Source organism: Hordeum vulgare, chromosome 2H, assembly GCF_904849725.1.
Source record: "Hordeum vulgare subsp. vulgare chromosome 2H, MorexV3_pseudomolecules_assembly, whole genome shotgun sequence".
NCBI lineage: Eukaryota > Viridiplantae > Streptophyta > Magnoliopsida > Poales > Poaceae > Hordeum > Hordeum vulgare.
The window spans coordinates 613,126,540-613,198,628 of record NC_058519.1 but is presented as its reverse complement, the minus strand read 5'-3'; the positions used below and the strand labels follow the sequence as shown (position 1 = coordinate 613,198,628).

The 72,089-nt window shown below is 44.4% G+C and overlaps 2 protein-coding genes and 1 long non-coding RNA gene across 3 annotated transcripts; all 3 read left to right on the top strand.

The window, feature by feature from the left end:
* Positions 1-26,087: 26,087 nt before the first annotated feature.
* Positions 26,088-26,683, top strand: LOC123430803 (periaxin-like). The gene has a single exon (XM_045114641.1). It carries the CDS (start codon positions 26,163-26,165, stop codon positions 26,478-26,480), a length of 318 nt encoding a protein of 105 aa, XP_044970576.1. The 5' UTR covers positions 26,088-26,162; the 3' UTR covers positions 26,481-26,683.
* A 2,743-nt stretch (positions 26,684-29,426) lies between these two features.
* On the top strand, positions 29,427-32,711 carry LOC123431388 (the record flags this gene model as incomplete). Its single annotated transcript, XM_045115187.1, has 3 exons — positions 29,427-31,115; positions 31,230-31,479; positions 31,756-32,711. Coding segments are annotated over exons 1-3 (2,895 nt in total), but the record flags the coding sequence as incomplete, so codon positions are not given.
* Positions 32,712-48,614: 15,903 nt separating this feature from the next.
* LOC123430802 lies at positions 48,615-49,573 on the top strand. The gene is made up of 3 exons (XR_006622985.1): positions 48,615-48,657; positions 49,003-49,069; positions 49,281-49,573. It is a non-coding gene; the product is annotated as an uncharacterized LOC123430802 (long non-coding RNA).
* Positions 49,574-72,089: the final 22,516 nt, after the last annotated feature.

Sequence of the window (72,089 nt, the reverse complement as noted above, 5' to 3'; positions counted from 1 at the left end):
AAGGAATGCCATTATGAAGCTTATGGAGGACATCATGCTGGTGACACAACGACACACAAGGTACTACAATCTGGTTTTTATTGGCGTACTCTTTTCAAAGATGCATGTAAATATATCTTTTCTTGTGATGAATGCCAAAGAGTTCGCAATATTGGTAAACGTCAGAAAATTCCTATGAATTATTCACTTGCTATTGAACCATTTGATGTCTGGGTTTCAATTTTATGGGACCTCTCCCCTCCTCTAATGGATACACTCATATTTTAGTTGCTGTTGATTACATTACTAAATGGGTAGACGCTATTGCAACTAGTAGTGCTGATCATACCACTTCTATTAAAATGCTTAAGGACATTATCTTTGTGAGGTTTGGAGTCACTAGATACTTGATGACTCACGGTGGTTCACATTTTATTCATGGTGCTTTCCGTAAAATTCTAGCTAAATATGATGCTAACCATAGGATTGCATCCCCTTATCATCTTCAATCTAGTGGCCAAGTAGAGCTGAGCAATCATGAAATAAAATTAATCTTGCAAAAGGCTGTCAATAGATCCAGGAAGAAATGGACTAAGAAACTAGATGATGCTCTTTGGGCCTATAGGACTACTTATAAGAATCCTATGGGGATGTCCCCATAAAATAATGGTCTATGGAAAAGCTTGTCATTTTCCTCCTGAGCTAGAACATAAAGCTTATTGGACAACTAAAGAACTTAACTATGATTTCAAACTCGCCGGTGAAAAAAGGTTATTTGATATTAGCTCATTAGATGAATGGAGGACACAAGCCTATGAAAATGCTAATTTATTTGAAGAGAAAGTTAAAAGGTGGCATGACAAGAGAATACAAAAACGAGAATTGAATGTAGGAGACTGATACGTCTCCGTCGTATCTACTTTTTTGAACTCTTTTGCCCTTGTTTTGGACTCTAATTTGCATGATTTGAATGGAACTAACCCGGACTGACGCTGTTTTCAGCACAATTGCCATGGTGTTGTTTTTGTGCAGAAATAAAAGTTCTCGGAACGTCCTGAAAATTTACGAAGTTTTTTCTGGAATAAAAGAAAAATACCTGCGCAAAGATCCATGTGAGGGGGCATGCCAGTGGGCCACAAGCCCACAGGCCGCGACCACCCCCTATGGTCGCGCTGTGCAGGCTTGTGGGGCCCACGTGGCACCACCGCCCCAATCTCAGCTCGATATCTTCCATTTCTCCTGGAAAAAAAAATCAGAAAGAAGGTTTCATCGCGTTTTGCGATACGGAGGCGCCGCCACATCCTGTTCTTCATCTCGAGGGCAGATCTCGAGTCCGCTTCGGGCTCCGGAGAGGGGAAATCGTCGCCATCGTCATCATCAACCTTTCTCCATCGACAATTCCATGATGCTTTTCATTGTTCGTGAGTAATCTCATTGTAGGCTTGCTGGACGGTGATGAGTTGGATGAGATCTATCATGTAATCGAGTTAGTTCTTGACGGGGATTGACCCCTAGTATCCACTATGTTCTAGATTGAGGTTGCTACTACTTTGCCATGCTTAATGCTTGTCACTAGGGCTGAGTGTCATGATTTCAGATCTGAACCTATTATGTTGTCGCCAATATATGTGTGTTTTAGATCCTATCTTGCAAATTGTAGTCATCTACTATGTGTTATGACCCGGCAATCCCGGAGTGACAATAGCCGAACCACTCTCGGAGATGACCATAGTATGAGGAGTTCATGTATTCACCAAGTGTTAATGCGTTGGTCCGGTTCTTTATTAAAAGGAGAACCTTAATATCCCGTAGTTTCCATTAGGACCTCGCTGCCATGGGAGGGATGGACAATAGATGTCATGCAAGTTCTTTTCCCTAAGCACGTATGACTACATACGGAATACATGCCTACATTAGATTGATGAACGGGAGCTAGTTACATATCTCTCCGTGTTATAGGTGTTACATGATGAATCACATCCGTCACACTCATCCATCACCGATCCACTGCCTACGAGTCTTTTACTACTGGTCCTCTCTACGTTACTTTGCCTAGGCTTGTCCCTTGCTACAAAAGGGATTGGGCCACTTTGCTGCTGCTGTCACTACTGCTGTTACTTGTTGCTTTGCTGCTGCTGTCACTATTGCTATTACTTGTTACTTTGTTGCTACTGCTACTACTGTTCCTTGCTACTCCGCTGTTACTTGTTGCAAGAATTTGTTGGTGCTAACATCCCATCAACAAGGCTTTTTCTGGCGCTGTTGCCGGGGATTGTCAAAGCTTTTCTCGCGCTGTTGCTATCATACTACCTTGCTACTGATACTTTGCTTGCAGACACTAATCTTTCAGGTGTGGTTGAATTGACAACTCAGCTGCTAATACTTGAGAATATTCTTTAGCTTCCCCTTTTGAGTGAATCAATAAATTTGGGTTGAATACTCTACCCTCGAAAACTTCTGCAATCCCATACGCGTGTGGGACATCAAGACTTTTCTGGCGCCGTTGCTGGGGAAGCACATCTATATTCTCTGAGTCACTTGGGATTGACGTCTGCTGATCACTATGAGGAATCCAAAAGATCCAAGAACTAAAATCTTGCCTTCCACTACGAGGAGAGGTAAGGAATTGCCATCTAGCTCTGCACTTGATTCACCTTCAGTTTTGAGTAAGTTTGCGACATCGCCTCGTGCTAGATATCTTGATATGTCGCCCGTGCTTGATGATGTTACTACTGCTGCCCTTAATACTATGCCTGATGATGCTATGCTTGTTACTATGCCTGATACTGCTTTGACACTAGGTGCATTCCTTGATGCACATATTGCTAAAGTTGCTGCTAGATGTGATGATACTTCTGAAACTGCTGATACTATTGAAGTAGAACCTGCTACTATGCCTGAATTGCCTGTTATGCCTGATACGCGCTATGTTATGGAGGGAGAGATAGCTGAGGATTTTCTTGCGCGTAAGGATAGCTATGATGTTGAGAAACTTCTGCGCAAGTGGAAAGAAAAATCTCTGAACGCTAGGATGAAATACGACCCGAAGTTTGCCACTTCACCTATCTTTGTGACCGATAAGGATTATGAATTCTCTATCGACCCTGAGTTAATCACTCTGGTCGAATATGATCCCTTTCATGGTTACGAGTTTGAAATGGTTGTAGCCCATCTTACCAAAGTGCACGATATAACCACCGTATTCACTAGTGAGGAAAAGATCCGCCACTACTATATGCTCAAGTTGTTCCCTTTCTCGCTAAAGGATGATGCTAAGACCTGGTTCACTTCTCTTGCTCGTGGTTGTGTGCGTAGCCCCCAGGATATGGTCTACTACTTCTCTGAAAAATATTTCCCTGCCCATAAGAAGCAAGCTGCCTTGGTGGAAATATACAACTTTGCTCAAGCTGAAGAAGAGAGTCTCCCACAAGCTTGGGGGAGGCTCATCCAACTACTCAATGCTTTGCCTGATCATCCTCTTGAGAAGAACGAAATACTTGATATCTTCTATAATGGACTTACTGATGCTTCCAAAGACCATCTAGATAGTTGTGCCGGTAGTGTTTTTAGGGAACGAACCATAGAACAAGCTGAGATTTTATTGAATAACATCTCGTGCAATGAGAATGCTTGGACTATTCCCGAACCACCTCCTAAGCCAACTCCAAAGAAAAGAGGTATTCTATTCCTCAGTCCTTAAGATATGCAAGAAGCCAAGAAATCTATGCGAGAGAAAGGCATTAAATCTGAAGATGTCAAAAATCTACCACCTATCGAAGAGATCCATGGTCTCGATAACCTGATACAGGTAGTAGAAGTAAATTCCCTGCGTAGGTTTGATGAGAGTGATATTCCTTTTGATAAACCTGCTAGCTTATGCATGGATGAATTTGATAACTTCGTTGTCAAACAACAGAGTTTCAATGATTATGTTAGCACTGAATTTGATAACTTCGTTGTCAAACAACAAGATTCTCAAGGAGTTAGCACTGATGCACCTAGTCATCCTAGAAAGAAGAAGAAAGATGATAGGAACCTGCACGCTAGCAACCCTGTTGTTGCTACACCTGTGAGTCCAAACGATGCCTCTATCTGTGATGCTGAAACACAATCTGGTGATGAACATGAGCCTAATGATAATATCAATAGTGATGTTCATGAAGATCCTCAACCTAGCAATGATAAGGATGTGCAGATTGAACCTAGTGTTGATCTTGATAACCCACAACCTACGAATAGAAGATACGATAAGAATGACTTCGCTGCTAGGAAGCATGGTAAAGAAAGGGAACCATGGGTTCAGAAACCTATGCCCTTTCCTCGCAAACCATCCAAGAAAAAGGTGTTGGAAATATGCCCTAGAGGAAATAATAAAATGGTTATTATCACATTTCCTTCTTCATGATAATCGTCTATTGTTCATGCTATAATTGTATTAATAGGAAACAATAATACATGTGTGAATAAATAGATCACAATGTGTCCTTAGCAAGCCTCTAGTTGGCTAGCTCGTTAGTCAATAGATGATCATGGTTTCCTGATCATGGGCATTAGATGTCATTGATAACGGGATCACATCATTGGGAGAATGATGTGATGGACAAGACCCAATCCTAAGCATAACACTAGATCGTATTGTTCGTATGCTAAAGCTTTTCTAATGTCAAGTATCTTTTACTTTGACCGTGAGATTGTGCAACTCCCGGATACCGTAGGAGTGCTTTGGGTGTATCATACGTCACAACGTAACTGGGTGACTATAAAGGTGCACTACGGGTACCTCCGAAAGTGTCTGTTGGGTTGGTACGAATCGAGATCGGGATTTGTCACTCCGTGTGACGGAGAGGTATCTCTGGGCCCACTCGGTAGAACATCATCATGAGCTCAATGTGACTAAGGACTTAGTCACACGATGACGTGCTACGGAACGAGCAAAGAGACTTACCGGTAACGAGATTGAACAAGGTATAGGCATACCGACGATCGAATCTCGGGCAAGTTCTATACCGACAGACAAAGGGAATCATATACGGGATTGATTGAATCCTTGACATCGTGGTTCATCCGATGAGATCATCGTGGAGCAAGTGGGAGCCACCATGGGTATCCAGACCACGCTGATGGTTATTGGCCGGAGAGGCGTCTCGGTCATGTCTGCCTGTCTCCCGAACCCGTAGGGTCTACACACTTAAGGTTCGATGACGCTAGGGTTATAGGGAATTATTATACGAGGTTACTGAAAGTTGTTCGGTGTCCCGGATGAGATCCCGGATGTCATGAGGAGCTCCGGAATGGTCCGGAGGTAAAGATTGATATATAGGACGGATGGTTTCGGATACCGGAAGTGTTTCGGGCATCACCGGTAACGTACCGGGACCACCAGAGGTGGCCCCGGGGGTCCACCGAAGGGGGGCAACGACCCCGGGAGGTAAGGTGGGCCAAGTGGGGAAGCAAACCAGCCCCTAGGTGGGCTCGTGCGCCTCCCCACTCAGCCCAATGCGTGGGGGAGAGAAAAGGGGGGGCAAACCCTAAGCCAGGTGGGCCTAAGGCCCACCAGGGGTGCGCCACACCCCTCCTCCCCCCTTGGCCGCCGCACCAGCCCCCGTCTAGGGCTGCCCCCCCAGGAGAGGGAAACCCTCAAGGGGGCGCAACCCCTCCCTTCCCCTATATATAGTGGGCACTTTTGGCCATTGAAGATCAGACTTTGGCCTCTCTCTCGGCGCAGCCCTGCCCTTCTTCCTCCTCCTCTCTGCCGGTGCTTGGCGAAGCCCTGCCGGGAGACCTCGTCTCTCCATCGACACCACGCCGTCGTCTGCTAGAGTTCTTCCCCAACCTCTCCCTCCTCCTTGCTAGATCAAGGTGCGGGAGATGTCACCGGGCTGCACGTGTGTTGAACGCGGAGCTGTTGTATTTCGGCACTAGATCGGAATCGCTACGAGTACGACTCCATCAACCGCGTTCTAGCAACGCTTCCGCTTAGCGATCTTCAAAGCTATGAAGATGCTCTTACCCCTCTCTCGTTGCTGGTCTCTCCATAGGAAGATCTGAATATGCGTAGGAAATTTTTAATTTATGCTACGTTACCCAACAGTGGCATCCGAGCCAGGTTTTCTATGCGTAGATTCTATGCACGAGTAGAACACAAAAGTTGTGGGCGATGATTTGTCAATTTGCTTGAAGCTACTAGTCTTATTATTTTCCGGCGGTATTGTGGGATGAAGCGGCCCGGACCGACTTTACACGTACGCTTACGTGAGACTGGTTCCACCGACAGACATGCACACAGTGCATAAAGGTGGCTAGCGGGTGTCTGTCTCTCCTACTCTAGTCGGATTGGATTTGATGAAAAGGGTCCTTATGAAGGGTAAATAGCTTTGGCATATCATCGTTGTGGCTGTCACGTAGGTAAGAAGGCGTTCTTGCTAGAAACCCAAATCAGCCACGTAAAACTTGCAACAACAATTAGAGGACGTCTAACTTGTTTTTGCAGGGTTTGACATGTGATGTGATATGGCCAAAGTTGTGATGTTGCATGTATGATGTATGATATGATAATGTTATTGTAATAGGTTTCACGTGCATGTCGATGAGTATGACAACCGGCAGGAGCCATAGGAGTTGTCTTAATTTATTGTATGAGATGCAACGCCATGTGCTTACTACTTTTACTTCATTGCTAACGGTTAGCTATAGTAGTAGTGATAGTAGTAGTTGGCGTGACGACTTCACGGAGACACGATGATGCAGATCATGATGATGGAGATCATGGTGTCACGCCGGTGACGATGATGATCATGCGATGCCTGAAGATGGAGATCGAAAGAGCAAAGATGATAATGGCCATATCATGTCACTATATGATTGCATTGTGATGTTTATCATGTTTTACATCTTATTGCTTAGAATGACGGTAGCATAATAAGATGATCCCTCTTAAAATTTCGAGAACGTATTCCCCTAAGTGTGTACCGTTGCGAAGGTTCGTTGTCTCGAAGCACCACGTGATGATCGGGTGTGATAGATTCTAACGTTCGCATACAACGGGTGTAAGCCAGATTTACACACGCGAAACACCTAGGTTGACTCGACGAGCTTAGCATGTACAGACATGACCTCGAATACAAGAGACCTAAAGGTCTAACATGAGTCGTATGGTTGAATACGATCAGCATGGAGTTGCTCACCGTGGTGACTAGTCCGTCTCACGTGATGATCGGACACGGGTTAGTCAACATGGATCATGTATCACTTAGATGACTAGAGGGATGTCGATTTAAGTGGGAGTTCATACTTAATTTGATTAAATGAACTTAATTGTCATGAACTTAGTCTAAAAGTTGTCTTTATAAATATTGTAGATGGCCAACGTCAACCTCAATTTCAACGCATTCCTAGAGAAAAACAAGCTGAAAGATGATGGTAGAAACTATGCGGACTGGGTTCGCAACTTGAAGCTCATCCTTGAAGCAGCTAAAAAGGCTTATGTCCTTGATGCGCCGCTAGGTGACCCTCCCGCTCCCACAGCAGCCCAGGACATTCTGAACGTCTGGCAAACGCGGAGTGATGACTACTCTTTGGTTAGGTGTGGCATGTTATACAGTTTAGAAACGGGGCTCCAAAGGCGTTTTGAGCAACACGGGGCATATGAGATGTTCCAGGAGCTGAAGCTAGTTTTTCAAGCTCATGCCCGTGTCGACAGATATGAAGTCTCCGACTAGTTCTTTAGCTGTAAGATGGAGGAGAACAGTTCTGTCAGTGAGCACATACTCAAAATGTCTGGGTTACACGGTCGTGTGACTTCACTTGGAGTCGAACTTCCGGATGATGCTATAATTGACAGAATCCTCCAGTCTCTCCCACCAAGCTACAAAGGCTTTGTGCTTAACTACGACATGCAAGGGATGGAGAAGACCATTCCCGAGTTGTACTCGATGCTCAAGTCTGCAGAAGTAGAAATCAAGAAAGAGCATCAAGTGTTGATGGTCAACAAGACCACTAGTTTCAAGAAAGGCAAGGGTAAGAAGAACTTCAAGAAAGACGGCAAAGTTGTTGCCGCGCCCGGTAAGCCAGATGCTAGGAAGAAGAAAAAGAATGGACCCAAGCCTGAGACTGAGTGCTTCTATTGCAAAGGAAAAGGTCAGTGGATGCGGAACTGCCCCAAATACTTAGCGGACAAGAAGGCCGGCAACGTTAAAGGTATATGTGATATACATGTTATTGATGTGTACCTTACCAGCGCTCGTAGTAGCTCCTGGGTATTTGATACCGGTGTTGTTGCTCACATTTGCAACTCAAAGCAGGAACCGCGTAATAAGCGGAGACTGGCCAAGGACGAGGTGACAATGCGTGTCGGGAATGGTTCAAAGGTCGATGTGATCGCCGTCGGCACGCTACCTCTACATCTACCGTCGGGATTAATTTTAAACCTTAATAATTGTTATTTAGTACCAACTTTAAGCATGAACATTGTATCAGGGTCTTGCTTAATGCGAGACGGCTACTCATTTAAGTCAGAGAATAATGGTTGTTCTATTTATGAGTGAAATGTTTTATGGTCATGCTCCGCTGGGGAATGGTTTATTCTTGATGAATCTTGATCGTGATGTTACACATATTCATAGTGTGAGTACCAAAAGATGTAAAGTTGATAATGATAGTCCCACATACTTGTGGCACTGCCGCCTTGGTCATATAGGTGTTAAGCGCATGAAGAAGCTCCATACTGATGGACTATTAGAGTCTCTTGACTTTGAATCATTTGACACATGCGAACCGTGCCTCATGGGCAAGATGACTAAGACTCCATTCTCAGGAATAATGGAGAGAGCAACCGACTTATTGGAAATAATACATACTGATGTGTGTGGTCCAATGAACGTTGAAGCTCGCGGTGGTTATCGTTATGTTCTCACTCTCACCGATGATTTGAGTAGGTATGGGTATATCTACTTGATGAAGCACAAATCTGAGACGTTTGAAAAGTTCAAGGAATTTCAGAGTGAGGTTGAGAATCAACGTGACAGAAAAAATTAAATGTTTACGATCTGATCGTGGAGGAGAATATTTGAGTCACGAGTTTGGCACACACCTAAGGAAGTGTGGAATCGTTTCACAACTGACGCCGCCTGGCACACCGCAACGGAACAGAGTGTCTGAACGTCGTAATCACACTTTATTAGATATGGTACAATCTATTATGTCTCTTACCGACTTACCGCTATCATTTTGGGGATACGCATTAGAAACCGCAGCATTCACTTTAAATAGGGCACCGTCTAAATCCGTTGAGACGACACCGTATGAACTATGGTTTGGCAAGAAACCTAAGTTGTCGTTTCTTAAAGTTTGGGGTTGCGATGCTTATGTGAAGAAACTTCAACGAGAAAAGCTCAAACCCAAAGCGGAGAGATGCGTATTCATAGGATACCCTAAGGAAACTATTGGGTATACCTTCTATATTAGATCCGAAGGTAAAACCTTTGTTGCCAAGAACGGATCCTTTCTAGAGAAAGAGTTTCTCTCGAAAGAAGTAAGTGGGAGGAAGGTAGAACTTGATGAGGTAATTACACCCCCTCTCGAACAGGATAGTAGCCCAGCGCGGGAAGTTGTTCCTGTGGCGCCTACACCAACTGAAGAGCAAGTTAATGATGATGATCATGAAGCTTCGGATCAAGTTACTACTGAACTGCGAAGGTCCACAAGGGCACGCTCCGCACCAGAGTGGTACGGCAACCCTGTGATGGAAATCATCTTGTTAGACAACGTGAACCTTCGAACTATGAAGAAGCGATGGCGGGCCCGGATTCCAACAAATGGCTTGAGGCTATGAAATCCGAGATAGGATCCATGTATGAGAACAAAGTGTGGACTTTGGTGGACTTGCCCGATGACCGGCGAGCCATAGAAAATACATGGATCTTCAAGAAGAAGACTGATGCAAACGGTAATATAACCGTTTACAAAGCTCGACTTGTCGCAAAGCGTTTTCAACAAATACAAGGAGTTGACTACGAAGAGACTTTCTCTCCTGTAGCGAAGCTGAAATCAGTCCGAATCAAGTTAGCAATTGCCGCCTTTTATGTTATGAAATTTGGCAAATGGACGTCAAAACAGCGTTCCTTAACGGGAACCTTAAGGAAGAGTTGTATATGATGCAACCAGAAGGTTTTGTCGACCCTAAGGGTGCTAACAAAGTGTGCAAGCTGCAGCGCTCCATCTATGGGCTGGTGCAAGCATCTCGTAGTTGGAACATTCGCTTTAATGAGGTGATTAAAGCGTTTGGGTTCATACAGGTTTACGGAGAAGCCTGTCTGTACAAGAAAGTGAGTGGGAGCTCTGTAGCTTTCCTCATACTGTATGTGGATGACATATTATTGATGGGGAATAATATAGAGATGTTGGAGAGCATAAAGGCCTATTTGAACATTTTTTTTTCAACGAATGACCTTGGAGAAGCTGCATACATATTAGGCATCAAGATCTATAGAGATAGAACAAGACGGCTCACAGGTCTTTCACAAAGTACATACCTTGACAAGATATTGAAGAAGTTCAATATGGAAAACTCAAAGAAAGGGTTCTTGGCAGTTTTGCAAGGTTTGAGATTGAGTAAAACTCAATCACCGACCTAGGCAGCAGATAGAGAGAAGATGAGTTCTGTCCCCTACGCATCAGCCGTGGGCTCTCTAATGTATGTCATGCTGTCTACCAGACCTGATATAAACCTTGCCATAAGCTTGGTAGGGAGGTAGCAAAGTGATCCTGGTATGGAACACTGGACAGTGGTTAAGAATATCCTCAAGTACCTGAAAAGGACTAAGGAAATGTTTCTCGTTTATGGAGGTGACGAAGAGCTCGTCGTAAAGGGTTACGTCGACGCTAGCTTCGACACAGATCCGGATGACTCTAAGTCACAGACCGGATACGTATATGTGTTGAATTGTGGGGCAGTGAGTTGGTGCAGCAGCAAGCAAGAAGTCGTGGCAGCATCTACATGTGAAGCGGAGTACATAGCTGCTTCAGAAGCAGCTCATGAAGGAATTTGGATGAAGGAGCTCATCACCGACCTTGGAGTGGTTCCAAGCACGCCGGGTCCACTGACACTCTTTTGTGATAACACTGGGGCCATTGCCATAGCCAAGGAGCCCAGGTTTCACCGGAAGACGAAGCACAACAAACGCCGCTACAACTCCATCCAGGACCATGTCCAAAGTGGAGTGATAGATATTTGTAAAGTACACACGGATCTGAATATTGCAGACCCGTTGACTAAACCTCTTCCACGAGCAAAACATGATCAACACCATAATGATATGGGTGTTCGATACATCACAATGTAACTAGATTATTGACTCTAGTGCAAGTGGGAGACTTTTGGAAATATGCCCTAGAGGCAATAATAAAATGGTTATTATCATATTTCCTTGTTCATGATAATCATCTATTGTTCATGCTATAATTGTATTAACAGGAAACAGTAATACATGTGTGAATAAATAGATCACAATGTGTCCCTAGCAAGCCTCTAGTTGGCTAGCTCGTTAGTCAATAGATGATCATGGTTTCCTGATCATGGGCATTAGATGTCATTGATAACGGGATCACATCATTGGGAGAATGATGTGATGGACAAGACCCAATCCTAAGCATAGCACTAGATCGTATTGTTCGTATGCTAAAGCTTTTCTAATGTCAAGTATCTTTTCCTTCGACCGTGAGATTGTGCAACTCCAGGATACCGTAGGAGTGCTTTGGGTGTATCAAACGTCACAACGTAACTGGGTGACTATAAAGGTGCACTACGGGTACCTCCGAAAGTGTCTGTTGGGTTGGTACGAATCGAGATCGGGATTTATCACTCCGTGTGACGGAGAGGTATCTATGGGCCCACTCGGTAGAACATCATCATGAGCTCAATGTGACTAAGGAGTTAGTCACACGACGACGTGCTATGGAACGAGTAAAGAGACTTACCGGTAACGAGATTGAACAAGGTATAGGCATACCTACGATCGAATCTCGGGCAAGTTCTATACCGAAAGACAAAGGGAATCATATACGGGATTGATTGAATCCTTGACATCGTGGTTCATCCGATGAGATCATCGTGGAGCAAGTGGGAGCCACCATGGGTATCCAGACCCCGCTGATGGTTATTGGCCGGAGGGGCGTCTCGGTCATGTGTGCCTGTCTCCCGAACCCGTAGGGTCTACACACTTAAGGTTCGATGACACTAGGGTTATAGGGAATTGTTATACGAGGTTACCGAAAGTTGTCCGGAGTCTCGGATGATATCCCAGACGTCATGAGGAGCTTCGGAATGGTCCGGAGGTAAAGATTGATATATAGGACGGATGGTTTTGGATACTGGAAGTGTTTCGGGCATCACCGGTAACGTACCGGGACCACCGGAGGTGGCCCCGGGGGTCCACCGAAGGGGGGAAACGACCCCGGGAGGTAAGGTGGGCCAAGTGGGGAAGGGAACCAGCCCCTAGGTGGGCTGGTGCGCCTCCCCACTCAGCCCAATGCGTGGGGGAGAGAAAAGGGGGGCAAACCCTAAGCCAGGTGGGCCTAAGGCCCACCAGGGGTGAGCCACACCCCTCCTCCCCCCCCTTGGCCGCCGCACCAGCCCCCACCAAGGGCTGCTGCCCCCCCAGGAGAGGGAAATCCTCAAGGGGGCGTAGCCCCTCCCTTCCCCTATATATAGTGGGCACTTTTGGCCATTGGAGATCAGACTTTGGCCTCTCTCTCGGTGCAGCCCTGCCCTTCTTCCTCCTCCTCTGTGCCGGTGCTTGGTGAAGCCCTGCTGGGAGACCTCGTCTCTCCATCGACACCACGCCGTCGTGTTGCTGGAGTTCTTCCCCAACCTCTCCCTCCTCCTTGCTGGATCAAGGTGCGGGAGACGTCACCGGGCTACACGTGTGTTGAATGCGGAGGTGTCGTAGTTCGACACTAGACCGGAATCCCTGCGAGTACGACTCCATCAACCGCGTTCTAGCAACGATTCCGCTTAGCGATCTTCAAAGGTATGAAGATGCTCTTACCCCTCTCTCGTTGCTGGTCTCTCCATAGGAAGATCTGAATATGCGTAGGAAATTTTGAATTTATGCTACGTTACCCAACAAAAGGATGATGAGGATTTTGAGCGATTCGTTGAAATGATCAGACTTGTCTTTCTGCAGATGCGTTTGACTGATATGCTCAAGATGTCTCCGTATGTTAAGTACATGAAAGATACTTTGACTAATAAGAGGAGGATACCTGATCTTGAGATCTTCGCCATGCTTGCTAATTACACCTTCAAGGGTGGAACTCCGAAGAAACTAGGTGATCCCGGTGTGCCCACTATACCTTGCTCCATTAAAGGCAACTACGTTAGAACTGCGTTATGCGATCTTGGAGCCGGTGTTAGTGTTATGCCTCTCTCTCTTTATTGTATACTTGAACTGGATAAGTTGACACCCACTAAAATCTCTCTGCAAATGGCCGACAAATCAACTCCTTTCCCTATTGGCATTTGCGAGCATGTGCCTGTTGTGGTTGCTAATACCACTATCTTAACAGACTTTGTTATCTTGGATATTCCCGAGGACGATGCCATGGCTGTCATTCTCGGAAGACCCTTTTTAAACACTGCAGGGGCTGCTATAGATTGCAACAAAGGCAATGTCACTTTCCATGTCAATGGTAATGAGCATACGGTGCACTTTCCGAAGAAACAATATCGAGTACATTGCATCAATGCTATCAAAAAATGTTCATCGATTCTTATTGCGAGCTTTGAATGCCATATTCCTCGCATTAAGATGAAGTACGATTTGCTTGTTGGGGAGATACACATCCCCATTGAGGTGACCTAGTGACTATTCGGAAATTCTCCGTCTTCTTTTGCGATTCGAGAATGTTTTGTCGAGGGGATTTGATCAACCCCATTGACGGATTTCTTTCGATGACCATGAGATGGATGAATCAAGGAGTCACAAACCTCTGTTCCAAGCTTTCACTTTAGGTTGCTTAGAAGAAAAATGATAGGTTTAGTTTATTTTTCCCTGTTTTCTGTTTTAGCGTCCGGTAGAAAAGTACCCCGAAAATCAAAGTTCTCCGAACGCTGTGAAAATCAAGTATGATTTTTTCTGGAATATTTGAAAAATACTCGAACAAAGAGTCTGTCTGGGGGCCACACCAGTGGGCCACAAGCCCTAGGGGCATAGGCACCCCCTGGACGCGCCACCCAGGCTTTTGGGGACCACATGCACCCCCTCCACTCATTCTTGCTCCCATCCAGTTCTCCTACCTCTAGAAAAAATCGTTTCGCAGCTCAAACCCATGTTCTTGCTCCTCCAGCTGGGATTTTCGATCTCTTTGCTCAAATCACCGTTCTCCGAACTGTTTTGGGGAAATTACTCCTTCGTAAGTGACTCCTCCATTGGTCCAATTAGTTTTTGCTCTAGTGCCTTATACTCCGCGTATTTTTGCTGCCTTGGTGACCATGTTCTTGAGCTTTGCATGCTGATTCTAGCTGGTCCCAAGTAGTTTTGATGCGTAATATGGTCTCTAGGCACTTGTTGGAGTAGTTGCTATGAGTTTCGTTGAGCCTTATTCACTTTTCCTTAGAATCACTAAAAATTTCAGAAATTTTCAGAGATAGAAAAGGGAAAAGATGAGGAGGTTCTTAAGAGGCTCGTCAAGCCGTGACCCCAAGGATGATGGGAGTGAGAAGAAGCCCAAGTATTTGGTCCCTCGAGTCGCAGAAGTTCGAGCGTGCGAGTGGCCAAGCGACGTGTTCTTACGTGCTGCTGGAATTTATGAGGACTTTTATCACTTGGTGGAGAACGCAGGCCTTACTGCCTTCGTTGAAGATAAGTGTCCGCAATACCTCCGCCTCACTAGTATCTTCGTACAAAGCTTTCACTTCTATCCGAGGAAGAATCCTCCTACGGTTGAGTTTAAACTTTATGATATCCCCCAGCGCATGTCACTCCAGGATTTTTGCAATGTTTGCAAATTGCCTTACGTTGTGGATATTCATGAACCTCGTCCACGGGACCTGGAAGCTTTCATTGGTACTATTGCTGTAGGAGAGGAGAGAGGAGTGTCTTGCGCTAGAGCTGCTAGCATACATTTTCCCGTGCTTCGATACTTCTCACTATTTGTGGAAAATGTTTGATTTGCCGTGGGAAAGCTGGGTCACTTAGTTCCCCAGATCCTGCGGTCTTGCGCGAAGCCCTTTATAACGATAAAACTTATAGCTTAGGCACTATAGTAGCTCAATGGTTGAACCTGAACCGTTCTAAGGGTGTTGTCTATGGAGGTATCTACGCTACTCGTCTTGCTAGACACTTTGAGATACCTATTAGACTGGTGGAGGAAGAAGAGATTCTTCTTCCCGAGAGATATCTAGATTATGATAGCATGGTTCGCCATGACTTTCTTGATAGAGATATAGGTGGAAGGATGATTTATAACCTGGTATTTAGTTAGGGTACTCGTGAGACTATTACTTTGTCTGCTCCTTCTTTGTTCAATCTTCATGCAGGCAGGTACACTATTATGCCCTCGGACATCTATGCATATTGGGGCTTAGCCCAACCACAGGTGCCCGTGCCCGAGCCGCCAGTCGAGTACCAGACGCCAGTTTATCAGTGGGAGCCAGAGGAGCTCACACAGCAGTGGCATCCTCAGTCCACACCGGAGTACCCAGGAGCTGGTTATTTCCCTCCTTGGGAGTATACCAAGTTAGGCCAAAAGCCTAAGCTTGGGGGAGTACGTGTTCTCACCGACTTTAAATTCTTGCTTATGCTTTCACTTTGCTAGCCAGTGTTCACACTTTGCCACTGTATCATCCATGCTAGTTTATTTTCTTTTTTCTCATTTTCTTTTCGTGTGTCTGTCTAGTTTGAGAAAAAAAACAAAAAGATTTCCTTTTTCTTCTTTTGCTTGTTGGGAGCTTTCCCGTGTAGAGAGTTTTCTTTTTCTTTGGGTCAAGGTAGAAGACATTGGTTGCAATGTTTAGTGGCTCTTGCATGCATACCTGTTTAGTTTTCAAAGAGCCATATTACTTTGTCTTCTCCTTTGTGTTTGCCTGCAGATTCCAGCTTTAGTCCAACGCACGAGCACGCTTATTATTGTTCACTTCGTTCGGTCGTGCAAGTGAAAGGAAATAATGACGATATATGATGAAGTGACTGAGCCTGGAAAAGATGGTATGAACTCGATCTATTTTGCTTTTGTAAAGATGACTAGCTCATCATGCCTGACTCAGCTTTGTTGTGAGAGAAACATGTTTGCAATGAAAACTTAGAGATCATAGTTGCTTATGCCATGCTTACTTGGCTAGGATCTTATAATTGTTTGTCTTGGTTGCCAACATGAATGTTGAGATGACTATGATGTAGTATTATAGGATGATATCCTCCTTTGAATGTTTCAAGTGGCTTGACTTGGCACATGTTCACGCATGTAGTTGAAACAAAATCAACATAGCCTCTATGATGTTCATGTTCATGGTGATTTATGTCCTACTCATGCTTGCATTCAATGTTAGTTACTCTCAATACATTTTGATGACTGTTGTCGCTCTCTAGTTGGTCGCTTCCCAGTCTTTTGCTAGCCTTCACTTGTACTAAGCGGGAATACTGCTTGTGCATCCACCTCCATAAACCCAAAGTTGTGCCATATGAGTCCATCATACCTTACTATGTGCGGTATCTACCTGTCGTTCGAAGTAAATTTGCATGTGCCACTCTCTAAATATTCAAGAAATAATCTGTTTTGCATGCGTGAACCGCTCATGTGGTGACAGGGGGCTATTGGTATCTTCCATGCTAGGCATGTTATCCTCGATATGTGTTTATTCACTATCATTCACGAGAAAGGGGCCGGTAATTGGAATTCCCAGTTCCATGCTCAAATGTAAAAGATAATTACAAACAAAACTCCCCCAGGATTGATGTTGGTATGGACGGTACCCGAGGATTAGGCTAGCCGTGGAGTGTGATTGATTGGTGGTGGGGGAGTCAAAACTTTACTTTTCTGTTTGGGAACCGCCTATAGCATGTGTAGCATGGAAGATGTTGAGAACTCTTAGTCATTGCGTTGACAATGAAAGCATGCCACCCAAAATTATTATCTCTGTTTTCAAAGCTTGAGCTCTGGCACCTCTGCAAATCAATGCTTCCCTCTGCGAAGGGCCTGTCTATTTATGTTCATGAGTCATCCTCCTCTTACAAAAGCACCAATTAGAGAGCACCTCTGTCATTTTTATGCTTTGCTTTTAACTGTGTTGAGTATGACTATGACTGGATCTTCATTGCCTTGAATTACAATGTTTAGTCAGCCCTTGGTCTTTGAAGGTGCTCTGCATTTATGTTTTGCGGTCTCAGAAAGAGCTAGCGAGATACCATCTATTCGTACTGCTTCATCTTGCTTTGATTGAAGTGTTGACATTTGAGGCTTATTATTATTTGCTCGCTAGTTGATTATGCCATTGATATGAGTTTACCGTGAGACCTAGATGTCATTTGCTTATGTGGTTTGCTTGTGATGTTGCTGAAATTCTGGTTATGAGTTAGACATAGTTGCAACAACAAGATCAAACAGAGTTCGTCAAAGTTTTTCTTTTGTCTCTCTCAGTTTGTCAACTGAGTTGCTTGAGGACAAGCAAGGCTTTAAGCTTGGGGGAGTTGATACGTCTCCGTCGTATCTACTTATTCAAACTCTTTTGCCCTTGTTTTGGACTCTAATTTGCATGATTTGAATGGAACTAACACGGACTGACGCTGTTTTCAGCAGAATTGCCATGGTGTTGTTTTTGTGCAGAAGTAAAAGTTCTCGGAACATCCAGAAAATTTACGTAGAATTTTTCCGGAATAAAAAAAATACCTGCGCAAAGGTCCACGTGAGGGGGCGTGCCAGTGGGCTACAAGCCCACAGGCTGCGGCCACCCCCTATGGTCGCGTAGTGTAGGGTTGTGGGGACCACGTGGCACCACCGCCCCCAAACTCAGCTCTATATTTTCCATTTCGCCTGGAAAAAATAAATCAGAAATAAGGTTTCATCGTGTTTTGCGATACGAAGGCACCGCCACATCCTGTTCTTCATCTGGAGGGCAGATGTGTAGTCCGTTTCGGGCTCCGGAGAGGGGAAATCGTCGCCATCGTCATGATCAACCTTTCTCCATCAACAATTCCGTGATGCTCTTCATCGTTCGTGAGTAATCTCATCGTAGGCTTGCTGGACGGTGATGAGTTGGATGAGATCTATCATGTAATCGAGTTAGTTCTTGACGGGGATTGATCCCTAGTATCCACTATGTTCTAGATTGATGTTGCTACTACTTTGCCATGCTTAATGCTTGTCACTATGGCTGAGTGTCATGATTTCAGATCTGAACCTATTATGTTGTCGCCAATATATGTGTGTTTTAGATCCTATCTTGCAAGTTGTAGTCACCTACTATGTGTTATGACCCGGCAACCCCGGAGTGACAATAGCCGGAACCACTCCCGGAGATGACCATAGTATGAGGAGTTCATGTATTCACCAAGTGTTAATGCGTTGGTCCGGTTCTTTATTAAAAGGAGAACCTTAATATCCCGTAGTTTCCATTAGGACCCCGCTGCCATGGGAGGGATGGACAATAGATGTCATGCAAGTTCTTTTCCCTAAGCACGTATGACTACATACAGAATACATGCCTACATTAGATTGATGAATGGGAGCTAGTTACATATCTCTCCGTGTTATAGCTGTTACATGATGAATCACATCCGTCACACTCATCCATCACCAATCCACTGCCTACGAGTCTTTTACTACTGGTCCTGGCTACGTTACTTTGCCTAGGCTTGTCCCTTGCTACAAAAGGGATTGGTCCACTTTGCTGTTGTTGTCACTACTGCTGTTACTTGTTGCTTTGCTGCTGCTGTCACTACTGCTGTTACTTGTTATTTTGTTGCTGCTGCTACTACTGTTCCTTGCTACTCCACTGTTACTTGTTGCAAGACTTTTTTGGCGCTAACATCTCGTCAACAAGGCTTTTTCTGGCGCCGTTGCCGGGGATTGTCAAAGCTTTTTCTGGTGCCGTTGCTATCATACTTTCTTGCTACTGATACTTTGCTTGCAGACACTAATCTTTCAGGTGTGGTTGAATTGACAACTCAACTGCTAATACTTGAGAATATTCTTTAGCTTCCCCTTGTGAGATAATCAATAAATTTGGGTTGAATACTCTACCCTCGAAAACTGATGCGATCCCATACGCTTGTGGGACATCAGAGACCTAGTGCTTCTGTACAACTCTCATTTTAGATTCTTTGTAGGTAAACTCCTCTCCAAATGGGAAGGACCCTATGTTGTCGAGGAGGTTTATCGGTCTGGAGAGTGGTGAAAAATTAATGACTTCGAAGGTAAAAACCCGAGAGTCGTGAATGGGCAAAGAATCAAACATTATATTTTAGGTGCACCCATTAATGAGGAGACCAATATCATCCAAGTCATAACACGGGAAGATCACATAAAGTAAGAGGCTGTTTGGTTTCCAGTCTAAGGTTGCCACGCCTAACCTTAGTCATGCCACAATACCTTAGGCATGTGTTTGGTTCATTGTCACACTTGTGGCTTGCCACACTTTTCTAGTTATATGGTCCACATGTCATACACTTATTGTTTTGCCAAATCTTGCCACACTTGTGGTGTCTATTTTCTTAGCCACACTTTTTGTGGCAGCCACACTTTGCCTAAGGTTAGTTGTGGCAAAGTTAGTCATGAACCAAACAGGCCCTAAGTCTTCCGGAATGCTCCACACACCTGAAAAAGGGTAGGTATGTGGTACGGTAAGTAAACCGACTCCAAAAATTCCCAAAAAATAATTTATGTCAGCTTTGGTATTTTAGAAAAATTACAACAATAAAAAGGAGTCCAGGGGACCCACGAGGTAGGCACATGCCAACAAGGTGCGCCCCCTGATTTTTTGTGGGGCCCTCGTGCGCCTCCCGGTATATGACTTCTTACTGAACACGTATTCTGGTCTAGAAAAATTATTATATATACTCCCGGTTGTTTTGAATATCGCACCGCGAGATTTTCTTCTGTTCTTGTTTCGGGTTGTTTTTCTGACAGATCTAGATCACCATGACGACTCCAGGTTCCTCCAAGGACAAGTTCTTAGAGAAGGTCATCAACCCGTACCTCCTGGAGGTGATGAAACACCCTCAAGACATTGACATGCATGAGGGGGTGCTTCACATCCGTGACGTCCAAGAGCCAAAGAAGGAGGGAAGCGAGAAGGACAAGCTTGCAGAGGTGGAGCAGGAGATCTTCAAGTGTCAGGGGATGGTTGAACGTGGTTTGAGTGCTAACCACTCCATGATCAGAGACTTCATCCAGGAGAACAAGCTGGACACTACGAAAGTGGGGAGGTTTTTTTTAAAATAGAAGAGCGGGTCGATCAGCTCCAAGGTCAAGTCTATGAACTCGAAAGCCAAAACTGCGACTATGAATCTAGGTTTTAAAGGATGAGCTTTGCTGCCGGTTTCAGGGCTCCCGAGACAAAATTCTCTTATTATGATGGGGAGTCTACACCTTGGAAGGCATAAGAGGACACCCCAACTACACCACCACTGACACCCAAGAAGGACGCTTGAGTACATGGTTATGGGCATCACCCTTGGCTTACATAATAAAGATTAGTTGAGTATGTATGCTTTGCTCTCATTACATCCAACATCATAGCAAAGCAATGAAAAACATATATAGAGAAATATCATATGCTTATCTTATGAGGAGTAATGACTTTGCATAGTAAAAAGTATAAGTGATGAAGGTTCTTGAAAATAAACAAGCATAGTATTAATCATGTTACAATCTAAGCAAGACTAGAAAGAGGAGAGGAGATTCTCATATAAATACACAATCTTGGACATCTTTTATGATTGTGATCCCTCATCAAATATTATATATTGATCAAGTGTTGACGTAGGACATGTAAGACAACATAATGGTGATGGTACTTTACATTCATATAGAATTTATATGGTCGTGGATCCTTTAACATGTGGTGCTTGCTTTAGATCTTTTGCTAGCCCAAAAACTTTGCACTAAGTAGAAATACTACTTGTGCATCCATAACCCTGAAACCCAGTTTCTTGCCATGAGAGTCCACTATACCTACCCATGGATTGAGTAAGATCCTTCAAGTAAGTTGTCATCGAGGCACCAAGCAATATAAAGTTGCTCCTAAATATGTATGATCTTTTATTACGAGGGAAAATAAACTTTGTACGATCTTGTGATGGCAAATAAATAAAAACGACAAGCTGCATAATAAACTTTGCTATCACAAGGGGCAATATAAAGTGATGTTCCTTTGCATTAAGAGTTTGCACACCTCTGCTTCCCTCTACGAAGGGCCTATCTTTTATCTTTGAAAGTTCACACTTGTGTGTGAGTCACTAAATTCCTTCATCTTTCTACTTATTAATTCTATAGTGGCAAGCATCATGTGTTGAGGAAAGATTCAGATTTATATATCCAAGTGAATGTAGATTATCATGATTATTATTGTTGACATTCTCCTTGAGGTAAATGGGTTGGGCCGCAAATCATTTAAGCCCCTATCTTCCTATGTGTCCTGTGAAAACATGAGCTCCAAAAATATGACTCGAGTGTGAGGAATCATAGAAGAATAAATGATAATTGAGTATGTGAACTTGCTAATAAGAAAGCTCTTACATAAAATCTCCTCTCAAATATGTTCAGTTATGATTGGCCCATTGACTGAGAAGATAGTTTGTTGTTTGTCAGCAAATATTTATGCTTGATACTCCAATATTTGTGAATGGATTGTTAATTATTTATGAGAAGATATATGATAAAATATTTGCTGCTCTGCTAATATTCATGATGCTCTCATGCCTGTATTTTTATTTTATCGACTTCTCCCTCTCAAATCATGTGGCCATTATTCTTGAGCTCGGCTTTGGCTTGAGGACAAGCGAGGTCTAAGCTTGGGGGAGTTGATACATCCATTTTTCATCATGAATCTTTATTGATATTTTTCTTATTATTGTCCATTATTCCCTATCATTATGTAATTCTTATGCCTTTTCTCTCTAAATATGCAAGGTACGTCACAAAGAGGGAAATATCTGAAAATAGGAATTCTCGACCGAGAAACCGAGAAAAAGGCAGAAAAATCAAGTTGCTCCAAATGACCTGAAACTTCATGCAAAATCAAGTTGCTCCAGCACCATATCATCTCCAATCGTAGTTCATCTCATGTATTCAATCTTTGCCGCAAAACCTCAAATTGGTATTTGTGGGTTGCTAGTTATGTTCAATACATCTTTTAGTTGATGGTAGTTGGATTACTTGGTGGAAGACATTATGTTGAGATCCTTGATCATTATTATTATACTTCTGGTGTTGAACATGTTGATAAGGTGTGGGTAGTTACTATTTCTCCTAAGGACATGGGAGAAGTCTTGTTATAAGTAATCATATAAAGTTGGTATTCGTTCAATATTTTGATGATATATATGTTGTTACTTCCTTTAGTGGTGTCATGTGAACATTGATTACATGTCACTTCACCATGTTATGGGCCTAAAAAAAGTCATTGTCGAGTAACAAATAGATGATGGGTTGTGAGAATGACGGATGCTTAAACCACAGTTTATGCGTTGCTTCATGAGGGGTGATTTGGATCCACATGTTTCATGCTATGGTTAGATTTATCTTAATTCTTCTTTCATAGTTGAGGATGCATGCGAGAGGGGTTAATCATAAGTAGGTTGTTAGTTCAAGTAAGAACAACACATTAGCGTCGGTCCACCAACATATCAAATTATCAAAGTAACAAACACGAACCAACTCAATATGATGAACATGACTAGACAAATATTCCCATGTGACCTCGGGAGCACTTGCTTTATATAAGAGTACTTTCAGGCATGTTCTTTGCTATAAAAAGGATTGGGCTATCTTGCTGCACCTTTGTTACTATTTCTACTTGTCACCGGTTACAAATTGTCTTGCTACAAAACTATCTATCACTGCTATTCACAGCACTTGCGGAGAATACCTTGTTGAATACTACTTATCATTTCCTTCCGCTCCACGCTGGGTTCGACACTCTTACTTATTGAAAGGGCTACGATTGATCCCCTATACTTCTCCATAGAATCTTATATATGATGATCAACTTGCTTCTTCCCATACATATATAATGATCCATTTGCTCCAGGATCCATTTGCTTCTTCCCCTGTTTTTTTAACTCCTATAGAATGATCAATCACGGTATGCATGAGTATACATTATTCTTCCCATACTATTTTGTTAGTTCAACTAAAAGAGACACGACAATCTTATATATGAATGGCATACATTCCTAGCATAGCATTGTAACTAAAACATTGAAGTCGTGCATTTTTTGATAATGCATCGTTTGCATACTACTTCTATAACCGGGATGGAAATTACCATGAAGTATTGGTGGCAATTTGCACTATAATTACATGGCAAAGTTGCACTATAATTACATGGCAAAGTTGCAGTGTCGGTGCATTTAGCGGCAACTACTTCTATAACCGGGTGGCCACTACCAGCAAAGTTGGGCGGCATCCCCCCTCCCTAATCCCTTGATGAAAAAAATATCCGCTTTGTCTTGCCCCTCCCCCATACCCACCTGACAAGTTATTGGACGTACGGGCCGCGGGGTGGTATACCCAAACCTACGGGAGGTGGGGTGGGACGCAGAACGTAGGCTGTTTTGCGTAAATGGCACACGAGACGTGCGGCAATCCATCCTTAGAGTCCATACATGTGGTAAATACCACGACCTTAAATTTAATCAACATGGACTACTACAACAGAAGCAAAAAATATACCATAGAACTAGTATTCGAAAGAAGGTTTTTAATGATATAGTTTTAGAGTTTTTAATGGTATAATTTTTTGCTTCCGTCGCAGTTAGTCATATTTGCTGAATTTATGGTACATAAATCTTAAAAAATATAATGCATTACATTATGAAACAAAAGGAGTACTTTTCATGATGATTTGACACCACATACGTGTATGAAAGATTGTAAATATGACACCGATGCCAAGCATGATTTACGTCGCCAATTTGGCATTTGGCACGCCGTGAATGCCCTTTTCAGCAGATGAATCGAAGGTCTTAAATGGAGTGCAGAGTACTTGTCAGAAACTGACAAGATGGAACGAAACATATCAGTCAGGACTTTTCCCCACCACCGGTGGGATATAACAAAGGTCCTAAAATCAGCGCACAATATTGAAAGGCGAAAAAACGTGATCTTGCTAACTATCGGTTCTTTATCTGCATTGTACTCTCTCCATTCCATAATATAATAATACAAAAATTTCTATGACACTAGTTTCGTGTAGAAAATGCCTTTGTATTATATGAACGGAAAGGAGTAACTTCTACTATGTGCCTTTCCACAGGTCTCCCATCCCTGAACGGGCAAGGAAAAGATCTATCGAAGAAACGCGACCGAGTATCCGTTCGCTTCCCCAAATACGTTTTTAGGCGAAAAATAGCGCCTCTTGGGGCAGTCGGTGCTATTTTCGATGTACAGGAACTCCGGCTTCCAACGTCTCCAGTTGCCCCTTCCTCCTTCAACCGTCGAGTTCGAACTCTGATTCGACACATAGTTCATATCAATACAAATCAAATAGTTTAATGAAGCAAGTTCATAATTCAAACACAATTAAAATACATCAAACTTGGCATTGCCTTTGAGACCTCCATAGGTGTTTCATCAGATCGTGTTGCAATTTTTGTTGTACCTGTAGGTCTCGGATCTCTTGACGCACATTAAGGAAGACAACCCATAATTTCAGTACCTGATGATCAACAGCTGCAAGAGAACAGACAAATCACCAAACATCTAGCGGGCGTGGTGGACGGGTAGCCGCCGGTATCCTCGCTTGCGTGGTCGGACCTTTGGAAAGCTCGGCGAGTAGCGGGGATGGAGGCCGTCACGACGAAACTCACTCTTTGCGGTATGGGAATGGCCTTTCTAGCTGTGAGACAGCGACCGTGGGCAGGGGAATGGTGCCGGTATCAATATGACGATGAAAGGGGAAGTGATGTTCTACCGCGCGTGGATCGTATCTGAATGGGAAAAGGCATTTCTTGCGGCCACTTTTCCTTCCATCGGAGCTTCAAGTGCCCCAACGCTTTGGATTCGGGCTGAAATCGCTGGACCGAAAAATGACCTACGGAATTTGAGGATATTTTTTGCGTCGGCGGAAAAGAAGTCCTCTTGATGGGTCTGTTGTGGTGCGGGTGGAGATGCTCTCACCTCGATCAGCAATGCTACACATACATAAGTTTACATACTCCCTCCTTTCTGGTTTACAGGGCTCATCTCAAAATTTTCAGATTTCCATTATATTAGGCTCATTTTAAGTCTAATAGAGTTAAAGTGCTTTGAGTCCCATGCCATATTTAATTCATAGAGTTTGAAGAAAAGAGATGAGTGGCTATGTATGCATCATTTTCTACATCCATCATGAAAGTCCAATGAGAAGGAGAATGTTACATTTATTGCCTTGAAAATTGAATATGTGAGTAAATATTTCATTGGCTAGTTAAAGCTAGTGTCATCCACTTACAATTCACCTTGGTTGATGAGATTTTAGATTTGAACCCTATAAACCGGAAAGGAGGGAGTAGGTTTTACAAAGAAGTGGATTTTAATTAAAGATTAAGGGGAATGAGGGCTCCACCCTCCCTTGAAAATCAAAAAAAGTGATTAGTTAGAAAGAAAAAATCGTAATCAACGTGTAATTTAAGTAACTCTTTGTATGTCTAACATTTTTGTGATCTCGACTTCTCGACTGTGATAAGACCACCCGTCGGCACGGATTCACGGACAATAAAACCATCCGCCCCATTCCAATTCATCGACATTGACATGCCGCCATACCTGCATGCATCATTGCATCTCTCCCTCCGCCCGTGACCTGAGAAGGACGGGCCGCATGTCGCACCTCTACCTATTCTATCCTCCTCTCCTGCGCGGACGACGCACCGCCACCCCGTGCAACTCGCCTATAAGAAGCGGCGTACACAATGCTAAGCCTAAGCTCACTCCAACAGAGCCACACACGACACAATCTCCTTAGCATTACCAGAGCCTCCCAGTTAGCAATGGCAAAGTGTCTCGCCGTCGCGCTCCTGCTAGTGGTGCTGCTCGCGTCCTGCGACGGGAGGGAGCTGAACGAGAAGGCTGCAGCGACACGCGGTGCCGGTGTCGGCGGCGGCGTCGGCGAGTCCAAGGCTATGGGGTTGCCGGACTTGCCAGCTGTGACGCTCCCCACGACCCCGACGCTCCCCACGGCACCGACGCTCCCCACACTCCCGACGCTCCCTACGGTCCCGACTCTCCCGCTACTGGGAACCATTACGGGTACCAGTACCATTACCGGCCCGGTGGTGGTGCTTCCGGCGGTCCCTGCTCACCCATGATTATCTCTACTTGTACGGTGTACGTGCCTAGATCATAGCACCGTTCGCAGGGAAAGACACCGGCGTTGCGTTCATGTCCAAGGCCCTTCATTGATGGGAGTCTGTATTTATCTTCAGTTAAAGTTCTTGTATTGTTCGTTCGTTGATGTGTTTTTACATGTATCATGGACATCATAAATACTACCGGTACTTTGTCAGCGTGATCACCTTGTTGGATAGACGTACGAACAAGTCGCAGCATCAACGTCCCACTTCGTCACTCTAATAACAAAGCCCCAAGTCCAGAGTTGTTCATTTAAAAGAACTACTTCCTCCGATCTAAATTAATCGACGCAACCTCTATGCAAGCAAGTTAGTTGTCGCAGGGTTTCATGGCTTGCTTTCTACATGCGTTTTGCATGATTGTGTTTTGTTCTTGACTGGGGGACTATTTTGAGTAATGATATGTATCCACGAACTTTACGAGCGTTTTATGGGGTGAGTTTAAGCTCGCAAGTTGTGTTTCGATGACGCGGGAGGGGCTCCCCCTCCCCCCAACCCGCACCGTCCGTTTATCATTTTTTGCTTGTGTTTTGGTAGTGCACCCCAATTTTTGATATTTAAATTTTTGACATAAAAATAGGCACATGCTACTACAGAGTATATAGCTGTTTTTTTAAGGGAAGGCCTGCTAGCTTTATTAATCAAATAATACTTACATGGGTTGCTAAAGAATTACGAATAAAAGCTGGTGGTGCGTCAATCCAAACTGAACGATTGTTTGTACTACATAGCTGACTTAAGAGGGCACATATTACAACAAAATATCAAATAATTTGTACTTTCATGCGAGTTTTTGCTATGAAATAGCTTTTTCAGCATTTGCTGGTACCAAATATGGTAAAAGAAGAAGACCATTTTTAAAATATTAATCACCTTAATAAAAAGGATCGCGATATCTGCCGCATGTGTGGCAAATGGGAGGTACGTGCCGCACGCGCACGTCCGGGCGTCTCAAATCGCAGCCCTTACGTTTGGTGGCTGAGACAATCGCCCGCCCGCAGGACCTGACTTGCCATAATATCCGCCCACACGTCTCACGTCACCGCATGCATGCATGTACTTGGAAATCTTTTGGATTTTCAGTTTTTAAAATGTTTTATCTTTTAAATGAAAAATCCGATTGAAGATCCGTTTTCATCATTAAATCATCCGGGACGAGATCTTCGAAACTAGATTTCATATCAATATTTCTCAACGACTTTTTTTGGGGTTAAAATTGTCATGTCTATTGCAGATGAATTACCATGGCGTTTACACTGAAGTTGTTATGATATGTTTCAATTATTTTCTCTTCTACCTTTAAAAGTAAATTTTGACATATTATAAAATTGGGAATTAAAAAACTAGACTTGCCATGAACCATAAACTAAAATTGCCAAGGTGAAATACTTTTTTTTAACACAGTACAAACGCAAGCGCTCATACATACGCGCTTACACTCGCATGGCGAATTACTTAAATTTTCCATTCTACATGTACTTATATTTGCCATGGTTCATATAAAAAATAATTTCCATGGTCAAAGTACTGGAATTGTGATGTTTTGACGACTTTTTTTGGGTTAAAAGGTGGCATGTCTATCGCACATGAATTGCCATGATTTTTTACAGTGAAGTTGCTATTATATGGTTCAACTATTTTTTTCTTCTACCTTTAAAAATAAAATTTGACATATTATAAAATGGGGAATTAATAAACTAGACTTGCCATAAACCATAAACTCAAATTGTCATGGGAAATTACCATGGTGAAAAAATTTCCATGGTCAATTAATAAAAATTCCCGTAAAAAGTAGTTGAAAATATAACGGTAATTTTAAATCTAGAAGAAAAAATAGATAGAACATGTCATGGCAACTTTCATATAAACACTAGGGCAACTACTGTGTAAACATCGTAGCAACTTTTTGCCAAAAGTTTTTTTCGTCGAAACATATCAACATGGAATCTAGCTTTGAAGATCTCGTCGAGACAGATTTAATTGTGAAAACGTATTTTTAATTGGCTTTTTTAATTAGGAGATAAATCAATTTTAAGCGTCAAAATCAAAAATATTTACACTCATGTCGTCTGTTTTGACGTGGCAAAATGGATGGTAACAGAGACGTTTGAGCCATGTTGCTTCATGCCACATGCCGGCTTGGCAGCTGCGAGCAATTTGAGAGAGAAACGGACGCGCGGGCGAAATGGTTAAACGTCCACACACCAGGCGAGTCCTACGTGGCAAAAAAAATCCAGACAAAAGTTGCCAAGATTCGTGAGACAACCAATGGACGACAATCCATGCGTGTGGGCACTGGTAGAAAAAGAGGCTTCCGTCCAGCCCCATAAGTCGCGACACTGTAGGAACCGCGACTAATGAATTCTTTAGCCGCGGTTCGGCAGACGAACCGCGACCAAAGGCCTGGGCCAGGGCGCTCGGTGGCCAGCTGGTGCACGTGAGGGGCTTTAGTCGCGGTTGGCCAGGCCAACCGCGACTAAAGGTGCCCAAAGGCCTTTAGTCGCGGTTGGCCAGGCCAACCGCGACTAAAGCTCCTCCCCTATATATACCAGTTCAGCACACTCACTTAGCCATTTGGTGCCACTTCTCTTCACAAGCTTCACAAGGGGGTGTAGGTTTGCTTTTGGTTCCTCTTATGCACACAAGGTGTTTGATGAAATGCCCCAAGAGCGTGAAACAAACATGATATGAAGTGTTGGAGCCACACTTGAGGTTCCTCATTTATTTTTTCCTCCTCGATCGCGGTTAGCAACTTGAACCTTTCATGCATGTGTGTCATTGATAAAATATGCATGTGTGTTGTTCATTGTTTAATTTCTATTGTTTATAGCTAGTTAGTTTAACAAATGCATGATGGTTAATTATATATTTTATATTATAATAATGCAGATGAATCGGCAATGGATGTACGGTAACCGACTCTCCCGCGAGTTCACTACGGGTTTGAAAGATTTCCTCGTAGTGGCTAATGCGAACAAGCAGAAGGGTTTTGTTATCTGTCCATGTGTTGACTGTAAGAATCAGAAGGGTTACTCTTCCTCAAGAGAAGTTCACCTGCACATGCTTCGGCACGGCTTCATGCCAAGCTATAATTGTTGGACCAAGCATGGAGAAAGAGGGGTTATAATGGAAGAAGATGAAGAAGGGGATGATTTCATCGATGAAAGCTATCTTGCTCATTTCGGTGATACTTTCATGGAGGATGCTGAGGGTGAAGGGGAAGGTGAAGGGGAAGGTGAAGGTGAAGAAGAGGCACGTGATGAGACCGTTGATGATCTTGGTCGGACCATTGCTGATGCACGGAGACGCTGCGAAACTGAAAAGGAGAGGGAGAATTTGGATCGCATGTTAGAGGATCACAGAAAGTCGTTGTACCCCGGATGCGATGATGGTCTGAAAAAGCTGGGCTGCACACTGGATTTGCTGAAATGGAAGGCACAGGCAGGTGTAGCTGACTCGGCATTTGAAAACTTGCTGAAAATGTTGAAGAATATGTTTCCAAAGAATAACGAGTTGCCCGCCAGTACGTACGAAGCAAAGAAGGTTGTCTGCCCTCTAGGTTTAGAGGTTCTGAAGATACATGCATGCATCAACGACTGCATCCTCTACCGCGGTGAATACGAGAATTTGAATGAATGCCCGGTATGCACTGCATTGCGTTATAAGATCAGAGGCGATGACCCTGGTGACGATGTTGAGGGCGAGAAACCCAGGAAGAGGGTTCCCGCCAAGGTGATGTGGTATGCTCCTATAATACCACGGTTGAAACGTCTGTTCAGGAACAAAGAGCATGCCAAGTTGTTGCGATGGCACAAAGAGGACCGTAAGTCGGACGGGGAGTTGAGACACACCGCAGATGGAACGCAATGGAGAAAGATCGACAGAGAGTTCAAAGATTTTGCAGCTGACGCAAGGAACATAAGATTTGGTCTAAGTACAGATGGCATGAATCCTTTTGGCGAGCAGAGCTCCAGCCATAGCACCTGGCCCGTGACTCTATGCATCTACAACCTTCCTCCTTGGTTGTGCATGAAGCGGAAGTTCATTATGATGCCAGTGCTCATCCAAGGTCCGAAGCAACCCGGCAACGACATCGATGTGTACCTAAGGCCATTAGTTGATGAACTTTTACAGCTGTGGGGCAGACCTGGTGTCCGTGTGTGGGATGAGCACAAAGAAGAGGAATTTGACCTACGAGCGTTGCTTTTCGTAACCATCAACGATTGGCCTGCTCTTAGTAACCTTTCGGGACTGTCAAATAAGGGATACAATGCATGCACGCACTGCTTACATGAGACTGAAAGTGTACATTTGCCAAATTGTAAGAAGAACGTGTACCTTGGGCATCGTCGATTTCTTCCGAAAATTCATCCAGTAAGAAAGAAAGGCAAGCATTACAACGGCAAGGCAGATCACCGGCCGAAGCCTGCGGAACGCACTGGTGCTGAGGTATTTGATATGGTCAAGGATTTGAAAGTCATCTTTGGAAAGGGTCCTGGCGGACAATCAGTTCCGAAGGGAGCTGACGGGCACGCAGCCATGTGGAAGAAGAAATCTATATTCTGGGAGCTAGAATATTGGAAAGTCCTAGAAGTCCGCTCTGCAATCGACGTGATGCACGTTACGAAGAATATTTGCGTGAACCTCCTAAGCTTCTTGGGCGTGTATGGGAAGACAAATGATACAAAGGAAGCACGGCAGGACCAGCAACGTTTGAAAGACCCTGATGACCGGCATCCGGAATGGTTTCAAGGTCGTGCCAGCTACGCTCTGACCAAAGAAGAGAAGGTCATCTTTTTTGAATGCCTGAGCAGTATGAAGGTCCCGTCTGGATTCTCGTCCAATATAAAGGGAATAATAAACATGGCGGAGAAAAAGTTCCAAAACCTAAAGTCTCACGACTGCCACGTGATTATGACGCAATTGCTTCCGATTGCTTTGAGGGGGCTCCTGCCGCAAAATGTTCGAGTAGCCATTGTGAAGCTATGTGCATTCCTCAATGCAATCTCTTAGAAGGTAATCAATCCAGAAGTTCTACCACGGTTACAGAACGATGTGATCCAATGTCTTGTCAGTTTCGAGTTGGTGTTCCCGCCATCCTTCTTCAATATTATGACGCACCTCCTGGTTCACCTAGTCGAAGAGATTTTCGTTCTCGGTCCTGTATTTCTACACAATATGTTCCCCTTCGAGAGGTTCATGGGAGTATTAAAGAAATATGTTCGTAACCGTGCTAGGCCAGAAGGAAGCATCGCCAAGGGCTATGGAAATGAGGAGGTAATTGAGTTTTGTGTTGACTTTGTTCCTGACCTTAAGCCGATTGGTCTTCCTCGATCGCGGCACGAGGGGAGACTAAGTGGAAAAGGCACGATCGGAAGGAAATCAACGATATGTATGGACGGCCATTCTCTGACTGAAGCACACCACACTGTACTGACCAATTCCAGCTTGGTGGCTCCGTACTTTGAGAAACACAAGAATATTTTACGCTCGGACAACCCGGGGAAGCCTGAATCCTGGATTAGGAAGGCCCACATGGAGACTTTCGGCAGTTGGTTGAGAAAACATTTAATGAATGACAATGATGTTGTAGATCAGCTGTACATGTTGGCCAAGACACCATCTTCGACTATAACGACTTTCCAAGGGTACGAGATAAATGGGAATACATTTTACACGATCGCCCAAGATAAAAAGAGCACCAACCAAAACAGTGGTGTCCGCTTTGATGCAGCAACCAAGAATGGGCAAGAGGTCACATATTATGGTTACATAGAGGAGATATGGGAACTTGACTATGGACCCTCCTTTAAGGTCCCTTTGTTCCGGTGCAAATGGTTCAAGCTAACAGGAGGTGGGGTAAAGGTGGACCAGCAATACGGAATGACAATGGTGGATTTCAACAATCTTGGTTACCTTGATGAACCATTCGTCCTAGCGAAAGATGTCGCTCAGGTTTTCTATGTGAAGGACATGAGTAGCAAACCGAGGAAACGGAAAGATAAGAAAACGATCAGTACATCATGCGATGATCCAAAGCGCCACATTGTTCTTTCAGGGAAAAGAAACATCGTGGGAGTGGAGGACAAGACAGACATGTCAGAAGATTATAATATGTTTGCTGAAATTCCGCCCTTCAAAGTGAACACCGACCCAAGCATTAAGTTAAATGATGAGGATGCTCCATGGATACGGCACAATCGTAAGCAAGCAGGGACACAAGGGAAGAAATGATGTGTAATAATTTATTGTACCAAACTTTGTTGAATGGATCATGTGAATTATATTACCCGTGATGTGTTTGGTGTCCATTTTCGAATGATTCGAGATACCACTGATGATACATGAAATTTGGAGTGATTTAGTCATACTCCTGCCTAGGCGTATAATATGCATACTCGTAGTCTTCATAGCCGCCGTCGTCGTTGTACTGGTAGTCGTCGCCTTCTAAGTTGCCGCCGTCGTCGTCGCTGTCGTCGGGCGGCGCTCGTGGCTCGAACTGAGGGTAGCGCAGGCGGGGGATGTCGCCGGCCGTGATGTAGTCCATGACGCTCTGTAGAGTCCGGCCGTACCACCATAGCCGACGGCCGGCCTCGTGGAAGTTCCCAGGAGGCAGACCGTCCTCCTCATACCTGGCGAGCGCCCTCTCACGCCGATTGATGAAGAAGGCGTCCCAAGTATGCTGGTTATCGGGATGCCAGCGGGGATTCATCCGCTGCTCCGGCGTGAGGTCGAGGTAGTAGTGGTTCGTGATGGCCGCCCGGCGCGCAGTACCCTGAGGGACGGGAGGGACCGGCACGCCGCCGGCGCTTAGGCTCCAGCCGGTGGGGACGCGGTAGCCCGGTGGACAAGGGTAGTTCGAGGCGCAAAGCTCCTCCACCTGCTGGTAGGTTAGAGTGGGTGCGGTGGAAGCCATGAGAGAGTGATGAGAGATTGTAGAGATGTGATAATGCTGGCCAAGCCGGGCTACATATATGTAGTGAGAAATGGCGGGAAAAATGGGAGCGGGAAGACAGGAGGCGGGAAGAAAGTGGCGGGAAGAAAGAGGCGGGAAGACAGGGAAGAAATGGCGGGAAGAAGAGGAATCCAGAGCTGGTCATCTAACCTTTAGTCCCGGCTGGTTGGTGCAACCGGGACTAAATGTGGTTTTTGTGTCATCTAAGAAAACTGTCGGTGGGATAAGGACGTTTGGGTAAGCTTTAGTCCCGGCTGGAGGGTGCAACCGTGATTAAAGCTGTCGGCAGGATAAGGACGCGTGGGTAGCGCACGACGCCCTGTCGGAGGAACAAGACAAAGCAGAAGCGGTGCCGTGCCTATAAAAGGAGCATCGATACGCGGGAAGATAGAGGCGTCAAGAAATGGCGGGAAGACATAGGCGGGAAAGAACTGGCGGGAAGACTGGCCGGGAAGAACTTGTGGCAAGACAGAGGCGGCCGGGAAGAACTTCTCTGAATTTTTTGATATATTATTTGTATTTTTAGAATTTTGAAATGAATTAGTTCTATTTTTCTGAATTTTTTGATATATTATTTGTATTTTTAACATATTGAATTGAATTAGTTTTATTTTTCTGAATTTTTTGATATATTATTTGTATTTTTAACATATTGAATTGAATTAGTTTTATTTTTCTTAATTTTCTGATATATTATTTGTATTTTTAAGATTTTGAATTGAATTAGTTTTATTTTTCTGAATTTTTTGATATATTATTTGTATTTTTAACATTTTGAATTGAATTAGTTTTATTTTTCTTAATTTTTTGATATATTATTTGTATTTTTAACATTTTGAATTGAATTAGTTTTATTTTTCTTAATTTTTTGATATAATTTTTGTGTTTTTAACATATTGAATTGAATTAATTTTATTTTTCTGAATTTTTTGATATATTATTTGTATTTTTAAGATATTGAAAAAGAAAAGTATTTTGAAAAATACCTTTAGTCGCGGTTGGCCAGACCAACCGCGACTAAAGATCATTGCGCGCGGGAACGAAAAAACCCTTTAGTCGCGGTTGGTTTTGCCAACCGCGACTAAAGTTTACCTTTAGTCGCGGGTCGCCTCCCCAACCGCGACTAAAGGGGGGGGGGGGGCTATAAATACAAGGGCCTGCCGTCGTCTTCTCCGTTTCTCGTCTTCTCCGATTCTCTGCCGCGCGCGCCGAAGGCCTGCCGCCGTCGCCCTCGCCCTCGACGCCGCCCGCCGTCGCCCTCGCCCACCGCGCGCGCGCCGCCTCGCTCGCCCGCCCTCAACGATGCCGGCCGGCCTCGGTACTGCCGCCTCGCTCGCCCGCCCTCGCCGCCTCGCTCGCTTGCCCAACGCCGCAAATTTCTACAGAGTTTACAGAGTATAAACTTTGTATATACAATTCCAAACATATACAATACAAAAATATAACTGATGGTGTATCCAATGACATGCATTTCGTAAGTTAATGGACATAATTTGTGTGTAAACAAGGTCAAAGTTTGTGATTTTTGACTTTTGAAAAAAATCTATACATACTACATTATGGAATGGATGGAGTATAAATTTTCTTGACATGGATTGTTTAAGTTGTAGGAATAAATCCCATATGGTATAGTTTTTTCATTGATGTTTATTTTTTTATCGGGACAATAACTCCAATAACATAAACTTCCTTAAAGACTTTCACACAATCCATGTTTGTTTTAATGAATGTCCTCAACAACCATACACTGCACTACCACCAATTTATATGCCGTGTTCTCTGCATGCTTCAGACTCACTGAGTTTTGACACATCTGAGAAACCACCTGTTAGCAAAAGAGGGAAAGCACTATGCAAGAACAAAGAAAAAGAAATAAAGAAAGGGAGGTCATCACTTCATCTTGAGAATAGAAGACGTCGGGAAGAAAACGCTCAGTTGATGCGACCGCTAGCATCCCACGAAGAGAAAACATATTGTCGAGCCCTATGATTTCTCGATGCACCTGCACAGTCCCGGGTCTCATACTCGTGTGGTTAGTACACACGACAGTGATGAGAAAAAAAGTATGGTCTACAAGAAATTGCCTAAAACGTATAATCATTTGAATTTACATAAAAAATGACTTAGTTTAACAAAAACGGTAAAATAACTTAGGGTAAGAATTAGTTTAACAAAAACGGTAAAATAACTCCCTCTCCGTGACGCCGTCGTCTGCCGCCCCGTCTCGCGCTCTACCGCGACACCCTCTCCCACCCCTTCCTCGCCCCCTCCTTTTGCCACCGCCCTTTGACCACCGCCATCGCCACCGCCCCCCTTCTTCACTTAATTAATTTGTTTTTACTACATGTTTTCAGGACTGACATAATGGCGGACGATAGAGCTGACCCGATTATGGACAACTATGATCCGGACGGTGAAACACATATGTTCAGCATCATAAACGGCGATATTCTATATGTGCCGACCGGAGAAGAAGAAGATGATATCTCTTCTTATCTGAACCTTGACGGTGAAGATGAAGGGCGCCGTCAGCAAAATGATGCCGAACAAACGTCGATAAACGACGATCTTCAAATGGAAGTAGCAACCACCTCCGGCGCCGAGGTATATATATACATTGAGCCTCTGGTGATACAAACTAACTGATTTGAATAAATATGTGTGTACTAACGCGCGCGACTCTCTTTCTTATTTTAGCCCTCGGCCGGATCGTCGAAACAATCGAGTACGTCGTCAAAGCGTGGCGCAACCAAGACGATGAAACAAGGAGAAACATGCACCATCGAGGATGTCGACAGTGCAACCGGCAGGCCGCTGGAGCCCCGCAAGAACGCCACCAAGTTTGTCAGCCAATGCGGAGCCGTTGTTAGAGACAACGTCTCGATCACCGTCCAGGAGTGGAATGAGCCAAAGAAGGCACGAATTGCTGGTTTCACTTTTGTCGATAAGAGAACAAAAAAAGATTGCTTCAAGAAGCTTATGGAACATTTCGTTCTACCTCCGGAATACAACAAATTCGATGAGGAGGGTAACAAGATTGAGGAAAACAAGGAGAGGAGGAGGCTAGTCAAACAGTTCGCTCTTCATAAGATGGCCGACGCATTCCGGAAATTCAAGCAAAATCTAGCCCATGACTTTGTCAAGCAGAACAAGACTCCGGATTTCAAAGGACAATATGAGAAATTGAAACATGATTGGCCAGAATTTGTGAAGCAAAAGAAATCGGAGCAGTTCATTCAAATATCGGAAAAAAATAAGGAAAATGCGGCTAAGAAGGAGTACAATCATATTATGGGGCCAGGAGGGTATCGCATTTGGGTGCCTAGGTTGGAGAAGATGGAGAACGAGCTGAGGGCGCGAGGAATCCGTCCAGGTACGGAGGGATGGGACCCAAGGGCCAAAAGCTGGTGGTACGGGTATGGGGGAACGCTGAACCCGGAGACAGGGGAGTGTGTTTACCGGGGCAAATTAATTAAACCCACCCAAGCCCTTATTGACGCAATGAGGGATGCTCAAGAGGGGAAGATCAAGTTCAACAGAGAGAACGACGCGCTGACAAAAGCCCTCGGGAATCCTGAACACGGAGGACGTGTACGAGGCATGGGGCACATTCCGTGGAAAATAGGGTTCCCCCAGAACGATGACCCGTACGGTTACAGAAGCCGTAAGAGAAAGATGGATCGGGAAGCAGATGTTGTGGCACGGTTGGCATCGGAAATGGATGTGATGAAGAAAACCATGAGTGTACTAGTAGCCGAAAGAGATGCAGCTCGGGTGCAGCATGAAGATCATCCAGCGGATCTCGGAAGCCAGCAGCGGAGAAGCAGCGTGGCTTCCACGGAGGCCCCACCGGCTGGTGCAGATGAACCGATGATCGAAATTACTGCACCGGAGCCTCTGGTGGTCGAAATTACTGCACCGGAGCCTCTGGTGGTCGAAATTACTGCACCGGAGCCTCCTCGCTACCCCGTGGACGATATAAAGGAGATGAAAGAATGTCATCTGTATTATCCTATCGGGAACATGTCCATGAAGGTAGCCATCGGCAGTGCTTTACCATGTTTACCTGGAGCACTCCACCACAACAACCCCATTCAAGATGGCTATGCTCGTGTCACGGTGGAGGACATAGTCCAAGGGTTTGAGGACCTGGAGATTGACATTGCTACACCTGAAGGGGAGAAAAGACTTGGAGATGTCAAGCGCCATTTCATTCTATGGCAAAAGAAGTTTATCAAGTTTCCAGGCGAGGCGCCAAGGACAACAAGTCCACCCCCCTACGGTGGTGGTGGTGGCGGTGGCGGTGGTGGTGGTGGTGGTGGTGGTGGCGGTTCACCTACACCTCCGTCACGTCAGCCGACGCCCCCCAGTCCACAACGTCCGGCGGGTGATCAGACGCCGCCCCCCAGTCCTCGTCCGGCGGTTGATCAGACGCCGCCCCCCAATCCACCTCCGGCAAAGAAGCAGAAGCAGTCCTGGATTATTAACCCGGACCCTTATGTACCTAAGACCACAAAGGTACCGGAGCCATCACTGAAGCCTCTCCCCACAAGGCCTTGGGAACGTAGTGCCGAGGAAACTGCCGCGGCCGCGGCTGTTGATCATGAGAAATGGAAGGCGGACTGCAAGAAGAAAAGAGAGCCCGAGCCCAAGCCAGTATTTTCTGATGAGCAAAAGAAGTGGGCTAAGTCATTTTTGAGCACACCGTCCCAAGCCGCGAAGAATCTGCCTGACGACTATGCACGTGAACTTCGTAGGCAGGCATTCATGTTGAAGGAGAAGAAAGAGCGGGCGGAGAACCAGGAGAACAAAGCCTTGGAGGAGGCCGAGAAAACGGAATTACAAAGTAAAAAAAGCGGGAAACGAGTTGCCCAGCTCGGGGAACAAAGTAAACAATCGATTGCCCCGCTTATAGTGAAAGCCGCCGGTCCGGATGACCCCGATATCATAGCAGCTGCGGCAGCACATGGATTGACTGTAACGAGTGCCAGAGAACAAGCGGCCAACTTAGGTATTACTCTTCGTGAACTGTTAGGCCTTGATGAGGCGCCAGTGAAGGAGGTAGTAATTACATATGTGAAGAATGGGCCTCTCGTCGAGCCTGCGCAGGAACAAGATCTACCTCCACAAATGAAAGGTCTGCTGAAATGGTACAAGGGTTACATAAAAAATAAAAACGCCAAAGAATATATTTATGCGGAAGTTAGATATGAGCATCACTTCAAACATTACTATGTAAAAATTCATCTGAGTGAATTGTTCCAGCTTTTCAATCTGCGCGAGCTCGACAAATCTATCATCAGTTGCTACGTTCTGTAAGTGATTTATTTCTACCCCATCTCGTTCATATTGCCTGCACTATATATATGTCGTAACTATATTGTTGTGTCCGCTATTATACATGCAGAATGAAGATTAAGGAATGCAGAGTAAGGAACATCCATGATGTTGGGTTCATTGACCCACACATCGTTAATGGATATGTGTTGGAGCATCACCCCGCCGACATGGAGGCAGACCTGTGGCAGTTTCTTACAAAGCAGGAACTCAAAAGTGATATTCTATTTCCTTACCATTTTGGGTAAGTGTTTCTGTCTTGAGCACATTCTCTTTTGTTTACTCCATGCATGGTATGTGGCCGGCTAATCGATGAGTTATGCATGACGTACTGTGCATGTATCGTGTCCGCAGGTTCCACTGGATTCTGCTAGTAATTAAAGTTGACACCTCAGAATGTCTCGTCCACGACTCTCTGAATATGGATCCAAAGCTTTGGGGCGGCATGAGAAGAATGCTGCAGAAGTAATTATTTTCATTCATCTGCGCTCTATATCGATCGGCCTATTTCGTTCATTTCCTAATATCAAGTAACTAATAACTCTCTTGTTCATTTAATTTTCTTTGCCTCGTAGGGTTTGGAGACGGTTCGTAGATACAAAGGTCGGTGAATTCAAAAAAGAGCTAGAATTCAAAAGGTCAAAGGCTAAGAATGGTGGGGATATTCAGCCAGCGGGGACCAATCTATGTGGATACTATGTCTGTGAGATGATCCGGAGATACACCTCTGAGCGGGTTCCGAGTGATACCAATGCTCAAAGGAATAACCTCCGGGTGATGCTTAGTCCAGAAGCTCGCTTCCGACCACTTCAAGAGGAACTAGCTGGATGGTTCAGGAGGGAAGTCCTCCATCCTAAAGGAGAACACCATTACGAGGACGTAGAACTTTATATGCATTAAATTATGTATGGAAACTTGTTCAAAATTGTATATGGTCATCCGATGATATTGAATATATATTGTATATTCCTCTTGAATTCTTTTTGGTTCTAATTTCAAATTTGTTTGAAATTGTACATTCATATGCATGTATGTAGTACCGTAGAATATGTGAAACTCCTTCAAAATTAAAATAAAGCACAAAAGAAATAAAACAATACAAATTAAACAGAAAACAATACAAATTAAACAGAAAACAGGTTTGGGGGGGGGCTAAAACCCTAAACCTGCGGCGGCCTTTAGTCGCGGTTGGCCAGAAGAACCACGACTAAAGGTCCTCCGCCCCGACGGCCGCCTGGCGCCCACGTGGACGGGCCTTTAGTTGCGGTTCTTAAGCAACCGCGACTACAGGGGGGGGCCTTTAGTCGCGCCTATTTGGTCGCGGTTGCGCAACCGCGACTAATGGCAGTTGCGAACCGCGACCAAAGGCCCTTTTTCCACCAGTGGGGCGGGTTGCAAAACCCCCACACGTGTGGGCGTTATCTTTTCAGAATAAAAACACTAAAATCTCCGAGTCTAAGTTCAAGTTAATAAAATGAAATTGTTGTTCTTCTAGAGAAAAATGAAAGATAAGAAAATTTTCTATGTTAAAGAAAAGCCGTAATTGTCCACACACAATGACATACGATATTAGATTTTAAAGTAATTAATACATTTGCTTCTTTTTTATTTTCTTATCGCATATGCCATTATTCATTGTTTATAAATGCAAACTTGTTATTTTTTATCTAAACTGATATCATATTCCAAAACTGTATCCCATCAACGCTCCATGCATTGACAACTTACCTTCATGTGTTTTCCAAAGGACATGAGCCATTGTCAAAGTTTGATGTTATCAAACCTGTTAAAGGGTTCTTCTGGACCGGGATTAAGCTAGATCATGTCAACAACATATTTATTGTCCTAACACCAAAAGGAAAATCATCGGAGCAGCTTAAAGACTTCCGTGTTATAAGCATTTGTAGTGCTATCTAAAAGGTAGGTTCAAATCAGAAAAGCCCCAAGTCTGCTTTTTTTTTAAAAATAAGTACTACCACATATCCAAATTAATTGATACAACCTCTCTACAATGTCCATTCACATTGTATATAGGTTGCGTCGATTAATCCAAATAGGAGGCCGGAGTAGCAAGTTCCACACCGCAACATGCAACATATTTATGTGAGTTGTCGCAACGTGCAATGGTTTGTTTTTTATGCATATTGCATGTTTGTGTTCTGTACTTGACTCATGGCATTATTTTGAGTAATACTATATCCACGGAACCTTACGGGCGTTTTATGGAGTGAGTTTGAGTTGGCAAGTTGTGATTGGACTAAGGGAGAGGGAGGGTCCCCACCACATATCCATATGACATTTCAGGGTGGTGCTGGTGGTGTGTGTGTGTGTGGGGGGGGGGGGGGGAGGGGGATATTAGAGGAAGGGCATGTAGAACTCCCGCAACAAACCCATACGTTCAACAATTTTGATTATTTTCCTTGTGTTTTGGTAGTGTACCCCAATTTTTATACATAAATTAGTGATTTAAAAATAGGCACATGCTTAGTGCATATTTTCTAGAAATTAACATATTTATGAGGTTGAATTAATTTTATAGAATAGTTGTTCAATATTGTGAGGTTGCACTTTTAATATAATTTTGGGATAGAAGTAAAAAAATGTACATAAATGTTCTAAAAAATAGATATTTATTTAAGATGCATGTATTTAAAATTTGAATTTTATCTAATAGATAGATTGCAAATCATTTAATACCTATGTAATGGTGAATAATTTCAAATAATGCCTAACTTTTTAATTAGCAATATCATAGCAGTATTTTAATTATAGAGAAAATTTGGCATATTCTGAATAATTAATTTTGAAATATATTGCACACGATACATTAACTTGGTGTTAAAATTGTAGAAGAAATATATTACACAACATGATGGAAAATGGAGGTATGTTTGTAAATACTTAGAAAATGAAGTAGTTGTTTAAATACAAAGTAAAACTAAGGAAACAACTTATTTTTTGGAGTACAAACTTCATAGTTTGCCTTGAAGGACATGTTGCATTTCAGTTATAATGTAATGTACACCAAGTTTTGTCAAATCTTTGAAAGTTTGAAAGAAAATTTATGAGGCCATAATATGAGCCGATGCTAATTTTCATATATTTTGTGGATAACTCATAGATGTAAAAAAAGTGCCCAAGTAAGGGTCAAATTTCCCCCACAATACATTTAGTTCTTTTGTAATGTTTCTAGATAGAAGATTAAGTTATAGATAATTACTTAAGCATGTTTTTTGTTTGATTATAGACCTTGTGGGACCGACATGTAGTTTGATACGTCCATTTTGCATCATGCTTTTAACGTTGATATTTATCACTTTTTGGGCCGTTATTTCACTTCACGGTACAATACTTATGCCTTTTTTCTCTTATTTTGCAAAGTTTACATGAAGAGGGAGAATGCCATCAGCTGGAATTCTGGCCTGAAAAAGGAGCAAGTTTGAGATGCCTATTCTTGCAACTCCAAAAGCCGTGAAAATCAACGTGGATTTCTTTTTGGGATTTATAAAAAATACTGGGCCGAAGAACTGCCAGAGGGGCGCCAGCAGGTGGCCACAAGCCTGCTAGGCGCGGTCACCCCCTGGCCGCGCCAAGGGGGCTTGTGGGCTCCCTGTTGGCCCACTGCCCCCCTCTTTTGCTACAAGAAGGGTTTCGGTCTGGAAAAAATCAAGAGGAGGCTTTTTGGAGGATTCGCCGCCGCCACAAGGCGGAACTTGAGCAGAACCAATCTAGAGCTCCGGCAGGACGATCCCGCCGGGGAAACTTCCCTCCCGAAGGGGGAAATCATCGTCATCGTCATCACCAACACTCCTCTCATCGGAGGGGACTCATCACCATCAACATCTTCATCAGCACCATCTCATCTCCAAACCCTAGTTCATCACTTGTAACCAATCTCCGTCTCGCGACTCCGATTGGTACTTATAAGGTTGCTAGTAGTGTTAATTACTCTTTGTAGTTGATGCTAGTTGGATTATTTGGTGGAAGAGTTTATGTTCAGATCATTGATGCTACTCAGTACCTCTCTGGTCATGAATATGATTATGCTTTGTGAGTAGTTACTTTTGTTCCTGAGGACATGGGATAAGTCATGCTAATAGTAGTCATGTGAATTTGGTATTCGTTCGATATTTTGATGTGTTGTATGTTGTTTTTCCTCTAGTGGTGTTATGTGAACGTCGACTACATAACACTTCACCATTATTTGGGCCTATAGGAAGGCATTGGGAAGTAGTAAGTAGATGATGGGTTGCTAGAGTGACAGAAGCTTATTTCCTAGTTTATGTGTTACTTCGTACGGGGCTGATTTGGATCCACTAGTTTAATGCTATGGTTAGACTTTGTCTTAATTCTTCTTTCGTAGTTGCGGATGCTTGCGAGAGGGGTTAATCATAAATGGGATGCTTGTCCAAGTAAGGGCAGTACCCAAGCGCCGGTCCACCCACATATCAAACTATCAAAGTAACGACTCATATGAACATGATGAAAACTAGCATGACAGAAATTCCCGTGTGTCCTCGGGAGCGTTTTTCCTCCTATAAGACTTTGTCCAGACTTGTCCCTTGCTACAAAAGGGATTGGGCCACTTTGCTGCACCGTTGCTATTTTTGTTACTTGCTACTAGCTACGAATCATCTTGTCACACAACCACTTGTTACCGATAATTTCAGTGCTTGCAGATTTTACCTTGCTGAAAACCACTTGTCAGATCCTTCTGCTCCTCGTTGGTTTCGACACTCTTACTTATCAAAAGGACTATACGATAGATCCCCTATACTTGTGGGTCATCATAGTTCAAAGTTGAATAATATCAAACAAATAGCTAGAAATTGCAAGAAATGGCAAATAATTTTGAAAATGTCCATAATCTGGCATGAGCAACTAAAATGTTATATGTTTCATATATTTTGTAGTATTGTACCGTTGTATATAAATATCAAACTATGAAGTTGTAGTTGTAAACTTGTTGTGTGTACAATACCCCATGGATACTTGGTTTTGTCTCCACCTAAGGCGTTAATTTCACTGAAATCTTGCACTTGAACTCGTATTGTGTTTCTCCACAAGTACACTTGTTTTCCACTCCATGATATATTGACGACATTGCAGCTATTCCTAGCTGAACCAAGTGTTTGAACGGAACACAATGTAGATGGTCAAATGTGCAACAAGACACACCCGATGCTTGGAGCAACCGTAAATAACATTTCGATTTTGTTAAAGTTGATTTAAGATTAAACCATTAATTTTAAACATGTTTTGATCTAAGATGGAACTGTAAATGTTTTTCATAAGGAAATTCTTAGTTTTTACTACATATTATTCCTACCATGCGTAGTAATTTAGTACAAAACCTCTGAGTAACCAAGCACGTTTTCTCTTCCAAGAAAATGCAAAATGTTTGGCTCAATATATTGACATAAAGTGAAGCCTCTAGGCCCAATAACCAACCATTCGACAAGATCATGACCAACAATCACTAGACAACAATACAACTGATGTCACCACAAAAACTTTGGCTTAGATGCCATTAACATATAAATGCATGACACACTAAACTTACCAAACACTCATCACGAAATTGAGAATCCGACTAAGGGCAATGTTGTGCCACTTTCGCTTTGGAGAAGCAAGTCAATAGTGTCACAAACCACCGGCATAGATCTTGTCACTGTGCCAGGGCATCAAAACCGCCGAGCGCCGCACACATCCCTGGATGATGGACCACCACCCGACGGGCAATTTTTGTATGCCACTGGCCATACCACCGAAGGTAACCACACATTAGCAGGATCTACTAGCTAGGGTCAAGACGTGTGCACACGCCAACCTTTTGTAAGGCCATGGTCAGGCCTCGAAGCACCACCATGAGCGCCACACTCAATGAGGCATAGAGCCACCATCGACGCGAAGGACGAGGAAAAGGAAGTAGGTGGTGAAAGTGGGTTCTTTGGGTGGGAGTGACTGTCGCCCCATGAGTCGCTCGGGTGACTCATGACACACGGCTAGTGTTGCAAGTAATAAGCACATATGTTGCAAGTAATTACACATACATTACAGTGAGATGACACGTATTTTAAACACAATCACCACGATTTACCTGCCATGATATTCTTAATGTTATTACGTACTCCCTCCGTCTCGGTTTATAAGTCATCTCAAGAAACCAAATAATCTTAAAACAATTAGGCATGATGCATTAACTTTCATCTCGTTTTTTTATATGAATAAAAGAATCGATCAATAAGAGACGTGAGGCGTGTATGTTTTTAATGATTTAAGACTAACTAGCACGACATGCGGTGGTCAATTCATTGCATGTAATGGTATTAATTAGCATATTAACATTAATTTCACTCGTTTTGTCTTCATTTTGGTCGTGATGCACAACCTAAGATGACTTATAAACCGAGATGGAGGGGTACCAAAAATGAAATTTAATTTCCATTTGGACTTTAAGTGCCATTTGTACGCCAATAGGACGTGATAGTCGAGGTGGTTTCCAAGGTAAACTGGTTGGAAAAATTCGGCCAAGCCGAAAATAGGGGATGTAGGATGGAAAAGAAGAGAACACGAAAGATAAGTAAAATATAACCTTAAATATTTTCAAGTATATATAGAAAGAAGAGACGAGAGATGAGAGAATATTAACCTGCACATTGGCTGTTGACTGTTGATGGCACTGCACTTATCAGCAGCTGAGCAAAGTTTTAACTATACCTCTGTCCCAAAATAGTAATTGACTCAAAAGTGACTCTACGTTATACTAAAGTTAGCATAAAACTGAGTTATTTTTAAATCATTTATTTTAGAACGAAAGGAGTAGAATGTAGTTGCATCCGCCTGCCTGTCAGATGAACAAATATGGAATGAAACGTACCTATCGGATGAGGTTACCTGCAGCAACCGCTTGGACGATATCACAAAGATCGCACAGCCAGCCCCATCACCTGAGGATCAGGCACAGATCCATAGTTTCCGGTCCTTGATCGGGAAAAGATCTGTACTGAAGAAAGCCAAATCAATAAGACCTAGTTGGACAGCTGCACCTGGACTCGCTAGTTGGCCTTCTCGACTGCGATAAGTCGGCACGGATTCACGGACCGTAAAAATCCATCCGCCCCATTCCAATCAAGCAAGGAGCACATGTTTGACTCTGCCTCTCTCCCCGCGAATCGCACCTCTCTACCAATTCCATCCTTCTCTCCTGCGCCGACGACGCCCCGCAACCCGGCCACCCCGTGCAGCTCGCCTATAAGAAGCAACGTAGACGATGCTGAGCCTAAGCACACTCTCGTACACAGCCACACAACACTAGAACTCAAACACAGCCGCACAAGCCACAGGCTAGACTGCTAGACTATCTCCTCAGTAGCATTACCAGATAGCCTCCAGTAATTAGCAATGGCAAAGTGCCTCGCCGTCGCGCTGCTGCTACTGGTGGTGCTCGCGTCATGCGAAGGGAGGGTGCTGAACGAGAAGGACAGCGCACTTGCAGCCACACGCGGTGCCGGTGCTGGCGTTGGCGAGTCGAAGATTTTGGGGTTGCCAGACTTGCCGGTTGTCGGAACCGCTACCGGTACCAGTACCATTAATGGCCCGCTGGTGGTGATTCCTGGGATCCCTGCTCATCCATGATCAGCTCTAGTTCATGTGCTGGCTAACATACATAAAAGCTGAAGCTGAACACCGTCCGGAAGAAAAACACCGGCTTTTCGCTTATGTCCATGTTCCTTAATGAGCGTCTGTATCTGTATTTATCTTCAGTTTATGTTGGTTCCCTGGTGTGCTGCATGTATCATCAACGTAATATACATACTACTTTGTCTGTTTGATTGTGTCCCAAAATAAGTGTCGCAAAATATGTACTAAGTTAGCACAAATTTTATACTAGATCAACGACATTTATTTTGAAACGGAGAGTAGAAAATAACAAAAGAGCCCGCGTGCATTGTAAGGAGAGAGAAAATAACACATGCTCTTAACCCAATAACCATGACTCGTGACCTATTAGGTTCGACGTTTTTTATAATAACATGTCATCACATTTGTGTTGCCGATGATGGCCTCAATGCTCACTCAACGAAAATACGTTTGAATGTGCTCAATCCTAAGGTGTCTCTCTCGCGCGCACGCACATGCACACTCATTCGGAATAAGATGAAAGATATGTGTGTTTATTATAATTCGGATCACAGCCAGCACAAAAAAACCCAGACCATGCACTATAAATTAAGTTTGCACCCAAAATAATATTTTTAAAATATTCAGTAGCTAAAATAGCACCATATTTAGATCCTACACATTTTTAATCAAATTTCATATATAACATTTTAAAATTAAATTTACAATTTATAAGGTATGGATAAATTTGTTTTAGATAAACTGTGGATTGATTAACTAAAAAGTTAGGGGGTCTTCTGTTAAAACGAAAAAAGATTCATCATAGTTAAACATTGATGACGTATTGATTACCTAAAACGTTAGGGGGTTTTCTGAGAAAATGCAAAAAAAAATGGTTTGGCTATACGTGCATGGCGGGTTAATTTACAGAAAAAGAGTTTTTTTTTTACAAAAATACTGTGACGGTGAACATGCTAAAGCGATAGGTGATTTATTACCAGGTAAAGATATCAACAGTTGCAAACATGAACATACTGATTTTTCCCTGTATTCATAAAGTCATAAGTTTTTTCTCTTCTGATTCTTTAACCGCGGGAGGGTGGGGTGGAATTTTTGTCCAAAAGGACCCCCTGTCGAATGAGATTGCCAAAAGAGACCACCTGCGAGTGAAAAGGAGCGAAAGGACCCCCACCCCGGGTGGCGGCAGGCGCGCCAGGCGGCACGTGGCACCTGCCGCCACCGCACGAGGCGGCCGTGGGGCCTGCCGCCACCGCCCCAGGCGGCTGGGGCCTGCCGCCACCAGCCGAGGCGGCCAGCGCCGGATCCCGTTCCCGCCACTCCTGTCCGTAACGGACAGCGCCGGGTGGGCCCTGCCGCCTCGGGAGCAGGCGGACAGGGCACTGTTTCCGCGCGGCCGACACTGTTGCTGATTGCGCTGATTTCCGTACGCGCTGATTCCCAGGCTTATTTCCCGCTCCCACCGACGAAACAGTGGGAATTTTTTCCGCTCCCACCGACGAAACAGTGCGAAACTTTTTCTTTATAAGCGAACCGCGTCGCTGCCTCCTCTCTCACTCTCTTCTCCTGCCGTTGCCTCCTGTGTCACTCTCTTCTCTTTCTCTTTCTCACTCTCTTCTCTTTCTCTCAAGAGCTACTCCGTATGAATGTTTATGTGGCGATTTAGGACGGTTTAAAGTTAGATTTTGAAGACGTTGTAGTTGAAGAAAAGATAGATCAAGGTAAGAGCTTTCCATATCTGTTGGTTGTGTTTGCATGCATGATGTATTTATTTTGTTTGATTAGTTTCTAAGTATGTGTTTTCTTTTGTCTTAGGGAGCGTATTATCACTTTTGTGAAACTATTTTGAAGACGTTGTAGTTGAAGAAAAGATAGATCAAGGTAAGAGCTTTCCATTTGTGTTGGTCGTGTTTGCATGCATGATGTATTTATTTTGTTTGATTAGTTTCTAAGTATGTGTTTTCTTTTGTCTTAGGGAGCGTATTATCAGTTTTGTGGAACTATTTTGAAGACGTTGTAGTTGAAGAAAAGATAGATCAAGGTAAGAGCTTTCCATTTGTGTTGGTCGTGTTTGCATGCATGATGTTTTTATTTTGTTTGATTAGTTTCTAAGTATGTGTTTTCTTTTGTCTTAGGGAGCGTATTATCACTTTTGTGGAACTATTTTGTCATGCGATATGAACTACTAAGTTGAAGATCAAGGTATAAGACTTTGTTCATATTTGTGTTCATGTGATAATAGGTCGACTATGTTCATATATTACCGATGATTTGTTCGTGTTTGCATGCAACTGGTATTTAGAAAGTAGCCGGAAAAATGCCTATGTAACTAGCATTTTTGTAAAAAACATGTAATAATATGTTAGCTTCATTAGTATTATTACATGCAAGACGCGTGTGTAATATATTTGTTTATTTGATAATTTGTCAACCCCGTAGAAATATGACTCGTGATATATATATATATGCATGCAGTATGGATATTTTTAGACTTTTGCTAGCACGGAAATAATTATGTGTGTAATATTTTTGTTCATATGAAAATAGGTGGAATTCGCTGATATTATTCTGGTGATATATTATATTCGGAAGGATATCCTTATTTAAACCAGAGGTATGAATGACATATTGTAATTCATCTTCTATTTATTTTATAGATGTAGTGTCACGATAAATGATACAATATAAATTATTATGCGTAGATGTAATGGATGTTGTTAAATTGTTATATGTAAAAAAGATAAGTAATGGATGTTGTTATTACAATGTAAATATAAAAATATGATTTTTAATGGACTAACGATGTAAATATGGCTGCTCGTTAGGTACTATGGAAAATTTGTTAGTGTTTTATGGGCACATCGTACGTGAGGGTCCTTCTGGTGTGGATGTGTCTAGGTGCGGGATGACTACGGTTGTAGTGAAAGACATGGTTAATGTAGAGTATGCGGCAGTTAGAAGGTCCATCCGATCGGTGTTTGGTTCAGCGATGAATGAAAAAAAATGACCCTGGAGGCTTTCGTGGTTGAGGGAGGAAATCGTTGGGTTCTGCGACGGGTTACTGGTGAAAGAGCATGGGCGTCGTACATGGGTTTTGCAAGCAATCCCAATAACTCCATGTATGGGCAACCCATGGTTTATGTGGAGTTCATTTCTGCAAGTGATGTCGCCGAGTGCAGTAGCGGTGCCGGTGAGGCCAAGTTGGCCATAACTGTAGCCCCCGACGCCGGCCCATCGGAACCAAGTGGTGGCGAACATATGGCCATAACTGTAGCCCCCGACGCCGGCCCAACGGAACCAACAGGTGGCCAACAAGTGTATGACACGGGATATTGGTCTGCGGTCGTTGACATGAGCGAACATGTCGAGGGATTGCCGGAGGCGCTAGATGATGACGATGATGGTCATTCTTCTGCGTCTTCCGAATCAGATGATGATGAAGTTATTCCTCCTGAGAATGCGGTCGCTGCAGCAATCAACCCAGAGTTTTTACAGGTTATGAGCATCACCAATGAATTTCACTCTGTTGCTGGCCTAGACGCGGGGAGTCTGGCCGTTGGACAGATTTTCCCAGATAAAAAATCTGCTAAACAAGCAATACATAGCTATGCAATTTCTATACACAGGCAACATAGAGTGAAGCAGTGTGATAAAAAGGAGTTGAAGCTCATATGCATCCATCGCGAAGCGGGTTGCCGCGGAAGAGTTATTGCTCGCCAGAAGCCTGGGGTATGTCAGCCATGGCATGTCACAAAAATAGAGCAACATGGTTATGAGCAAACCGGCACTCTTTCAGAGCACCGCAATGTGACTGCAGAATATGTGTCACAGGTGATGCAAACCATTGTGCAGCAAAGTCTTAATATTAGTATTAGGGCTTTGCGTGCAACTGCATCTGATCTGATTGGTTTCCCTGTCAGCTATAGCAAGGCTCGTCATGCAAAGGAAAAGATATTTCAGAGGTTGTATGGAACCTATGAGGAGGCGTACTCTTTTGCCCCTAGAATGTTGCATCAGATTTCAGTTGCTAACAGGGGACTCAAGTTTTCCGGAAAGAACGTCCAAATCTATTGAACCCGGACGAGCAAATCCTGGACCGCTTATTCTGGGCATTCGCCCAGACTATACAAGCATTCAAGCATTGTCGTCCGGTTGTATCAATTGATGGTACATTTCTCACTGGAAAGTACAAGGGCACACTCTTAGTGGCGATGGCAGCTGATGCAAACAATCAACTTCTTCCTATTGCCTATGCACTAGTGGAGAGCGAAAACAAACATAGTTGGCTATGGTTCCTGTGTTGCATGAAGATGGGTGTCATCAAAGATCGGGAAGGGGTTTGCATCATCTCTGATCGCAACACCGGACTATTAAGCGCGCTTGAGATAATTAAGGCTTCACAAGATCCAGATTGGGGGTGGCCCGATCTGGAGACAAGGTGGTGCATGAGGCATTTGGCAGCTAATTTTTATTCGAAATTTAAAAACAAAGATTGGTTCAAGCTATTCAAGAGGATGTGCATGCAGAAAACTACAGCAAAAATGAATGCTATCTGGGCAGGTATCAATGGTCAGATCGAGCGCGCATCCCTCCCGGCGAGAGAAGACCGGAGGGGTCGTCGAACAACAATAAATTTGAGCCAGTGGATTAATGAGAATTGTCCAATTTGTACAAGTGGGCGCAGTCTCATGACACTGGCGCTAGATACGGTATAATGACAAGCAACATGTCCGAGGTGTACAATGGTGTTCTTAAAGGGGTGAGGGCACTACCTATCACAGCACTAATTGATGAAACTTGGAACCGGACTGTGTCATACTTTGCAGATAGAGTCACCGTTGCCAAGGCACTAGTTGATTTGAACAAGACCTGGTCTGAGAAGATGCAAAGACATCTTGATGACAAAGCAAAGAAGTCGCAAAGACATGGGTGCAGGCAGGTAGATGCACTTAGGAATAAATGGGAAGTTAGTGTGCGAGCAAAGTTTGTGAAGGGTCACCACAGGGGAGAAAAAAAACAAGTTGTGACGCTTGGCGCAACCTCGTGTGAGTGCACTTGCAACAAGCCCAAGCTTCTGGGATATCCCTGCAGTCACGTATTGCGGGCAGCTGCAGATCAACAAATTAGTGTCGAGCCATACGTATCACCATACTTCAACATGCACAATTTGTACAACACTTGGAACGGTGAGTTTTGGTCATGGGGCATTGATACGAACTACAAGCAATTATGGCCAGAAGGCACCACATGGGTTCCAGATCCCGCATTGATGCGAACCAGCAAGGGACGACGTCAGTCTAGGCGTCATCGCAATGACATGGACCACAGCCAGTTGGGAGAACCAAGGCGATGCCGCGTATGTAGGTGTGCTGGTCACCCGCGTAGGGAGTGTTCGTATCGTAACAACAACAATGCGTGATATGTAATCATGCTATGTATTCATAATTTCATCGGGATGTAATATTCGGAATATGTATTTTAATTTAATCATGATTTAATATTCGGAATATGTATTTTAATTTAATCGTGATGTAATATTCGGAATATGTATTTTAATTTAATCGTGATGTAATATTCGGAATATTTAATTTAATTTCATCGTGATTGCAGGTTATGGCTGAAATGCCCCAGCTTTTGAATGGTTATCACGACAACCACCACCGTTGCCAGCTTTTCATAAATCCAAATCATGAAAATCCTCCTCAGACCTTCCGGCTTCGAACTGTAAAGACGCCCTGGTCAATAGAGAATCGGTTCCTTGAACACCTTGAGGCTTATGGACTCCTACATTTTGCGAACATCGCAGCTCGTCGAGGTAGTTTTACTGCCAACCCAGCCCTTTTGACATCCCTCGTTGATAGATGGAGACCGGAGACCCACACAATTCACTTTTGATGTGGAGAGCTTGCACCTACTCTAAAAGATGTGTCAATGATCACAGCTTTACCAATTAGAGGTGTGCCAGTGGTACATCCACGAGTTTCTCCTAATTGGCCAGCAGATGTCTCTGCCCGTCTGAGGCTCGAAATGCCCATATCAGATCGTTCTGGTCCGCCTCGAGGTGTCCCACACAGCTGGCTTCGTATTAACTTTGAAATTTTATCTACCCATGCTGATCCTGAGACAACGAAGAGACACTTGTTTGCATATTTGTTGTGGCTCTTTGGTGTGATGTTTCCTAATTCTCATGGGGAGGTAGTTTTGCCTGGTCTCATCTATTTTGCCGCAAAGATAGTAGACGAACCTTTACCCCAAAATCCACCATATAGCTTTGGTTCTGCTTTGCTTTCTCACACATACCGAGGGTTGTGTGATGCCACTCAAAAAACGGCATTCACATCTAAAGCTCCATTACTTTGTGTCTCCTACGAGTTTCTACAGTTGTGGTCCTGGGAATACTTACCTGTAGGACGACCGCAGATAGTAGAACCCGCAACCCCGTACAACTATGGTGAGGGTGTTGTAACTATGTCTACTCGGTGGATGCTGGGTCGAAAAAAATGGTCTACTAAAATTGCAAAAAATTGTTACCCCATATACCATGATCAGTTTGAGCTTCTTAACGACTCACTAATAACATGGAACCCGTGGACTGAGGCGCACATTGATATGGTATTTGGTTCGCAACACATGCGAGTGGAATGCGTGAGAGATAGTGCCTTTTGGATGACTCGCTGCAATTTACTCTATCTATGGTTTGTGGAACCGTATAATCCTGACCGTGTCATGAGACAGTTCGGTCTATATCAAGATATTCCACCACCGGTTCCAAGATTTATCGACGAAGAAACTCATAAGTAAGTAAGATGTGACCTAGCTAAATAGATATTCCATCAACTATTCTTAAATCTTTTTTGTTATCTATAATTCAAGATGAGCAATATGGGCAGATCTGTGTGGACTGGAATGCAGAAAACATTGAATGGATAAATCAGTGGAATAATGAAGCTCTACAAAATATAGTGCCTCAGCAACGGTAATTTTACTAATGTTAATTTAATTATGTGCTTATAAAATACAGAATATGATGTCAATTTAGTAATGTTAATTTATTTATGCAGAATGTACGATGCAACTACGACAGAAGCGTACTATAATTGGTATCGCATGAGCACGCGTACTAGACTGACGAGTGAACCACCTACGATGCCAACACATCCAACGCATATGGAACAGTTGCAGAGACGGATGGACACATCATCAGCTTATTATCGTGACTCCGCGGTAATAATCAACATCTTGCTATTCAGGTCCATCATTTCATGAACAATTTAACCAACGAACAACGATTTTTTTCAGATTGATATTTGCACCCAAGTACAAGCGATGGCGAGGGAAGGAATGCGAGCCCAGGGAATTGATCCTAAAGGCAGGTCCTTCTTTAAAAAAATTAGCGAATTCGTGAGCACAAGGTTTACGAGATGCGGTACAGAGAACGACGTTGTCACTGCAGCGTACAACATTCCGGAACCGAGATCAGCTAGACCGAGTGCGGCGCCGTCGTCGTCCATGCGGTGGGGAGAGGGTCGTAATACTACGCCGACACTTCCACGACATGACTCGTCTCTACCAATACATGGGCAGACATCATAGGTAAATGCTCCAGATGTAGGTTCGACGCCCGAACAGACTCATTTTGTGGAGCAGGATGCATATACAGCATATGGCGCACACATTCAAGGATCTCAGCCATATCTGCCCACGCGAGGGATTAGGATGCCCGAGGAGAATCGTTGGCTGAGACAAGCGAGGGAGCACAAAGCTACAACAGCGGTCAGGTATGTACAATTATAATAAGCAATTACATAACTTCTATTTACACATCTTTTTGCTACACACAATTTATTTTAAAAACATTTTTTCGTGGAGCAGAAAATTAATGATCCATCATGGTGAGATGAACATACCCAGCATGGCGTACAGAAAGAAATACGCACAGAAACCCATGATACTCAATGCACGCTCCCAGGAATGATAAATGATTTTTTCGGGCAGGACGTTATTGGTCCATCTTACATCAATTCTGAGTCACAACCATTCACCTACAATTTAGAATCATCATCTCAATATGGATTTCAGACTCCACCACCTATGCATGAGTCGCAGACACAGGAACACGAGGGACAGTACGGTCGTGGTCTTCGTTAACACAGACCCCCTGATCGATTGTCACCCTCCGGTCGTCGGGCAAGGCCAGTTGGTCGTCGTCGCATAGGGTGATTCGTCTATGTATGTGTGCGAACAATTGCATCTCTCTATGTCAGTTTTAAACTTTCAGATGTACGTACAAGACATCTATGTAGTTTCATGAAATAAAAGTTCTCGATATATTTGAAGTTGCTTCCATAAAATAAGATACATAAAATAAGATTCATAAAATAACATACATAAAATAACATACATAAAATAAGATACATTAAGATGTAGAGTTCATAAAAAAAACTACACAAAGTCGTCGTCATCCTTCGACGATGCAGAGCTCTCGCCCTTTGACGAAGCGCTACTCTTGGCCTTCGTCGATGATGCGCTCTTGGCCTTTGTCGATGACGCGCTCTTGGTACTCGGCATGAAGATATCGTCTTCGTCCTCACTATCGTCAATCCATAAGAAGGGATGTTTTACTCCACCTCCACCGCGTATGTGTTGGCCTTTCTTCTTCCATCTTTCATTCAACCGCAGAAGTTCTTTCCGAATCTCCTCATATGTCCTTGCAGGCCACCCCTTCCTAGCTAATGCGTGGGCAACCTCATTCAGTAGCGTGTCACGACTGATGAGTTCGTCACATGAAACTATTCTATTATCTATCTTGAAATTGCTAGCTAAGCGCAGAAGACACTCGGACATACCACTATGAAAACTACGATCGAAAGGATAATGAGACATTTTCAGCACACTCCTTACCCACCTTGGTCTGGAGGGGGTTTTATAGGTGCAGCAGATCGAGACGAATAACTAATGGCGGGAAAACGAGGAGGGAAAGCGAGGAGGGACAGCGAGGGCGGGAAAGCAAGGGCGGGAAAGCGAGGCGGGAACAAAATGGCGGCAAAGCTATACGCGGGATAAAATGGCGGGAAAGCGAGGCGGGAAATAAATGACGGGATAAAATGAACATACACGTAGCTGAAATTAAGATACTCATTGCGGAAATTAAGATACACATTACTGAAAATAAGATACAATTTGCCGAAATTAAGATACAACTTGCAGAAATTAAGATACAACTAACACAACTTAACATACAATAAAATAAATCTACTGAGTCCAACGTGGATATTTTCCTTTTCCATCACCAGCTTCTTCTGCTGCCTTGGCGGCATGAGCCCTTTCTCTCTTTCTCTCCCTCTTAGCTTCACGGGCCTGTTCCCGCTGTCTGTAAACCTCCTCCAGCCGAAGTTTCTCTTCTTGATTTTTCCTTATCATCTCATCAAGAAAAGGCCTCTGCTCCACACAGTAATCTTCCCACTCTTTCTTCTGCTCTGCTTTCTCCTCTGCTTCAGCCTTCTCACGACGCTCTTCCAAGTCCAAGCTAGCCCATGCACGGCGACCTCTTTCACGAATCTCGGTCACCGCCCAGTCCGGCATTTCCGTGTCAATCCAACGATAGTACATGCAGAGAGGAGGAGGAGACTAAAGGATGGATCAGATTCAAGTAAACAATAATATCAAATAACAATAATCTGGATGACTTGAGCATACCGGAGGCCTGACGTACGCAGAAATAGATTCGGGTGGATCAGATTCATAATTGGCGCACATGAAAAACTTCATGCCCAACCAATCTGAAAAATCCGTCACCTCCTTCACCTTGCAGACATCTCCGCACCAACATCGAACTGCTTCCACCCCCCGAGGCAAGCTTGCACTCTGCATTTTCCTAGGCCTAATGCTCTGATCCGAACAAGGCAAACTCATACTGACTATGGAGGTGCAGGTGCTTTGAAGTCTGTCTCATGGTGAAGAGAGTTTCACTCCATGCCTCCTTTTATAGGCTCTGCCGGATGTCTACGCGGGAAAAAGGCGCGAAAACGAGAAACTGCAGCGGGAAAATTTGGCGGGAAAATAACGCGGGAAAATTAGGCGGGAAACTATTGCACTGCTCGTCCGTCGTTATCGCGTGTACATTCTAAAATAAGTCCATATACATCCATATGTAGTCTTGTAGTACGAACTCTTAAAAGACTCTTGTAGTTACTTTTGTATAAATGATATTTTTTTTCAAACCATGAAAGAGAATTGTGTGTGATCATTATAGAAGATAAAGAAGAAACAAGTACAAAGCTCTAAACGTCATACAAAAAAAGACCAACTTTACTAAGAGCATCATTATAGAACCATGAAAGAGAATTGTGTGTGATTATACGAACAAGGATTCAAAATCATTTACTTTCATGTAAATGATAGTTGCATTTTAAGTATTAAGATTACATATTATGGCGACCAACGAGAGCATCATCACCAAGTGATTAGTTAGTAATGTTTTCTACTTTATTCCATGGCAGTGTCACTTCTGCGATAGCAATCAAACATTCACTCCCAAAATATTTGATCGAGAGCTAAAACATACTTTCTCTATAAATAAATATAAGAAACGCTATTGTAAACAATGTCGACCTAGAGATAAAAGCCCCACGAAACCACCGTAACGAACAGTGTCGACCAGGAGACAAAGAGTCCCTCTGAAATCGCCGCGGTGAACAATGCTGACCCGAAGATGAGAGCCCCGTGAAACCACGGAAAAAACCGCCCGCCTTCACCGGCGTGGATATCTTGGTTTGGTTCGAGGGATGGGGGATAACCACGGCCCAACAAAATATCCGTAGTATATGCCTCCCATGCACTTAGCCATTCGTGCAACTTGCACAATATTTTTGTTCAAAAGGATTGCAAGGTCGGAACTGGAGCAAGTTGGCAGGAGTAAATTTTGGCTGTTTTGTCGGTGGAGAGCGGGAAAAATTCCCACTGTTTCGTCGGTGGGAGCGGGAAATAAGCCTGGGAATCAGCGCGTACGGAAATCAGCGCAATTAGCAACAGTGTCGGCCGCGCAGAAACAGTGCCTTGGCCGCCTGCTCCCGAGGCGGCAGGGCCCACCCAGCGCTGTCCGTTACGGACAGGAGTGGCGGGAATGGGATCCGGCGCTGGCCGCCTCGGCTGGTGGCGGCAGGCCCCAGCCGCCTGGGGCGGTGGCGGCAGGCCCCACGGCCGCCTCGTGCGGTGGCGGCAGGTGCCACGTGCCGCCTGGCGCGCCTGCCGCCACCCGGGGTGGGGGTCCTTTCGCTCCTTTCCACTCGCAGGTGGTCTCTTTTGACAATCTCATTCGACAGGGGGTCCTTTTGGACAAAAATTCGGTGGGGTGGGGGGAAGGGGGGGGTCCACACCCGGGTTGTATTGACTTGACTATAAGGCATCTCTTGTTTACTTGAATTTTGTAGGGAAATTCGTTCAGAATAGGTGCATTTGGGCTTCGTCTAAAGAAGGCATTCTGACGGCGGCATGGGAGGTAGGGGTGCGCCGGGGAACATTGCCCGAGTCGCTCTACGGAGGGACGCGACGAGGGAGCAATGAAAAAAAAGTCACAAGTTGTACGTAATAATATTATGCAAGTCGTACATAGATTTGTATGATAATGGGACGTGACCTCGGCTTATGCGGAAGTTGTATGTAGATTTATATAGTAACGGGCTGTCGCCTCATGTTACCAGATAGACACGCGAAGTGAGTTTTACCAAGGTTCACCCCACCCCCACCCCAACCTATGCGAGTAACAACACAAGTTCTACTTGTTCGGGATTATACCACAAAGATATATATCGGTCGGTTGATCAACTCGCTGAAGTTATGTAAGACTATGCCTTTTTTAATGTACTAGCAAAAAGGTCCGTACGATGCAACGGGAGAAATATAACTCTAAAAATTGGGTTCACTTTTCTTACTAAAAAATCATTTTGACAAGTGTTGTGAACAAGAAAAACACATTTTGTAAGAAATACAGTGATGTTTTAAAAACATGATGCATATTGGTTTTACTGCTAAGAGCCATTACTTTCACTAGTAGAAAACATGGCTATCGTTCGGCCCTGGCCAGCCCATTAGTCCCGGTTCTTTAAGAACCAGGACCAATGGGGGGTATTAGACCCGGTTCATGAGCCCAGGGGGCCGGCCGGGGCCTCGTGGGCATTGGTCCCGGTTCGTGTGGAACCATTTGTCCCGGTTCGAGCCACGCACCGGGACCAATGGTCCTCGCTGCTGGCCCACAACCATTGATCCCGGTTCGTGGCATGAACCGGGACAGAAGGGTTGGCTTTAGTCCCGGTTCATGCCACGAACCGGGACAACTTACTTGCCTATATATACCCACCGCCGCGGCAGAGCGCTCCACAGTGCTCTGTTTTTTCAATCCGGCGAGGAGAGGGCATTGGGGTGCTATAGTTCATCTCCTATGCACATGAGGTGTTCGATGAAATGCCCGAGCCACACTAGTTAAGCTTTCTCCTCTCGAAGCTCGACCTAGGAGCTCCATTTTTTTCGAGATTTGTCTAGATTTAGGGGTCTGTCACGCCCAGTCCCCGTTTTCACCGCCGTTGTTCGCCCGCGCCGATCTCGTCGCCGGCACCACCGTGGTGAGCCTCTTGTTCTTATCTTCTTTATGATACTTGTCTGATTTTCTTACTTTAGATAGATATTTGTCTGATTTTCTTAATTTGACACACATAATTATATGTAATGCACGCAGATGAACCGGCAATGGATGTATGGTGACAGACACACCTCCGAGTACATTAAGGGTGTGTATATTTTTCTCGAAGTGGCTGAGGCAAACAAGCAGAATGGTTTTATGTGTTGTCCATGCAGTAAATGTGGGAATACGAAGTCTTACTCTGACCGGAAAATCCTTCACACCCACCTGATTTACAAGGGTTTCATGCCGCACTATAATGTTTGGACGAGGCACGGAGAAATAGGGGTTATGATGGAAGACGGCGAAGAAGAAGAGCACGATTACAACTATGTGCCCCCTGAATACGGTGATGCTACAACGGGGGGAGCTGTTGAAGATCAAGAGGAACCAGACGATGTGGCCGATGATGCTGCAACGGGGGAAGCTGCTGAAGATCAAGAGAAACCAGACGATGTGCCCGATGATGATCTCCGCCTTGTCATTGTCGATGCAAGGACGCAATGCGAAAGTCAAAAGGAGAAGCTTAAGTTCGATCGCATGTTAGAGGATCACAAAAAAAAGTTGTACCCCAATTGTGAAGATGGCAACACAAAGCTGGGTACCGTACTGGAATTGCTGCAGTGGAAGACAGAGAATGTTGTGCCTGACAAAGGATTTGAGAAGCTACTGAAAATATTAAAGAAGAAGCTTCCAAAGGATAATGAATTGCCCGACAGTACGTACGCAGCAAAGAAGGTCGTATGCCCTCTAGGATTGGAGGTGCAGAAGATAAATGCATGCCCTAATGACTGCATCCTCTACCGTGGTGCGTACGAGGATTTGAACGCATGCCCGGTATGCGGTGCATTGCGTTATGAGATCAGACGAGATGACCCTGGTGATGTTGACTGCGAGCCCCGCAGGAAGAGAGTTCCTGCGAAGGTGATGTGGTATGCTCCTATAATACCACGGTTGAAACGACTGTTCAGAAACAAAGAGCATGCCAAGTTGATGCGATGGCACAGTGAGGACCGTAAAAAAGACGGGAAGTTGAGAGCACCCGCTGACGGGTCGTAGTGGAGAAAAATTGAGAGAGAGTACTGGGCTGAGTTTGCACGTGACCCAAGGAACGTACGGTTTGGTTTAAGCGCGGATGGCATTAATCCTTTCCGGGAGCACAGTAGCAATCACAGCACCTGGCCCGTGACTCTATGTATGTATAACCTTCCTCCTTGGATGTGCATGAAGCGGAAGTTCATTACGATGCCAGTTCTCATCCAAGGCCCTAAGCAACCCGGCAACGACATTGATGTGTACCTAAGGCCATTAGTTGAAGAACTTTTACAGCTGTGGAATGGAAACAGTGTACGTGCATGGGATGAGCACAAACAGGAGGAATTTAACATGCACGCGTTGCTGTTTGTAACCATCAACGATTGACCCGCTCTCAATAACCTTTCAGGACAGACAAACAAGGGATACCACGCATGCACGCACTGTTTAGCTGACACCGAAAGTATATACCTGGGAAGCTGCACGAAGAATGTGTACCTGGGCCATCGTCGATTTCTTCCGACCAACCATCAGTGTCGAAAGAAAGGCAAGTATGTGACAGCCCGATGACGACTTTCCAGAAGATTCCCCTTCTATTCCGTTTTCGTCGTGTGATTTATTTTATTTGTCGCATCATGCGCATCATCTGCATTGCATCGGCATCTCCGTTGCCGCCAGTTTTCAAAACTTGCATCCGTTGTTAGTTGCCGGTTCTCGTCGTTGTCCGTTCTGAGTCCGACCGCACTCGCACGCGCCCGCGGCATCGTTCGAAACCCTGTTTTTAAAGTGTGCGTAAAACTTTCTTTGATCGGATTGAGATTTGGCGTGCGGTCCTATTTCAATATAGCTAGGCCGCTTGTCGAATTTCGTCGCGATCGGAGTCCGTCTGGTACCCGAACGGTCGACCGTAGCGGTACCGTATTTGGTCTACCGTCGGACGTGTGTCGGTGTTTTTAAAATCGTTGCTGCGCTGCCCGTTCTCCCTCTCGTCTCCGGTTATCCCCTCTACACGACCGCGTACCATGCCCGCGTTCGGAATCGTACGAATCCGACCGCACGGTTGGATCCGGAACGAAATTCCGGCTAACCTAGCCCCCCCCCCTTTGCCTATAAATAGACCCCATGTATATTTTAGACAGCCACCCCAGCCCCTGCATCGATTTCCGTGCCAAATCCTAGCCGCAGCCTCCTCCCGCCTCCTCCTCACGCCGCCGGCCCGCGAGGCCCGCCGAGCCCATCCGGTGCCGCCCCGTTCTCCTCCCAGCCCCAAGAGCCTCCTACCATGAGTTGCGCGCTGCCCGATCCGCTTCCCTCCGGCGTCCGCCGCCGCAGGCCGCCCCGATCCAACCCCGCGCCTGCCCCGCCGCCAGCACCTTCCTCCCGAGCTCGCCGGCCATGGCTGCCTCCCCAAGCCGCTGTCGCCCCGTCTCTCCCCTCGGAGCTTGCCGCCGCTGCAGGGAATGGAGCCCTCGTCCGCCTCGGGTCGCCGCCCCGGCCCGGATCCGGGCAGATACGGCCGGCCCCGCCGGTGCCTCGCCCCTGCCCCTCATCCTGCTCGCCGGAGAAGCCGCCATGGCTTCGTGCCGTGCTCAAACTCAGGAGGGATCGAGCGTGCGCAGCCGAGCCGGCCTCCCCGCGACCCCGCGTGGGCCGGTTCCCTCCCCTCGGCCCAGCTCGTGAGCAACAGCAACCTCCACCGCTTCGGCCGAGTGCCTTCTCCCCCTTCTTGGGCCGAGCCCACCCGGTGAGCAACCCCCCTGCTCTTTATCTCCCGCCCGTAGCGAGTTATACTAGTTTGCGTCACTATTCGGCCCGTTAGATGATTTAGGTTATTTTCGGAATAATATAAATTCCAGGAATAGACGTATTTTAAAACACGTGTATCTTTTTAACCGTTAGCCGGATCGCGACGAGTTGTATATGGTTTTGGAATAGCTTCGCGAGTAGAACACGATTTTACAACTTGCATAATTATTTGACGTAGTTTTACATGCTAAACGCCTAGTTTAGCGTGTTGTCCCAATAGGGGAACGTCCCGTATTTATTTTCCTTGCGGTCCGGATTCCTCGAGTGCCTTAGATAAAATGTCCATCTTTTAGGAACCATTTTTCCATGCATTTTAGAGCGATCATTTGTATTTTTGCGTATAGGGAATTGCCTCTAGTTTATTTTCCTGTATATAGGTTATTTATCTCGCATTTATGTGTGGCTATATTTTTGTTGCAACCCCACATATTTTATATGTTTCCGGGGTAGAAAAATCCCATGGATTTTTCTGTGCAATTAGTTTTAGCTTTTGAGTAAATTAGTTCGCGCGATATTTTGCTATGTTGCCCTTTTGTTTAATTCGTAGGTTTTATTCCGTGGTCCGTTTGATTAAGTTGTCAACTAGGGAGTTGTTCTTGGGTGTTTTGTCTAGCCCCTGGTAATTTTGGTTGCAGTAGAAATGCATGTTTAGGTGTGGTTTGCTTGCTCTCAAGTTGCTAGAATAGTGCTGTTTTGGACTACGTCAGTTTGTCTGCTTCACGGAAGCATTCTTCTTCCAAGCGGGATATCAAGCAAGATGACCATTTCCCCAGATACCATTACTATCATTGCCATGCTAGTTTTGCAAGATGTCTTGTTGCCTACCACATGTTAAACATCAGCCTCTCAACAATGCCATGAAACCTTCAACCTGTTCAACCTAGCAAACCACTGATTGGCTATGTTACTGCTTGGTTAACCCTGTTGATAGCGTTGCTAGTTGCAGGTGCAGTTTCTTCCATGTGTTAACATGGGTTCCTTGTTATATCACCATATTAAATGCTATTTAATTTAATGCACCTATATACTTGGTAAAAGGTGGAAGACTCGGCCTTTCTAGCCTCGTGTTTTGTTCCACCTTTGCCCCCTTAGTTTCCGGCTACCGGTGTTATGTTCCATAAATAAGCGCTCCTAACACGATCGGGGTTGTTATGGAGACCCCATTGATAATTCGTTTTAGATTAAGACTAGTCTGGCAAGGCCCAACTTTGGTACTCCATTTGCCTAATCACCTAATAAATTGCATAGGGACTTTCTGGACCCCGAGGATAATTTAATCAACCCCCGGGCCAGTGCTCCACATGAGTGTTGGTCCAAAACAGAGCAGCTTATTAAAGCTACCCGGGGCGACTCGGCGTTTGGCGTGGTAACCATCGCTCATCCGTCGTGTCCTCAGAACGAGGTACGCCACTCCTATCGGGATCGTCGACACGTCGGGCGGCCTTGCTAGATTAGTTTTACCTTTGACGAGATATCTTGTGCATCGGGATTCCGGTGATGCTTTGGGTAATCTCAGAGTTGAGGTTTTCCACTATGGAATCCGACGAAATCGCGAGTGTCGTGATCGAGGATTTCTATGCGGCTTGTGGTAATTTGTGATGGACTAGTTGGAGCACCCCTGCAGGGTTAAATCTTTTCGAAAAGCCGTGCCCGCGGTTATGTGGCAACGTGGAAACTTTGTTTAACACTGGTTCTAGATAACTTGAAGTTAACTTAATTAAAATATGTCAACTGAGTGCGTAACCGTGACTGTCTCTTTCGTGAGTTCCTTCTCCGATCGAGGACACGGTGGGGTTATGTCTGGCGTAGGTAGGTGTTCAGGATCATTCATTTGATCATCAGTAGTTCACGTCCGTTATGCGTAGATCTCCCCCCTCTTATTTCTTGTACTCGTAAGTTAGCCTCGAAATATATGCTTAGCCGCTGCTGCAACCTCACCACTTAACCATACCTCACCCATTAAGCTTTGCTAGTCTTGATACCTTTGGAAATGAGATTGCTGAGTCCCCTGTGGCTCACAGATTACTACAACACCAGTTGCAGGTACATGTAAAGGTCACTTGACGCGAGCGCGTTGATTGTTCATTTGGAGTTACTTCTTCTTCTTCTTCTTCTTCTTCTTCATCATCGATCTAGGATGGGTTCCAGGCCGGCAGCCTGGGATAGCAAGGATGGGCGTCGTTCTTATTTTTTTCTCGTTTGTTTTCGTCCGTAGTCGGACCCTGCTCTTACTCTTGATGTTTATGTAATGTACTGTTGTGACTCTGCTGTAGCTTGTGGCGAGTGTAAGCCAATTCAATATATATATATATATATCTCATCTTTTCAGTACATGTACTTGTAACGATATCCATTCTTGCGACACGACGAGATGCGCTTCTATCCCTGACGAGGCCTTCGTGCCAAATTGAGGATAGGGTCGCATATTGGGCGTGAAAAGTTGGTATCAGAGCAGTACCGACCTAGGAGCCCCCTTGATTGATCGAACTTGGCCGAGTCGAGTCTAGTGAAAAACTACTTTGAGTCTAGTTATATATCGGAGAGTAGGATTCTTTTTTCTCCTCTTCTATGCTCTGGTGAGGAATCTTGACGTAATGATTTACTCTACTCCTCTTCTCACTCAAATTTTTTTTAGAATCACGCGGATATTTTTGAGATCTATATGATGTCGATGTGACGGAGTTCTTCCTTGGTGCCTCCTATCTGCTCCAAGTCTCAGGGGAGTTGAGCTCGAGGGGATTCTTGAGCACATCGTTATCATTCAGATTTCTTAGTATCTTAGAACGAAGGATGTTCGTAATTGCTTCAATACTAGTAGTGACGAGATAACCCCGATGTCCCCAGTACTGGTGCAGATTGTTCGGGAGTACTGCCATACTTTGTATCATTGTGATCACGAGGGTCTGTTGTAGATGAAGGTCCGAGATTCTGGTTGTGTGTTGAAGGATGTGATACAAGTGACGGGTTAGTTTAGGAGTTGTGTGAAATACTCCTTGTATCCGTGTACCAGATTGCATGACCAGATATTTCGGGAACTCATAGGTGGGAATTCTAGTAGTTACTTATAGGACAATCTTGCAACAAATCCTCACCCTTTGTTTTGTTGAACTATGGTAATTCGAGTTGCTTCGATGTCAAGTGGTGATTTCAGATCTTTTCTAAGAGGTGTTCTCATATTGTTATGAGAGTACTAATCCTTTTGCTCAAATTAGATTGTCATGTCAATTCTTGTCAATCGGAGTCATCGTATCAATTCCATTCAACCGTGTGCTTCTCTTCAAGTGTAGTCTATCCTCTCTAATTTTGCAAGATCGTTCTCTCATTTCATCCGGAGTTCGTCTCATCTGTCCCAAGTCGTCTTTGTTTTTCCCCGCCCTCCCGCCCTTTTTCTTCGGTGATTGGATTTCATCCAAGCGCATTCATTTCATTGTTGCTCCCGCTATCTTTTCTTCCGTGTCCTATCCGGTGTTTCATTGTGAAGATTCTCACGAGATTCGTGTCATATTTGTTCATTCTTGTCATCTTTTCCGGTGAATTTAATTTAATTATCCGTGTTCATTGTATCCTATTCATCCTTGTAATTTTTCCCATGTTGGAAATTCTCATCAGTCTTCTTATTGTCATTTCTCTCTATTCCATCCGGAGTGCTGAAGTTATCTCAGAGGTTCTTATTTCCAATCCTTTTAATTATTTTGAGGTGCTATCCTCATCTAGTTTTCTTTATACTGGTGCAATCTCTCTTTCTAATCTATTGTTTCAACGGTGGTTTCTTTGAGTGGGCCCATAACCCACAGGTTCTTCCCAGGATCTTTCCTGGCTCTTTTAATCTTTTTCCGGAGATCATTAAATCTTTCAACTATGACGTAAGCATGATTTTCATTAGTCATATTCCTTCTCCAAGATCTATTTGAATTAATTCTCATATGGCTCAACCTTTCATTCTTTCTTATTCCGGAGTGTCTCATTAATTCTTGGTGTTGTTCTTGTCATCATTCTCAGCTTGCAAATTCGAAGGAGTGTTTCTCTCAACCTTGGTCCGTTCTTTTGAAGATTCATCATTTCAGCTTTGTGCCATCATATTATTTTGTTCCAATCATGAGTGATTCATTTCTGGCTACCCAGTGCATCTCTGAGTTGTTTTCATTCTCGATCCTCCGAAGGCCATCATTTCAGAAGATTCTTCGTTCTCAGCTTTCAGCTTTCATCCTCAATTCTTCTCCATTGTTGTCTCTTCGTTCGTCTCTCGATTATCCGGTGCCTTGTTCAAGTTTTCTCTCAGGTGGCTCATGAGCTTTTCATTCTCTTGTATATCCATTAATTCGTGGTGTTCCCATGTAATTGTCAATTCTTACCGGTGCTTCCTTCAATTTTGCCTCAAATGGTGCTTATCTCTCTGCCTCTTCAAGATTCTTTCAAGAATAAGTTGTATGCTAAATCCGTTGCTTGTCATCAATTTAATTTGATGAAGCATGAGCATAACATAATTCTTATTCTTGTTCTTTCTTCTTCCAAGAGATTTCAATTCTTCTTCCGGAGCGGCTCATAATGTCAATTCATTCTCAAAGTGTTCTTCAAGATTCTTGTTGGAGAACCTCAACTATTCTTTCTCTTGCATTTTTAGTGCATTGTTCTTTCTTTATCCTTTGAGGTGGTTTTATAGCCTTCTTGTTAGTGTAGGAGCCTCGAAGAGACTTTCTTTCAAGAGTGAGATAATTAAATCCACCAATTCGTTGATCATGAGATATTTTCAACCCATGATTTCTTCATTGAGCTATCTTGATTTGGATTTCACCTAAAGATTTTCCTATGGATTGTTGCTATCATGGTGTTTGTCATTAATCCAAGTTCTCAATGTATCCTCTTGGTGCAAGTAATTGTTCATATCTTGTTTCTCCCAATCTTCCTTGTTTCTTTTGGTGGTTGGTTGTCACCTCATATATGTTGAGATGATTTTCATAAACCCACTACTATCTTGCTCTTCGTTGTTGGTTTTCCAACTACTACGTCAATTCTCTGTCCCGAGGCTCTTCAATCCTATGGTGATGATAGTTGTCATTCTTTCTTCATCCTCTTCTTCCACTTGAGCTAGTTCCTATTCTCTTCTTCCGGAGGCTTGTGTTGTTGCTCTTTTGGGTCTATTATCTTGTTCTGTCAAGATCATGGTGTTCCCTTGTTCTATTTACCTGTTTGTTGTGAATATTGTCTATTTCTTCCACCTTTTCGATTTTTTGTCCCATTTTCCTACCGAAGTGCTGCCAAAATTTTCCGTGAATTCTTGCTTCTTTCTCATATCATTCCTCATCTCTTTGCAACCTTCAAGGACCGTTGGCTTCACTCGTTTGTCAAAGAAGCAACTAAGTTTTACCTCTTGCGCTTTCTCATCCTCTCCCCCTTTCATTCTTGGATCTCGGGGCGAGATCCTCTTGTAGTGTAGGAGAGTTGTGACAGCCCGATGCTGACGTTCCAGAAGATTCCCCTGCTATTCCGTTTTGGTCGCGTGATTTATTTTATTTGTCGCATCATGCGCATCATCTGCATTGCATTGACATCTCCGTTGCCGCCAGTTTTCAAAACTTGCATTCGTTGTTAGTTGCCGGTTCTCGTCGTTGTCCGTTCTGAGTCCGACCGCACTCGCACGCGCCCGCGGCATCGTTCGAAACCCTGTTTTTAAAGTGTGCGTAAAACTTTCTTTGATCGGATTGAGATTTGACGTGCGGTCCTATTTTAATATAGCCAGGCCGCTTGTCGAATTTCGTCGCGATCGGAGTCCGTCTCGTACCCGAACGGTCGACCGTAGCGGTACCGTATTCGGTCTACCGTCGGACGTCTATCGGTGTTTTTAAAATCGTTGCTGCGCCGCCCGTTCTCCCTCTCGTCTCCGGTTATCCCCTCTACACGACCGCGTACCCATACCCGCATTCGGAATCGTCCGAATCCGACCGCACGGTTGGATCCGGAACGAAATTCCGGCTAACCTAGCCCCCCTTTGCTTATAAATAGACCCCGTGTATATTTTAGACACCCACCCCAGCCCGTGCATCTATTTCCGTGCCAAACCCTAGCCGCAGCCTCCTCCCACCTCCTCCTCGCGTCGCCGGGCCAGCGAGCCCACGCGAGGCCCGCCGAGCCCATCCGGCGCCGCCCCGTTCTCCTTCCAGCCCCGAGAGCCTCCTACCAGGAGTTGCGCGCCGCCCGATCCGCTTCCCGCCGGCGTCCGCCGCCGCAGGCCGCCCCGATCCAACCCCGCGCCTGCCCCGCCATCAGCACCTTCCTCCCGAGCTCGCCGTCCATGGCCGCCTCCCCAAGTCGCCGCCGCCCCATCTCTCCCCTCGGAGCTTGCCACCGCCGCAGGGAATAGAGCCCTCGTCCGCCTCGGGTCGCCGCCCCGGCCCGGATCCGGGCAAATCCGGCCGGCCCCGCCGGTGCCTCGCCCCTGCCCCTCATCCTGCTCGCCGGAGAAGCCGCCATGGCTTCGTGCAGTGCTAGAACTCGGGAGGGATCGAGCGTGGCGCAGCCGAGCCGGCCTCCCCGCGACCCCGTGTGGACTTCCCACCTCGCCTGGCCGCTTCCCTCCCCTCGGCCCAGCTCGTCAGCAGCAGCAGCCTCCACCGCTTTGGCCCAGTGCCTTCTCCCCCTTCTTGGGCCGAGCCCACCCGGTGAGCAACCCCCTGCTTTTTATCTCCCGCCCGTGGCGAGTTATACTAGTTTGCGTCACTGTTCGGCCCGTTAGATGATTTAGGTTATTTTCGAAATAATATAAATTCCAGGTATAGACGTATTTTAAAACGCGTGTATCTTTTTAACCGTTAGCCGGATCGCGACGAGTTGTATATGGTTTTGGAGTAGCTTCGCGAGCAGAACACGATTTTACAACTTGCATAATTATTTAACGTAGTTTTACGTGCTAAACGCCTAGTTTAGCGTGCTGTCCCAATTGGGGAACGTCCCGTATTTATTTTCCTTGCGGTTCGGATTGCTCGAGTGCCTTAGATAAAATGTTCATGTTTTAGGAACCATTTTTCCATGCATTTTAGAGCGATCATTTGTATTTTTGCGTATAGGGAATTGCCTCTAGTTTATTTTCCTGTATATAGGTTATTTATATCGCATTTATGTGTGGCTATATTTTGTGTTGCAACCCCACATATTTTATATGTTTCCGGGGTAGAAAAATCCTATGGATTTTTTTGTGCAATTAGTTTTAGCTTTTGAGTAAATTAGTTCGCGTGATATTTTGCTATGTTGCCCTTTTGTTTAATTTGTAGGTTTTATTCCGTGCTTCGTTTGATTAAGTTGTCAACTAGGGAGTTGTTCTAGGGTGTTTTGTCTAGCCTCTGGTAATTTTGGTTGCAATAGAAATGCATGTTTAGGTGTGGTTTTCTTGCTCTCAAGTTGCTAGAATAGTGCTGTTTTCGAGAGCTGAAATATTTCTAAGTCTGAAATCTGTTATATTTTGTTGCTGTTTTGTCTTGCTTGCATGTTGTGATCTGTAGCTCTTTTGAGGTTGGTCCAATGGAGTTAGTTTTACCCCTTGTGTTTCTCTAGCATGCTGTGAAGTTTCATGCCATTTGATTTCCTGTAGCTTATGGTTTTTCTGCTGTCAATATTGCTTCAGATCGAAAACTGCACTTTCATGAGGTGTAATTTTCACTAAGTCTGAAATAGTGTGTGAGATGTCATTTTGTGTCTTCTTTCCCTAGTGATCCATGATGCCATGCTAGTTGTTGTTAGTTGTTCGTAGTAGTGCTTCTTTCCCTCTTTCGTGACATGCCTTGGTTGATTATATCGGAGTTTTGTAGCTCGTAGTTGTGGGGCGTAGAAAATGCTACGTGGCTGATTTTGGCAGATTGTAGTGTTTTCTTGTTTTGCTCGTAGATGTTGAACCGTAGCTCCGATTTGATCGTGTCCTACATGAAACTTGCTTAGAAACTCGTGTAGTTTTATTTTCTCTTGCTGGTTGCATGTGTTGAAGTGCTCGTAGCCGCCGTTGCACACATATTACATTCATGTCATCATATCTTGCGATGCTTGTAACTTTTGATCCGTAGCTCCGTTGGAGATGTTCTTTATGTGCAGATTGCTTGAAATGACGTGTAGAATCACGATAACCTATTTATTTTGCTGTTTAACAACTAATTAAATGCATTAGTTCAGATCTGGACAGAATTGTAAATTAACATGTGAGGTCGTCTCGGAGATGCTATATGTCATTTCCGACCTCATTTAAAATGCCTAGATAAGTAGATTAATTGCGCTTCACCTCTTGCCATGTTTAATCACATTTAATATTGCCGTGTATCTAATCGGGATAGAACTAAATAATTAACGTGGAGTTTCGTCAATATGCAACTCGTTGCATATTGAACTTCACTTAATGTGTAGTGTTTGATTGTGTGATTTGTCATGTCGTGACTTGTTTGTATTCAGCTCCTCATGCATCATATGTGTTGTGCATCGTGTGGTTAATATCGTGTGTTGATGCTTGTTTCCGGTTTCCCTGTCTCGATAGAGTTCCGCAAGCGTGTCGGATGTGAGGACCCGTTCGACTACGTCAGTTTGTCTCCTTCACGGAGGCATTCTTCTTCGAAGCGGGATCTCAGGCAAGATGACCATTTCCCCAGATACCATTACTATCATTGCCATGCTAGTTTAGCAAGATGTCTCGTTGCCTACCACATGTTAAACATCAGCCTCTCAACAATGCCATGAAACCTTCAACCTGTTCAACCTAGCAAACCACTGATTGGCTATGTTACTGCTTGCTTAACCCTGTTGATAGCGTTGCTAGTTGCAGGTGCAGTTGCTTCCATGTGTTAACATGGGTTCCTTGTTATATCACCATATTAAATGCTATTTAATTTAATGCACCTATATACTTGGTAAAACGTGGAAGGCTCGGCCTTTCTAGCCTGGTGTTTTGTTCCACCTTTGCCCCCTTAGTTTCCGGCTACCGGTGTTATGTTCCATAAATGAGCGCTCCTAACACGATCGGGGTTGTTATGGGGACCCCCTTGATAATTCATTTTAGATTAAGACTGGTTTGGCAAGGCCCAACTTTGGTACTCCATTTGCCTAATCACATAATAAATTGCATAGGGACTTTCCGGACCCCGAGGAAAATTTAATCAACCCCCGGGCCAGTGCTCCTCATGACTGCTGGTCCAAAACAGAGCAGCTTATTAACGCTACCCGGGGCAACTCGGCGTTTGGCGTGGTAACGATCGCTCTTCCGTCGTGTCCTGAGAACGAGGTACGCGACTCCTATCGGGATCATCAACACGTCGGGCGGCCTTGCTGGATTAGTTTTACCTTTGACGAGATATCTTGCGCATCGGGATTCCAGTGATGCTTTGGGTAATCTCAGAGTTGAGGTTTTCCACTATGGAATCCGATGAGATCGCGAGTGTCGTGATCGAGGATTTCTATGCGGCTTGTGGTAATTTGTGATGGACTAGTTGAAGCACCCCTGCAGGGTTAAATCTTTTCGGAAAGTCGTGCCCACGGTTATGTGGCAACGTGGAAACTTTGTTTAACACTGGTTCTAGATAACTTGAAGTTAACTTAATTAAAATATGTCAACTGAGTGCGTAACCGTGACTGTCTCTTTCGTGAGTTCCTTCTCCGATCGAGGACACGGTGGGGTTATGTCTGACGTAGGTAGGTGTTCAGGATCATTCATTTGATCATCAGTAGTTCACGTTCGTTATGCGTAGATCCTCCCCCTCTTATTTCTTGTACTCGTAAGTTAGCCACGAAATATATGCTTAGCCGCTGCTGCAACCTCACCACTTAACCATACCTCACCCATTAAGCTTTGCTAGTCTTGATACCTTTGGAAATGAGATTGCTGAGTCCCCTGTGGCTCACAGATTACTACAACACCAGTTGCAGGTACAGGTAAAGGTCACTTGACGCGAGCGCATTGATTGTTCATTTGGAGTTGCTTCTACTTCTTCTTCTTCGATCTAGGATGGGTTCCAGGGCGACAGCCTGGGATAGCAAGGATGGACGTCGTTCTTATTTTTTTTCTCGTTTGTTTTCGTCCGTAGTCGGACCCTGCTCTTACTCTTGATGTTTATGTAATGTACTGTTGTGACTCTAATGTAGCTTGTGGCGAGTG

Coding starts and splice junctions, on each gene's coding strand:
- LOC123430803 (XM_045114641.1), top strand. CDS start 26,163: ATGGCAAAGTGTCTCGCCGTCGCGCTCCTGCTAGTGGTGCTGCTCGCG.